This window comes from Meriones unguiculatus, chromosome 5 (assembly GCF_030254825.1).
Source record: "Meriones unguiculatus strain TT.TT164.6M chromosome 5, Bangor_MerUng_6.1, whole genome shotgun sequence".
Classification (NCBI taxonomy): domain Eukaryota; kingdom Metazoa; phylum Chordata; class Mammalia; order Rodentia; family Muridae; genus Meriones; species Meriones unguiculatus.
Genome location: NC_083353.1, coordinates 15,429,829 through 15,501,917, shown reverse-complemented (window position 1 = coordinate 15,501,917; position 72,089 = coordinate 15,429,829). Strand labels below are relative to the sequence as shown.

Here is a 72,089-nt window from a genome sequence, read left to right as displayed (position 1 = left end):
CTCAGCATTTAAAAACAAGGAAATCATAAAATTTGCACACAAATGGTGGGATCTAGAAAAGATCATCCTGAGTGAGGTATCCCAGAAGCAGAAAGACGCTATACTAGACCTATAAGATAGGAATAAACATACTAAAATCTGTACACCAAAGAAGATAAATAAGAAAGAGGACCATGCATAAAATGATCAATCCTCACTTAGGAAAATAAATGGGATGGGCATTGGAAGTAGGCAGAAAAAGTAACAGGACAGGAACCTACCACAGAGAGCCTCTGAAAGACTCTACCTAGAAGTGTATCAAAACAAATGCTGGGATTCATAACCAAACCTTGGGCAGAGTGCAGGGAATCATATGAAAGAAGGAAGAGTAAGTTGGATCTGGAGAGGACAGGAATTCTACAAGGATCAAATATACCTTGGCACAGGGGTCTTCTCTGAGACTATTTCTCCAAACAAGTACCATGCATGGATATAACCTAGAACCCCTGCTCAGTTGTAGCCCATGGCAGCTCAGCATGCAAGTGGGTACCCTAGTAAGGAGAACAGAGACTGTTTCTGACATGAACTCACTGGCTGTCTCTTTGACATCCCCTCCCATCCCCGAGAGAGGAGCAGTCTTGCTAAGCCACAAAGGAGGATATAGTAGCCAATCCTGAAGAGACCTGATAACCTAGGGTCAGATAGAAGAGTAGGAGGACCTCCCTATCAGTGGATGACCCTTACAGTGGGCAATAAGAGCAGGGTCTACCTGAAAGAGGTAGTGGGAATGATAGGGGTAGAGACATGAAGAATGGAGTCAAGACAGGTTTCTGATCAAGACTTGTTTATTAAGCACTCAAGCAACTCTTTTAAAGCCAAAAAAAGAAAAACAAACAAACAAACAAACAAAAAAAAAAAAAACAAAACACAGCAACTTTCTCATGGTAACAGCCCATTTTGCTTCACTTGACAAAACTTCGAAGGATTCACTCAAGGTTACACAAATTTTGTTACCTAGTTCTCAGGAACAGAGCACCCTGATTAAGAAACTATCAAGGTCAGTCTCTAAGAAACTGAACTTTAGATTAAACCCAATTTTGCCAAGGCCAAGAGGCAAAATTCCATTACCAGATACCTTCAATTGGACTTAGAGAGGGGCAGGGAGGAGGTGAGGAAGGGAGAATGGGGTTAGGAGGGAATGAGGGAGAGGGCAACACCTGGGATACAAAGTAAATAAACTATAACTAATATTAAAAAGTAAAAATTTAAAAAAGTATAAATAATAAATTAAAACTTTTCAAAGAGAAAAAAGAAAAATAAGATCATTACTTAAAATCATTATTTAAAGATTATCTATTTAAAGAATAAGGATCTGATCTCAAGTTGTACTACAGAGTAATAATAATAAAAACTGCTTGGTACTGGCATAGAAACAGAAAGGTGGATCAATAGAACCGAATAGAAGATCCAGAAATAAACCCACACACCTAAAAATACTTGATTTTTGACAAAGAAGCCAAAACCATTCAATGGAAAAAAGACAGCATCTTCAACAAATGGTGCTGGTCCAACTGGATGTCTACATGCAGAAAAATGAAAATAGATCCATATTTATCACCCTACACAAAACTAAAGTCCAAGTGGATCAAAGACCTCAATTTAAAACCAGATTCTCTAATTCGGTAAGAAGAAAAAGTGGGGAAGACCCTAGAACTCATTGGCACAGGAGACAACTTCCTGAACAGAACACAACCAGGATAGGCCCTAAGAGCAACAATCAATAAATGGGACCTTATGAAACTGAAAAGCTTCTGTAAAGCAAAAGACACTGTCCTTAGAACAAAATGACAGCCTACACATTGGGAAAGTATCTTCACCAACTCAACACCAGACGGAGGGCTGATATCTGGAATATATAAAGAACTAAACAAGTTAAAAGGCAATAATTCAAGTAATCCAATTAAAAAATGGGGTATGGAGCTAAACAGAGAATTCTCTGTAGATTATAGAAAGGCAGAGAAACACATAAGGAGTGTTCAACGTCCCTAGCCATCAGAGAGATGCAAATCAAAATGACCCTGAGATTTCATCTTACACCCATCAGAATGGATAAGATCAAAAACTCAAGAGAAATGCATGCTGGAGAGGCTGTGGAGAAAGGGGAACCCTCCTGCATTGCTGGTGGGAATGTCAAGTGGTACAACCACTACAGAAATCAATCTGGCACTTTCTCAGACAATTAGGAATAGTGCTACCTCAAGATCCAGCTATAGCACTGCTAGGCATATATCCAACAGATGTACAAGTACACAAGTCCATTTGCTCAACCATGTTTGTAGCAGCTTTATCCGTAATAGCCAGAACCTGGAAACAATGCAGGTGTCCATCAATGGGGGAATGGATACAGAAATTGTGGTACTTTTACACAATGGAATACTACTCAGCAATTAAAAACAAGGAAATCATGAACTTTGCAGGCAAATGGTGGGATCTAGAAAAAAATCATCCTGAGTGAGGTATCCCAAAAGCAGAAAGACAAACATAGTATATCCTCACTTATGTAGACCTATAAGATAGGATAAACACACTAAAATATGTATACCTAAAGAAGATAAACAAGAAAGAGGTCCAGGGGTAAGATGATCATTCCTCATCCAGAAAGACAGAAGTGATGGACATTGGAAATAGGAGAAAACAAGTAACAGGACAGTAGCCTACTACAGAAGTCACCTGAGAGACTCTACCTAGCAGTGTATCAAAGCAGATGCTGAGACCCATAACCAAACCTTCGGCAGAGTGTAGGGAATCATATAAAGGAAGGAGGAATTAGTATTATCTTAGAGGGAAAAGGGAGCCCCACAAGGTCCAAATGTATCTTAGCACAGGGGTCTTCTTTGAGACTGTTTATCCAACCAAGAACCATGCATGGATATAACCTACAACCCCTGCTCAGACATAGCCCATGGTAGCTCAGTATCCAAGTGGGTTCCCTAGTAAGGGGGACAGGAATTGTTTCTGACATGAACTCATGAGCTTCCCCTCCCCCTGATGGAGGAGCAGCCTTGCTAAGCCACAGATAAGGACATTGCAACCATCCTAAAGATACCTGATAAGATATGGCCAAAAGGAAGGAGAGGAGGACACCCTTTCTCAGTGGACTCAGAAGGGGGCAGGGAGGAGATGAGGGAGGGAGGGGAGAATTGGGAGGGAAAGAGGAAGAGGGCTACAGCTGGGATACAAGTGAATGTATAAAATTATTTAAAAATAAATATTAAAAAAAAGAAAAATAAGATCATTACTTAAAGATCATTATTTAAAGGTTACTTAAAAAATAAGGATGGTTAATATGAAAAGAAAAAATTTAATTGTTTACGAACTTATTCTACCAATGAACACAGCCATAAAAATGAGAATGTTTTGTGTCAAAACACCTTTAAAATCATGCTATCAAGATAGGTAAAAGAGGCAGAAAATATTTATTTAATCGTAACTCAAAGTAGGATTTCCCATAAAAGATTAAAGGACACATTGGCCCTTGAAGGCCCTCCTAGATTTTCAAGTCTAATTGAGTAAGGCAAGGCTCACTGACCCTTGGACACATAGGAGAATGTTTCTTTTCCAAATGGGATACCCTTCTATTTGGGGCATAGATGTTCAGGAATTTGAAGTCCTCCTGGGGATTTTTTCTTTGTTGCGGATGAACTGTCCTTCTCCATCTCTTTTGATTAATTTTAGTTGAAAGTCTATTTTATTAGATATTGGCATGGCAACTCCAACTTGCTTCTTGGTCCCCTTTGCTTGGAAAAGCTTTTTCCAGCTCTTTATTCTGGGATAGTATCGACCTTTTTTGCTGAGCTGTGTTTCTTCAACGCACCAGAATGTTGTAATCTGTTTCTGCAACCATTCTGTTAGCCTGTGTCTTTTTATTGAAGAGTTCAGTCTATTAATGTTGATAGATATTAGTGACCAATGAGTGTTACTTCCTTTTATTGTGGAGTTGGTGGTGATAGTATGGTTATGTGCTTGTTTCCTTTTAGTTTTACTGTTGTGAAGTTATATCCTGTGTATTCTTGGATGGAGTTGAACTCATTGGGTTGGAGTTTTCTTTATGCTATCTTCTGTAGACCTGGATTGAGTCATAGATAATGTTTAAATTTAGTTTGTGATGAATATCTTGTTTTTTCCTTCTATGGTGACTGAATGTTTTGCTGGGTACAGTCGTCTGGGTTGGCATCTGTGTTGTCTTAGAGTATGCATGATATCTGCCCAGGCCCTTATGGCTTTCACAGTCTCTGTTGAGAAGTCAGAGGTGATGCTGATGAGTCTGCCTTTACATGTTACTTGACCTTTTTACCTTGCGCAATTTTAATATTCTTTCTTTATTCTGTAGATTTAGGGTTTTGATTGTTATGTGGTAGGAGGAATTTCTTTTCTGGTCTGTTTGGTGTTCTGAAAGCCTCCTATATGTACGTTCTGTAACCTTTTTGTATGCATCTCTTTTTTTTTTTAGGTTAAGAAATTTTTCTTATATGATTTTCTTGAAAATATTTTCTGGAACTTGGAGTATGGAATCTTTTTTTTTTTTTTTTCATCTTGTTCTATTATCTTTGCACGGTGTCCTTGATTTTTTGGATGTTTTGTGTCAGGAATTTTTCTGACTTAATGATTTTTTAAGAGATGCAGTGATTTTTTTCAGTTGTATCTTCAACACCCGAGATTCTCTCATCCATCTCTTGTATTCTGTTTTTGATATTTTCTTCTGTAGTGTCTGATCTTTTCTCTAAGTTTTCCATGTCCAGGTTTTTCTAATTTGTTTTCTTTATTTATTCTAATTGTGTTTTCAGTTCTTAAACTGTTTTATTCATTCCCTTCACCTGTTTGATTGTGGTTTCCTGTATATTCTTGATGGCCTCTATTTGTTTGGGTGTATTTTCTTGTATCTCTTTGAGACATTTATTTGTTTCTTATTTATATGCCTCTAATAACTGCATAATCATAGATATAAGCTCATTTTCCTGTGTTTCAGCTGCATTAGAATATACATTGTATTTTAGGGTTCTGATAGAGCCACACTGTATTAATTTCTGTAGATTGTGTTCTTACACTGGCCTTTAATCATCTGGGTGTCCATAGCCTTAGTTGTTTGTTCCTTGAACCTGTTCCTATGACTGGATCTGTCTGTCTCATGATAGAGTAGTTTTCATGATGACAGAGAAGTCCAGAAAACACAAATGATTGCTGGTGTTTTGGAAGCAGCCATGCTGGGGTGGGTGTTTCAGAATGCAGGGTTCTCGTGGGTGGGTGCCTTTAAGGGCAGGGCTCAGGTGTCTCAGGTGGTAGCTAAGGGGGCACTGGTGCCTCAAATGGAAGATACAGAGGGAGGGAGCCGCAGGTTGCATATGCAGGGAATCTGGTGACTCAGAGGCAGCTGTGTTGCAGCTTACTGGACAATCAAACACTGTAAACCAGTTTTGAGGTTCCACCAGCTGCTTGCTGTGCAGGCACAGTCTGGGACAGTAATTGCTAGTGAGGTAACCCATTCTTGGCACTGAGATTCTTCTTTATTGTCAGATTTCTTCTGACAGTACTCTTACTCACTAAATTGGGCTACTTCTTGAAAACTCCAATTTTAAACATATTTTAATTAATGTGCAAACTATTAGGGTTAATGTTTTAACTCTACCATTCCCTTCCCTAATATTTCTTTTCTCATTTCCACTTAAACATTTATCTTCCAGTATTTCCACATCCTTGATTTTTTATATCACATGTGTTATATTATATCCTCATATTATTTTAACTGTAATTGCAAAACCACAAGTTTATAAGTTGTTTCTTCATCTATACTTTGCTTGGGGTAGACCTATGTCTGTCCCTTCATTTCCCCATTGCTTCCCTCTAATACTTACTAGAACTTTTCTGCCTCTACCATCGTATTTTAATACTTTCATTTAACCTGTATACTACTCTTTTTCTTCCCTAAATGCAAGTTCTACCAAAAGCCCAATTCTAGTTTTCTATAAGCTACATGTACTCCCCAATAACACAGAATATACAAGGTTTGAAGCTAGGACCCCCATATGAGAGAATTTTACATGTGGGGTTTTTCTTCTGGGAAATTGATGGACTCAGTATATTTTTTTTTCATTTCATCCATTCATTTTAAAATTTCATATCTCATTTTACTTTATAGTTGAGTAAAAAATGATGCTGCATTTTGAACATAATTTGGCCATTGCATTCACTAACTCATAGTAGCTGTTGTTACCTGCACATGATTAAGCCAGCCAAAATTCTTGTAAGATGATAACTTGGCAGTCAATGTCTACTGAGAGAGAATTACTCTCCTTTGGGGAAGGCTTCTCATGGCTTCTTGGGTGGTGACATGGCTAACCATGTCAGCACTAAGAGACTGGGAGAAATGTTAATAATAAACAAAAGGGACAAAACTGGAATGGAATTGGGGAAGTTGGAAGAAGATAGTGGTGTACAGATATGATCAAAACAATATATATAAATGTCTGAAACCTAAAAGACAAAAGCTTTATTTAAAAAAAAATAATGTTGAGTATGGAGGAGCGAAAAGAAACATAGTAAATGACTACAAATCAAAGTAAAACTTACCTTAATAACAATAGGAACAATGTGAAGCCACTTAACTTTGCATTTCTTGTTCCATAGCATCCAGGCTGAAATTCTGGGAGAAGCTAGCATGCTAGTACATGTTATAAATTTTATTTGGATATTCTACAGTATACTAGTGCACAAACACATCAACGACCATAAAAGTGTTTAAGCTACTATAGTCTTTGCAACACATGGAAACACAACAGAAAAGCACAACCAATCAAAATACAGAGTCAAGCCAAGTCCCAATAAAAATCTAAACAAAACAACTCCCTCACCTAAAGCTAACAATGATCAGAAATATTGTAAGATCAGAGGATCATGAGGTTGTTACGAGGCTAGTGTGCTCACAAGCTACACCTATAATGTCTCCTCAACATGACTGCATAAATACAAGCTGAGCAAGAATAGAAACAATGGACATGCTAACATTATTGGGAGAAATACCATAAGGCCTCAACCCTATACAATGTACTACAGACAACTAAGAATGCTTAATTGGGAGAGTATTCTCTAGGGAAGAGCACAGGAATTGATTGTCTAATACCAGATCGTCAGTGCTGAAAATATACACATAAGCAACATGAAGCAGACTGAGCTGGTTGGATAGATAGATAGATAGATAGATAGATAAAAAAAATAATGAAAAAGAGGCCTTTAATTTTAAAAAATAGGAAAGAGTGGTATATGGAATTGTTTATAGGGAGAAGAGGGAAGAAGGAAATGATGTTAAATATAATCTCAAAAAATAAGAAGTAATAAAAACTTGTATCTTACTACCCTAATAGGCATATTAGTTGCATGTGACTTTATGAGTTGTAATATAACTTGTATGTGTGTATACATATATATATATATACATAATTATATATAATTATATAACATACATAGAAGTTTCCCAGATGTCATATTTTTAAGTGAACAAAATTTGAGGTACATTCACTAAAGAAATAAAGTAAATGACAAAAGTTGATTTCAGCCAATTTGAACCACAAATAAACATCTAAATTTTGCCATCTATCTCCGTGTGTGTGTGTGTGTGTGTATGTGTGTGTGTGTCAGACTGAAATTAAACCAATATCTCTCGTCCTCCACAAAACTAACTTGACATGGATCAAAGACTTAAACTTCAAAACCTGAAACTACTAGAAAAAAAGCATGGATAATACCCTACATGATATAAGCATAGAAAAGAAGTTCTGAATAGGAGTGCAATTGACCAAAACTTAAAGTCAACAATTAACAACGCATAAAAATAAAAAGTTCATAGACTGCTAAAGAAAACATCCACTGAGTTAAGAAGCCCACAGAGAGAGAACCTTTGCCATCTAAACACCTAAGAGAGGATCAATATCCAAAACAAAGAGCTCAAAAAACAAAGAGTAAGAAAAGATAACAATTAAACCCAAATAGCCCACTCAAAAAATTTGCTTGTGATGGAAACAGAGACTTCTCAAAAGTAGAAATACCAAATGGCTATCTTTGAACTTTATCATACCTACCAATTAAAGAAATGCAAATCAAAACAGTTTTGAGATTTTATCTTACCCCAGACAGAGTGACAATGATCAATGAAACAATTGGCCTCAAATACTGGAGAGAATATGGGGAAAAGGAAACCCTTACCCACTGTCACCGGGATTATAAACTAGGCTACTCACTCTGGAAATCAGTGAGAAGAACCAAATAAAGCTACTGAATAAATCTACATATGACCCTGCTATTCTGTTCCTCCCATATGTCCAAAGAACTCTCTCAATACAAAGCTTCACAGATCCTTGCTCAGTCATGTTCATTGGAAATAACCTGAATGTCAGTTAACTGACAGAGGGATAAATACAATGTTGCACATACACAGTGTGTAAGGTTATTCAGCTATAAAGAAAAATAGCTTTAGAAGATAATACAAGGAACAAATAAAGATCATATTGCTGGAGGTAACCTACACCCAGAGAAACAAATGACATATGTTCCTTCTCATTGAAAACTCATAGCTCCAAATGTACATTCAAGTATATAACTCAGAGTAACTGCAGAAACTATGAAGGTAAAAGTAAAAGCTGGAGAGATGGCTCAGTGATTCAGAGCACTATCTGCTCTTCTAGAGGTTCTGAGTTCAATTTTATGGCAACTCACAACAATCTATAGGGGATCCTTGCCTTTTTCTGGCATGCATACATATAGACAGAGTACTCAAAAATGCAAATACATAAATCTTCTGAGGAAAAAGGCAACAGATAGGAGCACAGAATGGCATAAGTGACTGAAAGAAAATTAAGTGCTTTAGCTAAGTGGGAGTGAGAAAAATATAGAAAGAGATCAGAGAGTAACATAAGAGTAATGGGTGTCTGGAAAAGTCATAAGAAAAACAAATTATTAAATATCTATCTAAAAATAGCTGCAAAACTTATACATAGTTTAAGTGACATTTTCCTGTTTAGGTTGATAACCTACTCCCTAGAATCCATGATCCATCAGAAAAAAAAATATATCGGAATGAAATGTTCTTTTGTTTTGTTTTGTTTCTCCATTCATTTATTCACTTTGTATCTAGATCACAACACCCATCTTCTCCTCACAGCCCACCACACATTCACCCTTCTTTCACATCTTTCTTTCCTCTTTACCTCAGAAGAGGAGGAAGTCCTCCATAGTTACCAACCCACCCTGGCACATTAAGTTGATGCAGAACTAGACACATCCACTCCCAATGAGACCAGACATGGCATCCAAGTTACAGGAGTAAGATCCAAAGGCAGGTATCAGAAACAGAGACAGGCCTTGCTCCAGTTGTTGGGGGAACCACATGAAGACCAACCTGTGTATCTGTTACATATGCGCAGGGGCCTAGAACCAGTGCATGCATGTTCTTTGGTTGGTGGTTCAGTCTCTGTGAGCACCCATTGCCCATGTTAGTTGACTCTGTAGATCTTCCTCTGGAGTCTTGTACCACTTTGTCTCCCTTGGTCATTCTCTCAATTCTTCCAGAGGACTCACAGAGCAATGTCTAACTTTTGGTTGTTGGTCCCTGCATCTGTAAAGCCTCTCAGGGGAGTTATGCTAGGCTTCTGTCTAAAACCATAGCAGGGTAACACTAATAGTGTCATGGAGTGGTTCTCCCCCATGGTCTGGTACTCAAGTAGGGCCAGTCTTTAGTTGGCCATTTTCTCAGTTTTGCTCTGTCTTTGTCCCTGCACATCTTAAAGGAAGAAAATATTTTGAGTCAAAGATTTTGTGGGTAGGTTTGTGTTTGTATCCCTTCACTAGAAGTCTTGCCTGGTTACAAGGTAGCCCATTGAGGGTCCATGTTCTTGAAGCCTCAGCTAGGGTAACCCCATAAGCTTACTGGACCCTCCCCTATGCCAGGTCTCTGGCACATCCCAGAAATGCCACCCTCCTCATATTTCTTTTCTCTTACACGGGCCTCTCTGTCCTGATCTCCTACTCCTAATCCCCACCCCTGATCCCTACGCTTTCCCCTCTACTAGCCAGTTTGCTCACTTTTATTTCCCCTTGAAAATCAAGCATCCTCAATTGATGCTTCCTTTTTATATAACTTCTTTGGGTCTGGAGACTGTAGCATGATATCCTTTAATTCATTAATAATAAACAAAAAAATAAAAACAGAATAGCTAAAACTATCCTGTACAATTAATGAATTTCTGGAGGTATAAACATCCCTCATTTCAAGCAATAGTAATAATAATCGTAATAGTAATTACGGAGCAATAGTATTAAATCTGTGTGGTATTCAAATAGAAACAGACTAGTTGATCAAAGGAATCAAACTGAAGATCTAAAAAGAAACCCACACAGCTGTGAAAAATTGATTTTTACAAAGAACAAAACCATGAAATGGAAAGAAGAAAGCAGCTTCATGAAATGCTGCTGGACTAACTGGATATCTGCATGTAGAAGAGAGGAATTAGATGTCTATCACACTGCACAAAACTAAAGTTCAGGTGGATCAAAGACCTCAACATCAAACCAGACACACTAAATCTGTCAGAAGACAAATTGGGGAGGAGCCTTGATCTTATTGGCACATTCATAACCACAACACCAACAACTCAGGAAATAAGATCAACAATTAATAAATGGAACCTCAAGAAACTGTAATGTGGGGGAGAAGATGGTGGCACCAGGAGAACACTGCTTCTGAGGTGCAGGACAACATTTTCCATACAGCAACCAAGAACTGAACTCTGGGTCCTAAAACAACAGCAAAATGTTTCCCAGGTGAAAGGAAGCCCCCATGGTGTGGGAATCAGTCGGGTCCACTCTCAGGTCACTGAGCCAAAACCCAGAAGAGATCCCAGGTTGCACAGGCACTGGATCAACAGACCAGAGGTACACGCCTGCATGTCATGATCACCTTTCCAGGCTGAACAGTGGGAACAAAAACAACAGAGACGGGGAGTCCCAATCACGAGTAAAACCCAAAGGGAAGGAAGGAAATGTGACTGACCATGGGTCACCCAGTCTTCCCCTGGAAAAGGTCTCGCAGAAAGGTGGATGCAAGCCGCCATCACTGAACTGGGCTCAAGCTGCAAGCATGGAGATTTGCTCTGTGCCCATCTCTCTGGGACAGACAGAACTCTGTGCCCCAGGGCATCAGAGACTGGGTGTCTCTATTGGGAGATAACCCCACAGGGAAGGAAGGAAACAGGACTGACCTAGGGTCACTCAATCTTTCCCTGGAAATGATCTCGCCGAAAGGTGGGTGCGAGTCACCATCACTGAACTGGGTTCCAGCTGTGAGTACAGAGACTTGTTGCATGCCCAGCTATCTGGCACAGACAGAGCTGTGTACCCAGAGCAGGGCAACAGAGACTGGGAGACACTGTCAGAAGTAAACCCCACAGGGAAGGAAGGAAATGGGGATGGACTTAGGCTACTAAAAATATCCCTGGAAAAGGTGCCTCAGACTGGCCCTAACCAGGGACCTGCTGTGCATCAGCTAGTCCGCTGCTACCAGGAGAACAGTACTCACCTGCCACAGATTACCACTTGGGTACTGGGGCACAGAGCCCCAACCTCAGACCTACAGAAGCTTGGGATCTCCGAGATCAACCCCCAGATACGACTCCAAGGGGCAGCCAGTTATCCCTAACAAAACTGACCAAACCACAGGACACCCAGATTAGAGCAACAGCTCACTAAATTTACAGCAAGAAACCCAGAAGTAAGGCAGCTTTCTTGAGGAATTCTCCGGGTGAGAGCAGAGCCCTCTTGACTAACAAGGACAACAGATAGCACTCAGATCTCTAACCCTGAGGTAAACTGTGGCAACTCCTGAAAAACACCAGCCATACAGTGACCATACACAAAAAGAGGAGGCCTCCTTCAGAAAAATCATCTTCCTGCTAAGGCGATTCTCTCCACCGCAGGATTCCAGGAAACACCAGAAACTAACACCCAACACCTAAGATAGCCCAATGGGTAGAGGCCAGCATAAAAGCTCAACCAACAAAAGACAATGCAATCTGGCATCTCCAGAACCCACTTATCCAGGGGCAAGTAACCCTGGACACCCCAGCATAATTGAAATTTTGAAGATGACCTAACATCGATTCTCATGAAGAGGATAACAGAGGAAACAAATAAAATGCATAAAGACCTACAGGAAGATAAAAACAAACAGATTATAGCCATCTGTAAAGAAATAGAAGAAGATAAAGAAAAACAGATTATGGCCATCCATAAAGAAATACAAGAAATTGGAACCAAATAGTTTGTGGCCTTTGGAGAGGAAATACTTAAATCACTGAAAGAAATAAAAGAAACAGAGCAGTGTTCAAACAAACAACTGAAGGTATTGAAGGAAAAACGGGAAAATACAGTCAGACAAAGGAAGAAAATCAACAAAATGGCTCAAGATCTGAAGATAGAATTGGAAAACAAAAATGGAAACACAAATGGAGGAAATTGTGGAGAGAGAGAGAGCTTAGGGAAGAAAACAGGAACTACAGAGGTAAGCATAACCAATAGACTACAAGAGATGGAAGAAAGGATCTCAGTTGTGAAAATACAATGGAAGAAATCGATGTATCTGTCAAAGAAAATCTAAAAAATTCTTAACACAGAGAGTCCAAGAAATTCAAAACAACATAAAAAGACAAAACCTAAGAATATTAAGATAGAGGAAAAAGAAGATTCCCTCCAACAAGGCCCAGAAAATATTTTCAACAAAATCATTGACAAAAATTTTTCCAACATAAAGGAGAGGCCTAGAAGAATACAAGAGGCCTACAGAATACACAATAAGTTAGACCAGAAAAGAAAATCCTCCCACTTCATAATAATCAAAACAGTAAGTATGCAGAACAAAGAAAAAATACGAAAAGCTGCAAGGGAAAAAGGCCAAGTAACATGTAATGGCAAACCCATCAGAATCAAACCTGACTTCTCAACAGAGACTTTGAAAGCCAGAAGGGCCTGGATATCATACAGGTCCTAACAGAACACAGATGTCAGCCGAGGCTACTATACCCAGCAAAACTCTCAGTCCTCATATATGGAGAAAACAAGATATTCAACAACAAAAACAAATTTCAATGATACATAGACACACAAATACTATTACAGAAGACACTAGAAAGAAAAATATAGCCCAAGAAATCTAGCTAATTTCAAGAAAACACAGGAAATAATTAACATCGCTACAGTAAAACAAAAAAATGACCAAGCACACAAACTTATTACCATAGCCAACATCAAAATCAAAGGATCTAACAGCCACTGGTCATTAATCTCTCTCAACATCAATGGACTCAATTCTCCAATAAAAAGACACAGACTAACAGAATGGATGTGTAAAAAAGATCCAGCAATCTGTTGCATACAAGACACACACCGAAGTCACAAACATAGACATTACCAGAGGGAAAAGGGCTGGAAGACAGTTTTCCAAGTAAATGGAGCCAAGAAGCAAGTAGGAGTAGCCATTCTTATATCTAATAAAATAGACTTTCAACCAAAATTAATCAAAAGAGATAGGAAAGGATATTTCATACTCATCAAGGGAAAATTCCACCAGGAAGACATTACAATCCTGAACATCTATGCCACAAATACAAGGGCACCCACATTTGTAAAAGAAACATTGATAAAACTTAAACCACACATAGATCCCCACACATTAATAGTGGGAGACTTCAATACCCCACTCTCAACAAAGGACAGGTCAACAAGAGAGAAATTAAGCAAAGAAATATTATCTGTAACAAAAGTCATAAATCAAATGGACCTAACAGATATCTACAAACCTTTCCCCAAACACAAAAGAATTTACCTTCTTCTCAGCACCTCATGGAACCTTCTCCAAAATAGACCATATGATTGGTCACAAAGCAAGCCTCAACAGATACAAGAAGATTGAAATAATCCCTTATATCCTATCTGATCACCATGGAATAAAGCTGGACCCAACAACAACAGAAATAGCAAAAAGCATACACACACATGGAAAATGAACAACTTGAACTCAGTGACAGCTAGGTCAGGGAAGAAATAAAGAAAGAAATTAAAGCCTTCATACAATTCATTGAAAATGAAGGTACAACATACCCAAACTTGTGGGACACAATGAAAGCAGTGCTAAGAGGAAAGTGCATAGCACTAAGTGCCTTCAAGAAGAAAATCGAGACAGCTCATTCAAGCATCTTAATGGCTCACCTAAAAACCCTAGAAAAACAAGAAGCAGAGAAACCAAAATGGAGTAGACAGCTGGAAATAATTAAACTCAGGGCTGAAATCAATCAATTAGAAACAAATAAAACAATGCAAAGAATCAATAAAACTAAGAGCTAGTTCTTTGAGAAAATCAACAAGATAGACAAACCCTTAGCCAAGCTAACTAAAAGGCAGAGATATACCATCCAAATTAAAAAAAAAAAATCAGAAAAGAAAATGGGGACATAACTACAGACACTGAGGAAATCCAAATAATCATTAGGACTTACTTCAAAAGTCTATATGCCACAAAATTTGATAATCTAAATCAAATGGACAATTTTTTTTTATCAACTCCAATTACCAAAGGTGAACAAAGACCAGGTAAATCAAGTAAATACTCCTATATACCCTAAGGAAAGAGAAGCAGTCATCAAAAGTTTCCCATGCAAACAAAGCCCAAGACCAGATGGTTTCACCAAAGAATTCTACCAGACCTTCAATGAAGAGCGAACTCCAGTTCTCTTCAAACTATTCCACAAAATGGAAACAGAAGGAACACTACCAAAATCATTCTATGAAGCCACAGGCACCTTGCTACCTAAACCTCACAAAGACCCAACAAAGAAAGAGAATTTCAGGCCAATCTCCCTTATGAACATTTATGCAAAAATACTCAGCAAAATACTTGCAAACTGAATAAAAGAACACATCAAAGATGTCATCTACTATGACCAAGTAAGCTTCATCCCAGGTATGCAGGGGTGGTTCAATATATGGAAATAAAATCCATCAATGTGATCCACCATATTAACAAACTGAAAGAAAAAAAAAAACAAAACAAAACCACATGATAATCTCCTTAGATGCGGAAAAAGCATTTGACAAAATCCAACATCCATTCATGTTTAAAGTATTGGAGAGATCAGGGATACAAGGCACATATCTAAACATAGTAAAGGCAATATACAGCAAGCTTGTAGCCAACGTCAAACTAAAAGGAGAGAAACATAAAGCAATCCCACTGAAATCAGGGAAAAAGCAAGGCTGCCCACTCTCTATATCTCTTCAACATAGTTCTGGAAGTCCTTGCTAGAGCAATTAGACAGTTGAAGGAGATCAAGGTGATACAAATTGGAAAGGAAGAAGTCAAATTATCACTATTTGCAGATAACATGATCGTATACCTGAGTGACCCCAAATATTCTACCAAGTAACGCCTAAAACTAATAAACACTTTCAGCAAAGTGGTCAGAACCAAAATTAATTTAAAAAAAATCAGTAGCCCTCCGGTATATGAAAGACAAAAGGGCTGAGAAAGAAATTAGGGAAACAACACCATTCACAATAGCCACAAATGACATAAATTCTTTCTTCAAGTCTCTGGAGAAAGAATTAGAAGAAGATATCAGTAGATGGAAAGATCTCCCATGTTCATGACTTGGCAGGATTAACATAGAAAAAATGGCCATCTTACCTACAGCAATCTACAGATTCAATACAATTCCCATCAAATTACCAACACAATTCTTTACAGACCTGGAAAGAAAAATTCTCAAATTCATATGGAATAACAAGAAACCCAGAATTGCTAAAACAATCCTCTACAATAAAAGATCTTCCGGAGATATCTCCATCCCTGATCTTAAGTTGTACTATAGAGCAACAGTTATAAAAACTGCGTAGTACAGGCATAGAAACAGAATGGTGGATCAATACAACTGAACAGAAGACCCAGAAATAAACCCACACATTGACAGACAACTGATCTTTGACAAAGATACAAAAAGAATACAATGGAAAAAAGATAGCATCTTCAACAAATGGTGCTGGTCTAACTGGATATCTACATTTAGAAAAAATGCAAATAGATCCATACTTATCACCCTGTAAAAAATTAAAGTCCAAGTGGATCAAAGACCTCAACAGAAAACCTGCTACACTAAATCGGCTGGAAGAAAAAGTGGTGAGTACCCTAGAACTCATTGGTACAGGAGACAACTTCCTGAACAGAATACCAAAAGCACAGGCTCTAAGAGGTCAATAAATGGGACCTCATGAAACTGAAAAGCTTTTGTAAAGCAAAGGACACTGTCATCAAAACAAAACAACTGCCTACAGATTGGGAAAGAATCTTCACCAACCCTTTATCTGACAGAAGGCTAATATCCATTATGTATGAAGAACTAAAGAAGCTGAAAAGCAGCAAACCAAGTAATCCACTTAAAAAATGGGGAACAGAGCTAAACAGAGAATTCTAGATAGAGGAATATCGAATGGCAGAGAAACACTTAAAGAAGTGCTCAATGTCTTTAGTCATCAGGGAAATGCAAATCAAAACCTGATATTTCACCTTACACCCATCAGAATGGCTAAGATAAAAAACTCAGGTTACAACACATGCTGGAGAGGTTTGTTGAGAAAGCTGAACCATCCTCCACTGCTGGTGGGAATGAAAACTTATACAACCACTCTGGAAATCAATCTGGCACTTCCTTAGGCAACAAGGAATAATGCCTCCTCAAGATTCAGTCATACCGCTCCTAGGCATATTTTCAAAAGAGGCTCAATTACACAATAAGTACATTTGCTCAAACATTTGTAATAACCAGACGCTAGAAACAACCCCTCAACTGAAGAATAGATACAGAAATTGTGGTACACCTACACAATAGAATATTACTCAGCAATGAAAAACAAGGTAATCATGAAATTTGCAGGTAAATGGTGGGAAGTGGAAAGGATCATCTTGAGTGAGCTGTCCCAGAAGTAGAAAGACACACATGGTATATACTCACTCATATAGACATATAAGATAAACGTAATGAAATCTGTACACCTAAAGAAACTAATCAAGAGGGAGAACCATGACTAAAATGCTCAATTCCCATCCGAAAGGCAAAGAGGATGGACATCAGAAGAAGAAGAAAACAAGAAACAAGTTAGGAGCCTACCACAGAGGGCCTCTGAAAGGCTCTGCCTTGCAGACTATCAAAGCAGATGCTGAGACTTATGGCCAATTGTTGGGCAGAGTGCATGGATTGCTTGAAAGAAGTGGGAAATAGTTAATATCCGGAGAGGACAGGAACTCCACACGGAGAGCAATAGAACCAGAATATTTGAACATAAGCGTCTTTCCAGAGATTCATACTCCAACCAAGTACCATGCATGGAGATAACCTAGAACCCCTGTAGAGATGTAGCCCATGGCAGTTCAGTGTCCAAGTGGGTTCCATAGTAGTGGGAATTGGGACTGCCTCTGACATGAACTGATTGGTCTGCTCTTTGATCACCTCCCCCTGAGAGGGGAGCAGCCTTACCAGGCTACAGAGGATGACAATGCAGTCACTTCTGATGAAATCTGATATACTAAGATCAGAAGGAAGGAAAGGGGAACCTCCCCTATCAGTGGACTTGTGGAAGGGTAGGTGTGAAGAAGGTGGAGAGAGGGTGGAATTGGGAGGGGAAGAGGGAGGGGCTTATGGGGGGATACAAAGTGAATAAAGTGTAATTAATAAAAAAAGAAAAAGATGAAACTGAAAAGCTTCTGCAAGGCAAAGGACACTGTCAGTAGGACTAAACTGTAGTTAACGGAATGGGAAAATATTTTCACCAACCCTACATACAAAAGAATGCTAATATATAAAATGTATAATGAAATAAAAAATTAAAAACCAACAAACTTAATATCCAATTAAAAATCGGGTAAAAAAACTAAACAGAGAATTCTCAACAGAGGAATCCCTAATAGCTATGAAACACTTAAAGACATGTTCAATATCCTTAATCATCAGGTGAATACAAATCAAAATAACTCAGATTCCATCTTATACCCATCAGAATGGCTCAGATCAAAAACCCAAGTGACAGCACATGTTATCAAGATTGTGAAGAAAGAATACTTCTCCCTTGCTGGTAGGGAGTGCAAACTTGTAAAATGACAATGAAACTTTCACAGTGAAATCAATCTGGTGATTTCTTAGAAAACTGAGAATAGTTCTACCTCAGGACCCAGCTATACCACTGCTGGGCATATACCCAAAAGAAGCTCCACCATACCACCACAAGGACACTTGCTCAACTGTGTTTATAGCAGCTTTAATCATAACAACCAAAGACAGAAAACAACCTAAATGTCCCTTGCCGGAGCCCGCCAGCAGAGTCGAATGGTCCTTGAGTCAGGAGTGAGGATTAAAATTAATAAAAATCACACAGCACACAGGGGACTTTTTTAAGAGGCTCCCAACTTGGTAGCCATTGCAGCAGCTGTAGCAGCAGCCTTATCAGCAGCGCTTTTTTGTTGCAGAGAGCTTTTAAGCCAGAGTAAAAACATCTCAGAAAAATAGGTTAAATTTCTACAAGGAGCTGAAGCAAGAGGTGTAATCTTCACAATCTATCCCACCTGCTGTCACAAACAAAAGGAGATGGACTTGCAAATTCTTCCCTGTCTTCAGTGAAAGCCTGGTAAAAGCAGTCTTTCAGCTGATATTTAAATATCAAAGCAGCTGCCAGAGCCAAGGCTCCCAATAGGTCTCCCTTTTTTATATTTTTAAAATTGGCCATAACTTAAGAGTTGGAGCAGAAGATTGTGCCTGTCTTAGGTCATTTCTCTCGTAAGATATACTGTTACCTGTCATCAGTACATGAATTCTGTCATTCATGCCTGTCTTGGGTTGAACATATCCCAGAGAAACTTTACCCTTCTCTGACTACCAACCTCTGCTAGGGTAGACACTGTGGTATGATCTTATACAGATCAGATGAGCTTTGACATACTAAAAGGCCTTCAGGCAGGTTTCAGTTGCCACAGATAGGAGCGCATCTCCTATCACAAGCCAAGTCCAAAATAACACTCCATAAAAGTGACTTAGCAGATAACTCCTTGTGTAAATTACCAAGTCTGAGAAACATTTACAGGAACCATAGTAAAAGGCTGTTGAACAAACAGAACCGTTTGAAAGCTTAATATCTCCAAACAACAAAACAAAAGGAGAATTTACATAGGCAGTTAAAGGGCCTCCCAACAGTTTTTGAAGCAAGCTTGTTTTGGTCTGCTGAAAACCAGAGTCAGACCAAAGTTTTACAGTTATTCCTCTTTTTCATTTTTTCTAATTTTGTTGAGAATTGTCCTTATTAACAGAACAATCAAGTCCAGTCTATTGTATAAGAGGTTTCTCTTAATGATGTCTTCTCCCAGGAGCAGAATGAAACAAAGGTGAGTCAGGAGCTTGAGTCTAATGCAGCTTTTCGGTCTCGGTCAGAATTTATGATTGCGGGAACATCTTCCTTCTGGGAAACAGCTCCTGCAAAACGTACCAGACTTTCTGGGATCTACCTGGCTCCTTTTGTGTCCTGTGTAAAAAGCACAAATATGCCCTCTTCCCCATATTGATATGGGGTCTGGGCCCTGCCATATTCCAGTAATCAGATCTGTCCATTTTTCTTGGGTATTAGGATGTCATAATTGATCAGCTGCAGAACGACCTTGTATATCCACATTCAAAAAATTTAAAATAAAGAGAGCTTGATTAATATTTGGGGATATGACTACCCCCTTTTTTATTTTTTGCAATTGGTTATTAAGACATCCATGGGCAGGCTCTATATTTATTTTAGCCTTAAGGATTACATGGCATATCTGTTTTATGATTTTTTAAATGTTGAAAAGCTTGACTAATATATGTAGTACCATAATTAGTCTTTCTATGGAAGAAATACTAATTGTAGCAAAACATTTTAGTTTTTTAACTTTGGATATAAGTAATGTCTATTTGTTGTTTAGAATGGTTTTATCACTAGGTTTTAAGTAAGTTAACTTTATGTTATAAATTTTAAACATAGCCAATGACCAATAATCTATATCCAAGACCTACTGAATATGGTAAACTTATACCTTCAAGACAGACAGACAAAACATCGTGTTATTTATTGAATTTAATTTTTTTATGACCATTGAAGCTTTATAGCAGAATTAATCATTAGCTTTCTTACTGGAAAAACTGAGAAGCTGCCTCTTTAATAGTTTTTCATTGTAGGATTGTAGCCATAGCACCCCTTGAGTATAAGACGGCCCAATGTCTGAACATAATCTAATATATTCAGAAATATCTCCTTTCTTTCTAAAGGGTCTCAAAGCTGCTTGGCAAGCACTGTTAGCATTCTCATAAACCAATTGTTTTACTAATAATAATCCAGACTTTTCATCGCTTATAAGTCTGTTTGCTGCTTGCATTAATCTTGCCACAAAATCTTGAAATAACTCATCAGGTCCCTGACAGATTTTAGACAAATTCTCCACCTGTCTACCTACTTGTGGAAGTTTATTCCAGGCTCTCTTGGCAGCAGTATTTACCTGAGCATAAACAGCCACATCAAAATCCAATTGCTGTCCTATTTCCCTGTAGATTCTTTCTCCAGCAAGCATGTCATAAGTTATAGGAATTCCCTGAGCTCGATTAAGTTCGGCTATACCTTGACAATGCTCTGCAAATTCTGACTTCCATAATAAATTATCTTCTTGACAACCACTGCAGCAGCCTTAGCAGCAGCCTGACTTTTTCATTGCAGAGAGATTTTAAGCCAGAGTAAAAACAGCTCAGAACAATGGGTTAAATTTCCACAAGGAGCTGAAGCAAGTGGTGTGATCTTCACAAGCTATCCCTGTGACCTGCTGTCACAAACAAAAGTAGATGGACTTGCAAATTCTTCCCTGATTTCAGTGAAGGCCTGGTAAAAGCAGTCTGTCCACTGAGATTTAAATATCAAAGCAGCTGCCAGAGTGAGGCTCCCAACAGTCCCTACACCAAAAAAGTAGATAAGGAAAATGTGGTACATTTACACTATGGAATACTACTCAGCTGTTAAAAACAAAGATACCATAAATTTGCAGATGAATGGATAGAACAATAGAAAATATCCTGATTGATGAACCCAAACCCCAAAAGACATGAATGGTATATACTCACTCATAAGTGGTTAGAAATTTTCCCTTTATACTATAAGCTACTGTTGTTTCCCTTGTGTGTCACCCAGAGGTATAAGAAGGTAAGTCCCTACTGCACTTTGGAAAAAGGACCTGGAAGACTCAAGTGACCTTAATATGCACTCTCTGAGAACTATCTTTCAAAGTACCTGAAGGCACCATATACGCTTCTAAATGAGGAGTGGAAAAAATAATCATTTCCAGGGACCTGGAGAGATGGCTCAATGGTTAAGAGCACTGGCTGCTCTTCCAAAGGACCTGGGTTCAATTCCCAGCACCTACATGGTAGCTCACAACTCTTTGTGACTCCAGTTCCAGGAGATCTAACACCCTCACACACACATACAAGCAGGCAGAACACCAATGTAAATAAAATAAAAGTAAATAAATAATTAAAAACAATCATTTCCAGTTATAATTCCTATGAACCAAAACAATGACCAGCATACATGAAAACTCTCAGGGTGGAATAATGACATGCATACTCTGATTGAATTTAAAATCCATTCAACAAGAGGTAAATCATGCCTAGTACTAAAAATCTATGCAACTACCTGGGACTAATTCATTCATGGATATTGGAGGAAAATCTACCGCCACCACTTTACTAAACCATATAATTTCTGACTATTTAATTATTGGTGTTTATACCCACAGATAACTGCAATTATCACCTCTCATTAAGGAAATTTTTCTTTGAAGAATATGAGAGGTCTTACAAAAAGCCCACAATTTATCAAAAGGCAAATTTCAGGAGCCTAATCACAACTGACACACCTAAAATGCAAAACTCCTGCACCTAAAGCTAAGAGATCATTTTGAAAGGGAGGATAGAAATATTGGATGAATCAGAGAAATAGGAAGTTTACTGTGAGATTGTGTCTGCTGTGAATGTCAGAAGAAACACCCATAAACTTATCTAATGTTATCTAAGCTGTGTATGTTTGTGTGTGTGTGTGTGTGTGTGTGTGAGTGTTAGTTAAAAATAAAAGAGACACAAGAGCAAGAATATATAACAGCAGAATAGGAAGGGAACATGGGGAAGGTTAATGGATATTCTCATAGCATATGATACGTAAAAACAGTGTTTTGCTGACACTTGAGTACAGTGAGTAAACATCAACAAAGAATTTTAAGGAGTAGCAAGATTGCTCAGAAGGTAACTCACATGCCATTAAGTCAGAGGTCAGACCAAGTTTGATTCCCAGAATTCCCATGGCAGAAAGTGAAGACCAATTCTATGCTGTCCTATGACTTCCACAAACATGTGCAGCTACACACACACAACAACACACACAGACACACACAAATAATTAACTAAAATGTGATAAAATTTACAAGAATTTATGAAAAAATTAAAAAAAATGGGAAAAAGAACCTGGTAAGAAAGTTTGAAAGCCAAGAATCCTGAGGAGCCACACCTGCCAGAAGACCAGGCAAGCTGACCACGGACCTTCTTCACTCTCTGTTCACTCAGACCCAATTCTCAGGGTCACCCTTAGCTGTGCAACAGCACACCAGATACAGCCTCCCTCCCCCCATGTCCATGCATCATTTGGATCCCACAGGCCATCACCTCCTGCTTCCTTTCCTATCCTTGAGACACTGTACAAATCTCTAACTTGGGCAGAAACCCTTTAGTAACCACAGGCATGCTGGCCAGATGAGCAGGTAGGCATTCTGGGAACACACTCCACTCTCTCTGTTTCACTCCAATTTTCAGGGTTGCCCCTAGCACTGCAACAGACCCCTCTCCCCCAAATGCCTCTTCACCTATCCTCCAACACCAGCATTCCTGTGAACACACCAGGCAGAGCAGCTCCATAAAACAGGCAACACAATCTCTCTGAAAAATCCAGACAGAAAGCAGAAATCAAAGAGCATAAAAACCACCCAACAAAGACAAAGCCCAGAAGATATTTTCAACAAAATGATAGAAGAAAATTTTCTTAGCTTAAAGAAAGAGGTGGATATAAAGGTACAAGAAACAGGTAGAACACCAAAGAGATTGGACTAGAAGAGAAATTCTCCCTTTCACATACTAAGCATAACACTAAACGTGTAGAAAAAAAGAAAGAATATTAAAATGCAAAGGAAAAGTCCAACTAATAGAGAAAAGCAGACCCGAATGAGGATTAAGCATCTTCCCTAAGGATCTCCTAATTGTTTAGCTTCTTTTTTTGTTTGTTTGTTTTCTGGGTTTTGGGTTTTTTTTGTTTTGTTTTGTTTTGTTTTATTGTTGTTGTTGTTGTTGTTAGTTTTCTTTGGACATTAAATAACTTACTATCAGAACTTGTAAAAGCCTTTTAGATTTTATTCTGTAAACATATAGTCATCTCAGTATTTATATTTACATATTTATTAAAATAGTTTTATCATTTATGTTTTTATTTAAATAATTTATCTCTTATTGTTATACCATTTTATTATTTTTATACCATGAAACGTCATAATAAATAATTATTTTTTATTCTTAGAACATTTATTATCGTTGGACTAGGGGAAGGGTATAGGGGGAGAAGGAGGGTGGGTGGGATTAGGAGGAGAGTAGGGAGGGGCACACAGCCAGGATGCAAATTGAATACATTCTAATAAATGATAATAGTAAAAAATAATTAAAGAACATTTTTTAAATTTAATAGCATGAAATAGTATAGCCCGTCAAAGGGGAAAGCCCAATCCACAAGAACTGAAACCTTAACTCTTTAGAGGCCCAAAGCCTAGAACCAGACTGGACCTTGCCCAAAATTAACTTTATCATTGTCCTTTCTTTTTTTAGTTTTTATTTTTATTATTCGTTACATTTTATTAACTCTGTATCCTGCTCTCTCATTCCCTCTCAACCCCACCCTCCCTTCATCCCTCATCTCCTCCCTGCCCCTTTCCAAGTCCACCAATTGGGGAGGATCTCCTCCCCTTTCATCTGACCCTGTTTTATCAGGTATTTTCAGGACTGGCTGCAAAGTCCTCTGTGGTGGCCTAGCAGGACTGCTCCTCCCTTGGGGATTGTGGAAGTCAAAAAGGCTGCCATTGAGTTCATGTCAGAAATAGTCCCTGTTCCCCTTACTATGGAAAACCAATTGGTTACTGAGCTACCACTAGCTACATCTGAGCAGAGATTCTAGGTTATATCCATACATGGTCCTCGGTGGAGCATCAGTCTCAGAAAAGACCCCTGTGCCCAGACATTTTTGGTCCTTAGGGAGCTCCTATTCTCTCCACGTCATACTAACTCCCCTTCTTTCATATGATTCCCTGCACTCTACTAAAGGTTTTGTTATGAGTCTTAGTATCTGCTTTGATACACTGCTAGGTAGAGTCTTTCAGAGGCCCACTGCAGTAGGTTCCTGTCCTGTTACTTGTTTTCTCCTACATCTAATGCACATCCCATTTGTCTTTCTAAGTGAGGATTGAACATCTTACCCTGGGGCTTCTTTCTTGTTTATCTTCTTTAGGTGGATAGATTTCATTATGTTTATCATATCTTATAGGTCTGTATATGTGAGTATATACCACGTGTGTCTTTCTCCTTCTGGGATACCTCACTCAGAATGATCTTTTCTAGATCCCATCATTTGCCTATAATTTTCATGATTTCCTCGTTTTTGATTGCTGAGTAGTATTCCATTCTATAAAAATACCACAATTTTCTGTATCCATTCCTCCGTTGATGGACATCTGGGTTGTTTCCAGGTTCTGGTTATTACAAATATAGCTGCTACAAACACTGTTTAGCAAATGTCCTTGTTGTGTACTTGAGCCTCTTTTGGGTATATGCCTAGGAGTGGTATAGCTGGGTCTTGAGAAAGCACTATTCCTAATTGTCTGAGAAAGCGCCAGATTGATTTCCAAAGTGGTTGTAGCAGTTTACATTCCCACTACCTTTCTCCACATCCTTTCCAGCAGGTGTTGTCACTTGCATTTTTGATCTTAACCATTCTGATGGGCTTAAGGTGAAATCTCAGTGTCATTTTGATTTGCATCTCTCTGATGGCTAAGGATGTTGAGAATCTCTTTAGTGTTTCTCTGTCATTCTATATTCCTCTACAGAGAATTCTCTGTTTAGCTCCGTACTCCATTTTTTTAATTGGATTTGTTGCTGTTTAACTTCTTGAGTTCTTTATATATACTGGATATTAGACCTCTGTCAGATATAGGATTGGTGAAGACCCTTTCCCAGTCTGTAGGCTGTCGTTGCCAAACCTGTCCTGGACAAGGACACAAAGCTAACTTTCTCTCTTTGTCCTTTCATCAGGGCCTCTGAAAAAGACTTTAATTGGTGTGCCTCTCAACACCATGATTAAACCAAATTCAAGTGATACCAATCTACCATTGACATGCCAGGCAATATGTACCCACTGGTGCAGTAGAGAAATGGCTGTATTGGAAAAGTCAACAACATCATATTGGAGTTTAAACATGTTCCACAGGAGAGATTTAATTCTTGGTCCTTGCAACCTATGGAAAGCAAGACAGTAAACAACATTCCCCATGCTCTTCTTCAGCTCCTGGACTCCATGTTAGTACCATGAGTCCAGGCCTTGACTTTTCCTCATGCTAGACTAATCAAGACATATATTCCAAATAAGCCCCTTTCTTCCCACATTGATTTTGGTCATGACCATTATCATAATGATACAAAAGCTAATACAGTATATAATTATTTCATATGTAAAAATTCAATTTTGCTGAAATATATATCATATACATATATACCCATCCACATGCACACACATAAACTTTACATACATACATAGTGCATATATGTACAAATAAAAGTCAGAAGTCAATGTAAGAGTCTTTTCAATCTCTCTACCTTTTTTCACTCACTGAAAATAGAGATGAATGTCCTTTACTAATCTTACTGGGCAACAAGATTCTGGAATCCTCAGGTCTCTCTGCCTTCCCAGCTGTGGGATTACAAGCTTGTACCACCATAATTGACATCTGATGTGACTGATGGAGATCTGGACTCAGTTCTTCAGCCTAGCACAGCAACGATTTCACCAGTGATCTATTTCCACAGGCCTGGCTGGTTTTTTTGTTTGTTTGCTTGTTTTTGTTTTCTAGAATGTCTGTTCTATGCTTCTCTGTGGATAATAAGGATATAACCAGTGATCTATTTCCACAGTAGTGACTTAAAAGATTTTTTATATTTTATAATGCCTGTTGTATGCTTATCTGTGGATATATACATGATAAAATGCTTCCTGTGTTAGCTATTTTCTGATGCTCAGATAAATCACCATGGTCAAAAGCAACTTAAAGAAGAGTTTATTTTGTCTTAAAGTTCCAAAGGACTAGATATTCATATTGCAAGGAAGGCACAGTGGTATGGGACATGAACAAGAAGCTGAGAGGGCACATCTCAACCTTGAAGAGCACACAGGAAGGAAATCATGAACTGGAGGTAAGGTGAGCCCAGGCCATAAATACTCAAAACCCAACAACAAATTGTCATACTATCTCCATCAAAGTTCTACATATTCAAAGTTCCATACTGCCCTCCCATCAACACCACTAACTTGAGGACCAGGTGCTCAAATACATGAATCTATTAGGGAAATTTCTCATCCATTCGTGCCACTATATCTCTGTAACATTTTTCAAGATATTCTTAAACTCCAAGAAATGTTTATGTTAAAAATTTTGTGTCTTAAAAATCAAACTAATTGCATAAATCTTCCAAGTACTGTGACTTAGGAGACAACTTGAGTGCCTCAGTTCTAGGTTCAGGAGACAAGATGATGTAGAAGACTAGATACTCCTGACTCTGAATCGAGCCCAATGGAATGATTTTTTAATCTATCATGTTGCCATATTAACCCCATATTAGCTTTGGGACTAGATGATAGAAAGATCCTGCTTTACTCTCAGTAAAGTAAGTTCATTCATGGGTGTGAATTCCCAGCATTCATCTGCAGTTCATGCTCTTCCCTATTAGCCTTTGGAGTGTCTGATGACATTTATAGATTTGGATTAAAGGCCACCTACTGGGTGTAAATTCCCCCTACATTCTGTGCAAGGTCATCTCCTTTTACTTTTTTATAAATGACTTATTTTATTAACCAGAATCAAAATGAGAAATATATTGTGGTTTGATTAGTTTTGAGTGGTCAAAGTGTTCCTGAAGCAATGTCACATAGGGCACTCACAGAGCTCTCCCCCATAAGCCTCTTCAGAAAGCCTAGGAGGTGCAAAGTCAACACAGTGGTACACAAAAAGCCTTTTAGTTGTGCTTGAATTACTCTAGGAACTTTCTACTGACCTCAACTCCCAGAGACTCCCCTGCTTTTCAGGATGTTTTTACCAATTTGTTTGAAAAGTGTGCTGTTTGTGACTTTTGTTGTTCACTTACAATAAAACTGCTGTCACGTTGGTCCATGGTATTAGAGGAAACTGGATTCTCTTTCACAGGAATCAGTGGCTCAATATTCAGTTCCAGAACAAACTATCTCTTATATGCCCTTTGAGGTGAGAATTGTGTTTTTGTGTCAATAAGGAGTATATTCCACATTCTGATTTGTGAAACTAAAGCCAATACTTGACTGGAAGGTGAGTACCAGAGCTGGTAACCAGGGAAGAGACAGCAACTCTCAGTAAGGGCAGGGAAGGACATCTTCTCACACTGGGAGAAGCCTCAGGAAGTTGAATCCAGAAAAGAGAGAGGCCCACCTAATCACCATCTTCCCCAGACAACCTATCACATCCAAGGATGCAGAGAGACAGAGTGAAGAGTAAGTGCTTTTCAGCAAGCCATCGTTACCAGAGGAGACTAGGAGACATGTAAATAACATTATTCAAGGGTTTCTCACAAAATTGCATAATTTGCTAATTTCACCTAATAATAAGAGGAAATAATTGGTCAGGTGGAAATGCATGCTATAGAAAAACATGATGACTATTTTGTCTGGTTCCAATTTATTATTTATTATTTTTATATTAATTACAATTTATTCATTTTGTATCCCACCTGTAGCCCCTTCCCTCATTCCTTCCCAATTCCACCCTCCCTCATTTCCTCCCATTCTCCTCTCTAAATCCACTGATAGGGGTGGACCTCCTCTCATTCCATCTAACCCTAACTTATCAGGTCTCATCAGGACTGGTTGCATTGTCCTTCTTTGTGGGCTGCCCAGGCTGTTCCCTACTCAAGGGTAGGTACTCAAAGTGCCAGCAACTGAGTTCATGACAGAGACTGTCCCTCTGCCCCTTACTACTGCACTTGGATACTAAGCTGCCATGGGCTACATCTGAGGAGGGGTTCCAGATTACCTGCTTTTTATCCATGAATGGTCCTTGTTGGAATATCAGCCTCAGAAAAGACATCTGTGCCCAGATTCTTTGGTTCTGTTGCTCCCCTTGTAGAGCTCCTGTCCTTTCCACCTATTAGTATCTCTCCCTTCTTGGACAAAATTCCCTGTACTTTGCCCAAAGCTTGGTTATAAGTCTGAGCATCTGCTTTGATACACTGCTAGGTGGAGTCTTTCAGAGGCCCTGTATGGTAGGCTACCTTACTGTTTCCTATTTTCCCCTTTTTCCAGTGGCCATCTCCTATGTCTTTCTCAGAGAGGATTAATCGTCTTGCACAAGGTCCCTCCGTCTTGCTTAGCTTCTTGAGGTGTACAGATTTTTTAATTAATTTCTTAATTTTTTATATTAATTACAGTTTATTTAATTTGTATCCTAGCTGTATCCCCCCTCTATCATTCCTTCCCAATCCCACCCTCCTTCCTCCATGCTCCTCTCAAAGTCCACTGATAGGGGAGGTCCTCCTCCACTTCCATCTGACCTTAGCTTATTAGGTCTCTTCAGGACTGGCTGCAATGTCCTCATCTGTGGACTAGCAAGGCTGCTCTCCCTCAGGGGGTGGAGCGATCAAACATTCAGCCACTGAGTTCATGTCACAGACAATCCCTGTTCCCTTTACTAGGACACCCACTTAGATACTGAGCTGCGATGGGTTCCATCAGATAAGGGGTTCCAGATTATAGCCATATATGGTCCTTTGTTGGATAATCAGTCTCAGAAAAGACCCCTGTGCCCAGATATATTTGGTTCTTGTCGAGCTCCTGTCCTCTCCAGGTCTCACTAACTCCCTCTTCTTTCATATGATTCCATGCAATCTGTCCAAAATTTGGTCATGAGTCTCAGCATCTGCTTTGATACACTGCTAGGTAGAGTCTTTCAGAGGTCCTCTATAGTAGGCTCCTGTCTTGTTTCTTGTTTCTCCTACTTCCAATGTCTATCCCATTTGTCTATCTAAGTAAGAATTGATCAAATTACCCTGTGTCCTTCTTCTTGATTAGCTTCTTTATGTGTACAGATTTTAGTATGTTTATTCTATTTTATAAGTCGAGTATCCACTTATATGAGTATACGCCATTTGTGTCTTTCTGCTTCTGGGATACCTCACTCAGGATGCTCTTTTCTCAGTCCCACCATTTGCCTGCAAATTTCATGATTTCCTTATTTTTAATGGCTGAGCAGCATTCCATTGTGTAAATGTACCACAATTTCTGTATCCATTCCTCCATTAAGGCCATCTAGGTAGTCCCTACATGGTTCTGGCTATTAAGAATAAAGCTGCTATGAACACTGTTGAGGAAATGTCATTGTTGTGTACTTGATCATCTTTTGGATATATGCCTAGCAGTGGTATAGCTGGATCTTGAGGAAGCACTATTCCTAATTGTCTGAGATAGTGCCAGATTGATTTCCAAAGTGGTTGTGCAAGTTTACATCCCCACCAAAAATGGAAGAGGGTTCCCCTTTCTCCACATTCTCTAACATGTGTTGTCACATCAGTTTTTGATCTTAGCCATTCTGATGGGTGTAAGGTGAAATCTCAAGGCTATTTTGATTTGCATTCCCCTGATGACTAAGGATGTTGAGCATTTCTTTAAGTGTTTCTCTGCCATTCTATATTCCTCTACAGAGAATTCTCTATGTAGCTCTGTACTCCATTTTTTATTTTGGTTACTTAATTTGATGTTTTTTAAAATTCTTTAGTTCATTGTATATTCTCGATATTAGCCCTCTGTTAGTTGTAGGGAATGTGAAGATCCTTTCCCAGTCTGCAGACTGTTGTTTTGTTCTGATGACAGTGTCCTTTGCTTTACAGAATGTTTTCAGTTTCATAAGGTCCCATCTATGGATTTTCAGTCATAGAAAATTGGTGTTGGTGTTGTGTTTAAGAAGATATTTCCTGTGCCAATGAATTCTAGGCTCTTCCCACTTTTTCTTCTAACCAATTTAATGTGTCTACAATTATGTTGAGGTCTTTGATCCACTTGGCAAACACAAATCTTAACAGATCTTGAAAGAAAAAATTTTCCATGTCATGTGTCATAACCAGAAACCCAGCAAAGCTAAAACAAATCTGTAGTATAAAAGACCTTTTGGAGGTGTCACTATTTCTGATCTCAAGCAATAATATAGACCAACGAAATAAAAACTGCAAGATATAGGTAGAGAAAAAGAATAGTGTACCAATGGAATCAAATAGAAGACCCAGAAATAAATCTACACACTTATGGGCACCTGATTTTGGACAAAGATGCCAAAACCATACAATGGGAACAGATAGCACCTTCAACAGATGGTGATGGACTAACAGGATATCTACATAAAAAAATGAAAACAAATCCATACTTAACATCCTACACAAATCAAAGTCCAAGGGGATAGAAGACCTCAACATAAAACCAGACACACTAAACCTGTTAGAAGAAATAGTGTGGAAAAACAGAACCAAAAACTCTGGGCCCAGGGGTCTTTTCTGAAAATAGCATTCCAATCAAGGACCATGCATTTAGATAACCTAAAACCCCAGCACAGAAGTAGCCCATGGGAGTTCAGTCTCCAAGTGGGTCCCCTGTTCCTAGGGGAACAGGAGCTGACTCCAACATGAACTCAGTGGCTGACTTTTTGATCACCTACCACTGGGGTGAGAGTAGCCTTACCAGGCCTCAGAGTAAGACAATGCAGCCAGTCTTGATGATATCTGATAGGCTAGGATCAGACAGAAGGCAAGGAGATCCAACCCTATCAGTGGACTGAGGCAGGGGCATGGGAGGAGAAGAGGAAGGGAGAATGAGATTTGGAGATGAGGGAGGGGGACATAGTGAAATACAAAGTGAAAAAAAATTGTAATAAATAAATAAAAATCAGATGCAGATATGCTGATAATGCAATCCAGGTCTTTCATATTTATATAGCCTTCTATTCTTGCAGCAATAAACTGTTTATTATATGTAAAAAAACAATTCAGAGAATCAATGAAACCAAAAGCTGGTTCTTTGAGAAAATCAACAAGATAGGCAAACCCTTAACGAAACTATCGAAAACGCAGAGAGAAACTATACAAATCAGCAAAATCAAAAACTAAATGGGAAACATAACTACAGACACTGAAGAAATTCAAAGAATAATTAGGTCTTACTTCAAAAGCCTATACACCACAAAATTCAAAAATCTAAATGAAATGGACAATTTTCTTGATAGATTTCCTTTACAAAAGCTTGAGGATTCTTAATCTAAAGTAATAAACTCATGATGATATTCTTTGTAAATGATTTGAAATTCTATCCTATTTTTATACAGATTTATCATAGGCTGAAAGCATAACAAAGAGATATTGAAAGCCACCATGACACTGTAAACTTCTCTGATGCTTCTAGCATTTACTATATCCTCTCAGAGCAACACCACAACTTCTAAATCTCTTAACTTAGCTTCTCTTTTTAATCTATACACACCACTGTTGATAATCTGTGGAAGAATGGAGGCTATCTCTTAGTTATTCATCAGTCATGCATAGCAGATCTCAGACAGAAAGGGGAACTATGCGGGCCCAGGGCTGTGTGTGGTACAGACAGCTGGTGAGATTCTCAAGGAGGTTTGTGTTGGAGGCTGAAGCACTGTGTGAGGAGTACTATAACCATTTTGACAGTAATAAACTGCCAGGTCTTCTGCCTGAACACTGCTGATGGAGAGAGTGAAATCTGTCCCAGATCCACTGCCTGTGAAGCGATCAGGGACCCCAGAGGGGCGATTGGATGCACCATAGATTAGCAGTTTAGGAGGCTGCCCTGATTTCTGTTGGTACCAATTTACATAGTTATCCACACCCTGACTGGACTTGCAGCTTAGGGTGATCCTGTCTCCTACAGATGTGGACATGAATTCGGGAGACTGAGTCATCACAATGTTCCCCTCAGCACCTGCAATCAGAAATAGACAATTAGTATACACATATACACACAAAGACTTTCTGATACAAATATTGGGATAAAAAATTCTTTTCCTAATGGTGTTGCCTGAATACAATGTGATTCCTATAGTAAATAGCTGTTTCTCTACAAATAAATTATTTTCATGATATTCTAATACTCTTTAATTTCTCACCAGACATCCAAAGGAGCAGGAATATGAAGACCTGGGTCTCTGACTCCATCTTGGTGGTCCAGCCTGTCTGATGCTTTTCAGTTCTCACTGCAATAGCCTGGTTTATAAAATATGAGCAGATGGGCTGGCTTGTAGGGACTTATGCAAAGTAGTCATCAAATGAGAAAGTAAATAGCCAGGGTTGTGAGAGAATCCAGGTTAAATTTTCAGCCAAAAATATTATCAAAGAGATTAACCAATCATTAGGACAAAAGTAAACATAGAAGTTCAAGGACCAACTTAGAACTCTCAATCTGCAAATATCAAGATGCACTTATGACAGGCCTCTATTAAAAATCAAAATCATTGAAAGCAAGTAAGTTTAATAGAAATAATACTTGAAAAACCTTTTATGACAATTCTGAGTAAACAATATCATGATCAACAACAGCAGAAAGAAACAGGAGAAGCTGAAAGGAGAAAGGAAAGGGGAAAGTATAAGTATAGGTGAGAGAAAGGAGAGAAAAGAGAGGATGTAAAAAAGGAGAGGGAAATCTAGATTTTATATATAAGTAAAATTTATTCATATGTAAAATCAGAAGTTCAATAAAGAAAAATAAGGTCATTACTGGAATTTAAAATTACCTATTTAAAGAACATGGATTGTTAATATGAAAAGAAAAATATTATTTCTAAACTACTGATTCCACTAATGAACACAGCCATAAAAATGAGACCATTTAGTGTGAAATCATCTTTAAAATCATACTATCAAAATAGACAAAAGAAATGGAAAGTAATTATATAATCTTGACTCAAAGTAGTACCTCCCATAAAAGATTAAAGAACACATTGGCCCTTGAATGCTCTCTTAGACTTTCAAGTCTACTTGAGTAAGAAAAGGCTCACGGATCCTTGGACAGAGAGGAGAGTGCATACCAGGCTGTGTAGAGATAAAAAGTTTTCTGGTTCAGACACTGGCTGTCAGGCTCAGCTTTAAAGGTGTCTATATTGCAGGCTAATGCACTGAAGAGGAGACTGCAACCGCCTTCACAGTAATAACCTGTTACCTCTTCAGTATGAACACTGATGGTGCTGAAACTGAACTCTGTCCTAGACCCAGGAGCAGTCAAGATGCCTGGGAGTTACCCATGTGAACAAATGGGTAGCCTTTTTCTGCTTTTGGTGAAATCAGGCTAAATAGCTGGTTGTGAGAGCTGTATAGGTACCACTGATCTTGCAGCTGATGCTGACCCTCTATGCTGCAGACATAGCCAGGGAGGATCTCTACTTCCACCAGTTTCCTCCACACACCACTCCTCTCTAGTCTCCCCAGAAGAAGCCTACAGTTCATAGCTCCTCCTGAGGTAATCAGTGGAAATTATGTTAGCTCCAAGTTCTGTTACAGTGTTTTAATTTATGCACAAAATCAATAGTGTATCTAGAATCCCACAACTTGTAGTATATAGATGTGACCTTAAGTTATAATCACTTCCAATCTCATTAGATTTTATAGCAGGACGGCTGGTCAGGGTGAGGCAAGTGGTAAAAAATGTTTTGTCTGGCATTCCTATCCATCTTCCTAAGATACATTCTGTATATCATATGGACTTCACTTGCCACATACTGCGGTTTTAAGAATCACACCTCCGCTGTCATTTAGTACCAACTTGTTCATTTTCCATGTATGTGGTGGGAATGTAAAATTGTACAACCATTCTGGCACTTTCTCAGACAATGAGGAATAGTGCTTCCTCATGATCCAGTTATACTACTCCTAAGCATATATCCAAAAGATTCTCAAGTATAAAACAAGAACATTTGTTCAACCATGTTTCTAGAAGCTTTATTCTTTTTTTTTTTTTCTTCAATGCAGTTTATTCAGGAACCTTGAACAATCATCTGACCCTGGGGAAAGCCAGCCCACAGCTTAAATAGCCTCTGGGTAGCCAACCCAGGCGTGCCACGTGGGCAATGCAGATAGGTCCACATACATGGAAGCAAGCCAGATCCTCAGCCTTAGCCAAATGTGGTATTGTTCGTGACAGAGAGCACTCACCATCGGGAAGGTGGAAGGCGGAAACCAGCTCCATCTTTAAGGCACAGCATTCCGCAGCTCTCTACAGTCCCCCCTTTTTGTTTTAGACGCATCAGGCAAGAGTAGAGGTCTGATCTCTGATATTAGAAATAAATTGGGACTTTGTACCGATGTTCATTTAGGTGTCATCGACCCAAAGAGGATCAGACCCGTCCAATACCTTTTTCTCAGAGGCGGGACCTGGGGTATCAACCCGCATGCAATCAGACATGCGCTTCTCTGGGTCCAAAGCGGCTGACCCTGAGTGCAGTGCTTAGCCTCGCATCCTGAGCTTAACATTTTAGCTTTTTATGGTATCCAACCATACTTGGGGCGAATGTCCTGCTTCAATGGCTGTAAAGGCCTGAATGATCATGGCTGCATTACACTGTTGTGAGACTCTAATCTTGCATATATACCACAGGCAAACCAAGGAGACCAACACCAGAAAGCCTGCTAACGCTCCCATGCCCGCCCATTCCTTCAGATGATTCATGGCTGCAGCAATCCATGATGATAATCCTGGGGCTAGTCCTGCGTCCACTCTGGTAGAATTTACCATGACAATGGCCACTCTCAGCTGCTCCATCGTAGTATCGAATTCTCCAGTCCAATTACCTAAAATACAGCTCGATAATTGTTTAGACAGATTTGCAGCACAGGAAAAATTCTCATGTTATATGCTAGTGACTCAAAGTCCAGCATATTTTCATTGACAGCCAAGTTGAGCGATTTGCCATAGGGTATCAATTTGCTCCTGCACGAGGTCAATCCTCTGATTGAACACCATCAAGATTCCTTAGTTGAGCATTAATTCCTTTATGTACAACTAAGGCATGAGGTACATTGGCTAAATGATTATTCAGGGTCTGAGCAGTCTGCCCAGTATGACTCATGGCTAATGCCCCGGTGGTAGCTCCAACAGCCGCCAATGAGATGGTAGTAACAATGGTGGCTGTAGTTCCAAGAGCCCTTTTCTGTCTGAAGAGAGTCATAGGGTGAGGGGCATCAACGGGCACAGGCACCCAGTGAGGCATGCGAGTAACCAAGGCATACCTAAATTTACTAGCATTCCAGCATTGGGCAAAAAAGCAAGTATCATTACCACAATTACTTGGCTCTATCTGGCTAATAATGAATAAAAATGGGGGATATAGACAAATAGGTGTGGGCTTATAGGAAATATTATGAGAAGCCTTAACCCCGTCATTGAAACATCCTGCGTCAGTTCTAGAACTAGCAGTGGTGGTGTCCGAGGTCTGAGTAGGTTCAGGAGACCATTGCCCCCAGGGGCGAGACGTGCTCCATGCCAATTGACTAACTCCATGTTTTCCTCCACTTTTGAAAGTCATTTAAGGTTCTTAAATTATTTTTCCCTTTTTTTAAAGATTTTTCATCAATTACACTTTATTCATTCTGCATCCCTTCATAAGCCCCTCCCTCCTCCCCTCCCAATCTCACCTCCCTCCTCCCTCTGCTTGCATGCCACTCCCCAAGTCCACTAATAGGGGAGGTTCTCCTCTCCTTTCTGATCTTAGTCTGTCAGTTCACATCAAAAGTGGCTGCATTGTCCTCTACTATGGCCTGGTAAGGCTGCTCCCCCCCAGAGGGAGGTGATCAAAGAGCAGGCCAATCAGATTATGTCAGAGGCAGTCCCTCTTCACATTACTATGTAACCCAATTGGACTCTGAACTGCCCTGGGCTACATCTGTGCAGGGGTTCTGGATTATTGATAATAGTTTTGGCTGTAGCTTTAACCTGTATTCTCTTGCAACCCAGTACCCTGGCTACTTATGTTCTCATTTGATTGACTACTTTGCATAACTTCCTAAAAGCCATCCCAGCTGGCCATAATTTATAAACAAGGCCCTTGCAGTGAGAACTGAAAAGCATCAGAGAGCCTGGGCACCAAGATGGAGTCACACCAGGTCTTCGTCTTCCTGCTCCTCTGGATGTCTGGTGAGGCATTAAAGAGTATTAGAATATCATCAAATTAATTCATTTGTAGAGAAACTGCTATTTTCTATAGGAAATCAATGGGATTCAGGCAATGCCATTAGGAAAGGCATTTTAGATCCCAACATTTGTATCAGGAACTCTTTGTGTGTATATGTGAATACTCATTGTCTATTTCTGATTGCAGGTGCTGAGGGGAACATTGTGATAACCCAGTCTCCCGAATTCATGTCCACATTTGTAGGAGACAGGATCACTCTAGGCTGCAAGGCCAGTCAGAGTGTGAGTAATGAAGTACATTGGTACCAACAGAAATCAGGGCAGCCTCCTAAACTGCTAATCTACTATGCATCCAATCGCCCCTCTGGGGTCCCTGAATGCTTCACAGGCAGTCGATCTGGGACAGATTTCACTCTCACAATCAACAGCGTGCAGGCAGAAGACCTGGCAGTTTATTACTGTCAGCAGGTTTACAGCTGTCCTCCCACAGTGCTTCATCTTCCAACACAAATCTCCTTGAGAGTCTCACTGGCAGCCTGCACCACACACAGCCCTGGGCCTGCACACTTCCTCTTTCTGCCTGGGATTTGTTATGCATGACTGATTAATAATTGAGAGATAGCCTCCATTCTTCCACAGATTTGTCAACACTGGTGTGTATAGATTAAAAGGAGAAGCTAAGTTAAGAATTTACAAGTTTGGGTGTTGTACTAAGAGCATATAGTACATGCTAGAAGTGTCAGAGAAGTGTATGGGGTCATGGTGGCTTTCAATATCTTTTTGTTATGCTTTGAGGCCATGATAAATTTATAAATATTTTTATTACTTTGTGTAAAATTTATTGTTAAATGAAAAGTTTGCTTGGTAGATGCATTCATATTATCGTAACTTTTTAAAAATTCTTTATTAATTACACTTTGTTCACTTTGTATCCTCCCTGGGGTACCTTCCCTCCTCCTTTGCCTATCCCTCCCTTCCTCCCCCCCTCGGCACGAATGACCCTCCCCAAGTCCACTGATAGGGGAGTCCTTCATCTCTTTCCTTCTGATCCTAGTCAATTAGGTCTCATCAGCACTAGCTGCATTGTCTTCTTCTGTGGCTGAGTAATGCTACTCCCCCCCCTCAGGGGGAGGTACTTAAAGAGCAGACCAATCAGTTCATGTCAGAGACAGTTCCTGTTCCTATTACTATGGAACCCACGTGGATCCTGAACTGCCATGGGCTCCATCTATGCAGGAGTCTTAGGTTATCTCCATGCATGGTCCTTGGTTGAAGTATCAGTCTCAGGAAAGACCCCTGTGCTCAGATTGTTTTGGTTCTGTTGCTCTCCTTGTGGAGTTCCTGTCTTCTCCAGATCTTACTGTTTCCCACTTCTTTCATAAGATTCCCTCCACTCTGCCCAAAGGTTGGCCATAAGTCTCAGTATCTGCATTGATATTCTGCAGGGCAGAACCTTTCAGAGGTCCTGTGTCAGGCTCCTGACTTGTTCCCACTTTTCTGATGTCCATCCTCTTTGCCTTTCTGGATAGGGATTGAGCATTTTAGCAAGAGTCCTCCCTCTTGATTAGTTTCTTTAGGTGTACAGATTTTAGTATGTTTATCCTATATTATATGTCTATATGAGTGAGTATATAGCATGTTTGTCTTTCTGCTTCTGGGATAGCTCACTAAGGATGATCTTCTCCAAATCCCACTATTTACCTGCAAATTTCGTGATTTCCTTGTTTGTTTGTTTTTTTATTGCTGAGTAATATTCCATTGTGTAGATGTACCACAATTTCTGTATGCATTTTTCAACTGAGGGGCATCTGGGCTGTTTCCAGGTTCTTGGGTGTTACAAATAAAGCTGCTACAAACATGGTTGAGCTAATGTCCTTATTGTGTACTTGAGCCTCTTTTGCTTATATGCCTAGAATTGGTATAGCCACATCCTGAGGAAGCGCTGTTCCTAATTGTCTGAGGAAGTGCTAGATTGATTTCCGGGATGGTTGTACAAGTTTACATTCCCACAAGCAGTGGAGGAGGGTAATCCTTTCTCCATAACCTCTCCAGCATGTGTTGTCACTTGAGTTTTTGATCTTAGCCATTCTGATGGGTGTAAGGTGAAATCTTAGGGTCGTTTTGATTTGCATTTCCCTCATAACTAAGGATGTCAAACATTTCTTTAAGTGTTTCTCTGTCATTCAATATTCCTCTGTTTAGAATTCTCTGTTTAGCTCTGTAATCCATTTTTTAATTGGATGACTTGATTTGTTGCTGTTTAACTTCTTGAGTTCTTTATATATACTGGAAATTAGTCCTCTGTCATATATAGGGTTGGTGAAGATCCTTTCCCAATCTCTAGGCAGTTGTTTTGTTCTGATGACAGTGTCCTTTTCTTTGCAGAAGCTTTTCAGTTTCATGAGGTCCCACTTATTGATTTTTGCTCTTAGAGCCTGAGTTGTTGGTATTCTGTTCAGGAAGTTTCTCCTGTACCAATGAGTTCTAGGCTCTTGCTCACTTTTTCTTCTAAGTGATTTAGTGTGTCTGGTTTTAGGTTGAGGTCTTTGATCCACTTGGACTTTAGTTTTGTGCAGGGTGGTAAGTATGGATCTATTTGCATTTTTCTACATGTAGACATCCTGTTAGACTGAAAGGGTTAGACTAACTTTGTAACCTGTATGTCTTCTAAAGCCTATAGTTTTGAGTTTTAGGTCCAGGTTAAGCTAAAGCCTCTTAGTACCTTTCCAGAGAGTGAAGGAATGTGACCCTATCTGTGAGGACAGATATAAAAAAAAGGCAAGCAAGCAATGACCTTCACTCAGCAAAAGAAGGACCAGACCCTTGTCCTTGAGATAGCATTTCTTAGCAGTGAACCTAGACTTCTTCTGAGTAGCTTTTGACCTCCAGCCAAAAGTCTGTAGCCCCTAATCTTCAAGGATGAGCTAACCACCCCCACCTTAATTTGCAGCTGCATTGACACTTGGCAGGACTGGCCAAGCTTGAACACCTAAGATTAACCAATTATCTTACTTTATAACTTCCTCATCCAATCCTAAATTGCCAAAACTGCAACTTCAAATTTCCTGCAATTTTTCTTTTAAAAACCTAAAGGCCTTTGTCTCCTGGTGCCACTCTTTGCTGACCGGCAGGGGTGACCCCCTTGTACAATGGTTAATAAACCTCTTGCTTTTGCAATGAGTCTTGGTCTGGGGGAGTTTCTGGGAAGGGCACGATTGAACTCCTGAGCTGTGAGACCCCAGGTCTTACAAGACTAGCACCATTAGTTGAAGGAGCTGTCTTTTTTCCATTGAATGGTTTTGGCATCTTTGTCAAAAATCACGTGTCCATAAGACTATGGATTTATTTCAGGGTTTTCTATTCGATTCCATTGATCCACCACTCTGTTTCTATGCCAGTACCACACATTTTTTTATATTGTTGCTCTGTAGTACAGCTTGAGATCAGGGACGGAGATACCTGCTGAAAATCTTTTACTATAGAGAATAATTTTAGCAATTCTTGGTTTCTTGTTGTTCCATAGGAAGGTGAAAATTTTTCGTTCAAGGTCTGTAAAGAATTGTGTCAGTAATTTGATGGGAATTGCATTGTATCTGTAGATTGCTTTTGGTAAGATGGCCAGTTTTACTATATTAATCTTGCCAAATCATGAGCATGGGAGAACTTTCCATGTTCTGATATCTTCTTCTAATTCTTTCTTCAGAGACTTGAAATTTTTCTCATACAAGTGCTTGATTTGCTTGGTTAAGTTCACACCAAGGTACTTTTTTTTTTAAATTATACTTTATTTACTTTGCATCCCCCCTCTAGTTCCCTCCCTCCTCTCCTCCCAATCCCTCCCTTCCTGCCTTTTCTCCACACACTCCCCTCCCCAAGTCCACTGGTAGGGGAGGGTTTCTTCTTCTTCCTTCTGGTCCTAGTCTGTTAGTTCACATCAGGAGTGGCTGTATTTTCTTCCTCTGTGGTCTAGTAAGGCTGCTGCCCCCTCAGGGGATTTTGATCAAAGAGAAGCCAATTAGTTCATGTCAGAAGCAGTCCCTCTTCCCATTACTATGGAACCCACTTGGACACTGAACTGCCATGGGCTACAGTCTGTGTATGGGTTCTAAGTTATCTCCATGCATGGTACTTGGTTGGAGTATGAGTCTCAGGAAAGACGACTGTGCTCAAATTTTTTGGTTCTGTTGCTCTCCTTGTGGACCTCCTGTCCTCTCCAGACCTACCTATTATTTCCCACTGCTTTCATAAGATTCCTTTCATTCTATCCAAAGTTTGGCCATAAGTCTCAACATTTGCTTTTATAGTCTGCAGGGCAGAGCCTTTCAGAAGCCCTCTGTGGGAGGTTCCTAACTTGTTTCCTGTTTTCTTCTTCTTCTGCACACCAAGGTACTTTATGTTCTTTGTGGCTATTGTGAAAGGTGTCTTTTTACTAATTTCTTTCTCAGTCCTTTTGTCTTTTGTATACAGGAGGGCTACCAACTTTTTTGGTTTAATCTTATATCCAGCTACTTTGCTGAAGGTGTTTTTCAGCTGTAGGAGTTGTGTAGTAGAATTTTTGGAGTCACTTAGGTATACTATCATATCATCTGCAAATAGTGATAATTTGACTTCTTCCTTTCCAATTTGTATCCCCTTGATCTCCTTTAACTGTCTTATTGCACTAGCAAGGACTTCAGGAACAATGTTGAAGAGACATGAAGGAGTGGGCAGCCTTGCCTTGTCCCTGATTTCAGTGGGAAAATTTTAAATTGCATTCCATTGAGTTTGATATTGGCTATAAGCTTGCTGTATATTGCCTGTACTATGTTCAGGTATGTGACTTGTATCCCTGATCTCTCCAAAATGTTAAACATGAATGGATGTTGGATTTTCTCAAAGTTTTTTCAGCATCTAAGGAGATGATCATGTGGTTTTTCTCTTTCAGTTTTTTATGTGGTGGATCACATTGATGGATTTTCATATATTGAACCACACCTGCCTGCCTAGGATGAAGCCTACTTGGTCATAGTGGATGATATCTTTGATGTGTTCTTGTATTTGGTTTGCAAGTATTTTGTTGAGTATTTTGGCATCGATGTTCATGAGGGAGATTGGCCTGAAATTCTCTTTCTTTTTTGAGTCTTTGTGAGGTTTTGGTACCAAGGTGCCTGTGGCTTCATAGAATGAGTTTGGTAATGTTCCTTCTGTTTCTATTTTGTGGAAGAGTTTGAAGAGTATTGGTGTTAGCTCTTCTTTGAAGGTCTGTTAGAATTCTGCAATGAAACCATCTGGCCCTCGGCTTTGTTTGCATGGGAGACTTTCAATGATGGCTTCTATTTCCTCAGGGGATATAGGACTATTTAATTAATTTACCTGGTCTTGATTCAGCTTTGGTAAGTCAAAACAATCAAGAAAATTGTCCATTTCATTTAGATTTTCAAATTTTGTGGCATGTAGGCTTTTGAAGTTAGTTCTAACGATTGTTTGGATTTCCTTTGTGTCTGTTTTTATGTCCCCTTTTCATTTCTGATTGTATTAATTTGGATAGTGTCTCTCTGTCTTTTAGTTGTTTGGCTAAGAGTTTGTCTATCTTGTTGATTTTTTCAAAGAACAAGCTTTTGGTTTCATTGATTCTTTGAATTGTTTTTGTTTTATTTGTTTCTAATTGATTGATTTTAGCCCTGAGTTTGATTATTTCCAGCTGTTTACTCCTTTTTGGTGTGTCTGCTTCTTCTTTTTCTAAGGTTTTTAAGTGAGCTGTTAAGTTGCTTGAATGAGCAGTCTCGAATTTCTTCTGGAAGGCACTTAGTGCTGTAAACTTTCCTCTTAGCACTGCTTCATCTTATCCCATAAGTTTGGGTATGTTGTGCCTTCATTTTCATTGAATTCTAGGAAGTCTTTAATTTCTTTCTTTATTTCTTCTCTGACTCAGCTATCATTTAGTAGCAAGTTGTTCAGTTTCCATATGTGTGTAGGTCTTTTGCTATTTTTGTCCAGCTTTATTCAATGGTGATCAGATAGGATACAAGGGATTATTTCAATCTTCCTGTAGCTGTGGAGGCTTGCTTTGTGACCAACCATATGGTCTATTTTGGAGAATGTTCCATGAGGTGCTGAGAAGAAGATAAACTATTTTGTGCTTGGGTGAAAGGTTCTATAGATGTCCATTTGATTCATGACTTCTGTCACAGTTATTGTTTCTTTGTTTAATTTCTGTTTTGTTGACGGGTCTTTTATTAAGAATGGGTTGTTGAAGTCTCCCACTATTAGTGTGTGGGGTCTATGTGTGACTTAAGTTTCATTAATGTTTCTTTTAAAAATGTGGGTGCCCTTGCATTTGGAGCTTAAATGTTCAGGATTGTGATATGTTCCTGGTGGATTTTTCCCTTGATGAGTATGAAATGTCCTTCCCCATCTCTTTTGATTAATTTTGGTTGAAAGTCTATTTTATCAGATATTAGAATGGCTACTCCTGCTTGCTTCTTGGGTCCATTTGCTTGGAAAACTGTCTTCCACTTTACTCTCAAGTAATGTCTATCTTTGTGACTTGGGTGTGTCTTGTATGCAACAGATTGCTGGGTCTTGTTTATGCATTCATTCTGTGAGTCTTTGTCTTTTTATTGGAGATTTGAATCCATTGATGTTGAGGGAGATTAATGACCAGTGGCTGTTAGATCCTTTAATATTGATGTTCGCTATGGTAGTGTGTTTGTGTGTTTGGCTACTTTTTGTTTTGCTGTAGTAAGTTTACTTATTTCCTGTGTTTTCTTGAAAGTAGTTAGATTTCTTGAGTTGTATTTTTCCTTCTAGTATCTTCTGTAACACTGGATTTGTGTGTAGGTATTGTTGAAGTTTGTTTATGTCATTGAATATCTTGTTTTCTCCGTCTATGAAGACTGAGAATTTTGCTGGTACAGTAGCCTAGGCTGACATCTGTATTCTATTAGGGTCTGCAGGATATCTGTCCAGGCCCTTCTGACTTTCATAGTTTCTGTTGAGAAGTCAGGTGTGATTCTGATTGGGTTGCCATTATATGTTACTTGGCCTTTTTCCCTGTCAGCTTTATTTTTTCTTTGTTCTGTATACTTATTGTTTTGATTATTATGTGATGGGGGGATTTTTTTCTGGTCTAATTTATTAGGTGTTCTGTAGGCCTCTTGTATTCTTATACTCCTCTCCATTAAGGGAGGGGGGAATTTTCTTCAATGATTTTGTTGAAAATATTTTCTGGGCCTTGGAGGAAGGAATCTTCTTTTCCTCTATTCTTATTATTCTTAGGTTTTGTCTTTTTATGTTGTCTTAAATTTCTTAGACAGCTTTTGCCAGGAATTTTTTAGATTTATTATTTTCTTTGATGGACACATCAATTTCTTCAACTGTATCTTCCACACCTGAGATTCTTTCTTCCATCTCTTGTAGTCTGTTGATTATGCTTACCTCTGTAGTTCCTGTTTTCTTTCCTAGGTTGTCCCTCTCCATGATTTCCTCCATTTGTGTTTTCTTTAATTTTTTCCAATTCTATTTTCAGATCTTGAACCATTTTGTTGATTACCTTCACCTGTCTGACTGTATTTTCCTGTTTTTTTCTTCAACTCCTTTTCGTGTTTCTTTGAACATTCCTTTGTTTCTTTTATTTCTTCCAGTGATTTAATCATTTGCTCTCTGAAAGCCACAAACTGTTTGACTGCATCTTCCTGTATTTCTTTATGGATGGCCATAATCTCTTTTATTATATCATCCCCTAATTCTTTACACATTTTATTTACTTCCTCCATTAACCTTTTCATAAGCATAGATTAAGGTCATCTTCTTGAATTTCACTTATGTTAGGGTGTCCAGGGCTACTTGCCCCTGGATAACTGGATTCTGGGGATGCTATATTGCTTTTCCTTTTGTTAGTTGTGCTTTTTCGCTGGCCTCTACCCATCTCTCTGTCTCAGATGTTGTCTGTTAGTTTCTGGTGCCTGCTGGGTCCTGGGGTGGGGAGAATCCACTTAGCCGGGTTCTGAAGGAGTTCTCCTCAGCTTTTTGGGTATGGTCAACTAAATGGTGTTGCTTTTCAGGAATTATCACAGTTCACTTCAGGTGTTTGGACCCGTGTGGTAACTGTCATGTTCAGGAAGGCTCTTTTCTCATCAGGAGAGGTCCTGGTGATAGCTGCCCTGCTGCTGGGTTTCTTGCTCTGAATTTAGTGAGCTGCAGCTGTTGCTCTTAAGGTGTAATTTTTGGGTGTAGCCCTCTTGAAGAACCAGGGATTCCCACAGTTTTGTCAGTTTAGCTAGGGATAACTGGTTGAACCTTGGAACAATATCTGAGGGTTGCTGTAATGGCGCTCTGGCTTTTGTAGGTCTGAGGATGCAGCTGTGTGCCCCAGTGCCCTAGTGGTACTCAACAATGGTAGCTGAGTACAGTGCTCATGCCTGTAGTAGAAGGCTAGAGCCTACAGTCTGTGTGAATTCAGAAAGTCTTCTGGAGCTGGGTGTCCTGAGCATTGGACCTGGTGATCACCCCCGCTGTGGTGTTTCCTCCTGACTTGGACACCCAGACTTTGCTTTGGGGACCTCCTTTCTGTCTGGGATAGCGAGTAGAACCCACAGGCACAGAGGAGCATGGCTCTGCCTTTCTGGTGATTGTGTGCCTGGACTTCTGCTGAAACTGGGTCATTTTTCTCGAGACCTTTTTGGGGTGGTGGTATCAGGTTAGTGCTCTGAGATCAGACCTGCTGTTCCCCTCCCTGTGGGTTTGCACCTGACAGAGGAACTCAGTCTCTGATGTCCTGGGGCCCACAGTTCTATCCAGGATAGCAAGTCAGGCGTGCAGGCAGGATACTGGGCCAGTGCCTGGGTCCACAGCTCTGGTTCTGGGTTGGCTCCTGGGCACCTGTGGAACCCCAGGTCTTTTTCAGGAAATATCTGGGTGACCTAAGGTCAGTCCCAATCGTTTCCTGCACTGTGGGGTTATCTCTCCACTGGAAATCCCAGTCTCTGGTGTTGTGGGGCCCACAGTTCAGTCTGGGACAGTGATCAGAGCACATTGGCATATGGCTCTGGGCTGGCGACCAAGAACCTGTTGGAACCGGAAACTCTTCCGAGGTTTAGCTGGGTCAGTTGAAGTTTATTGAATCCTCCACAGTGGGTATCCGTGGGTATCCTCTCACCTGGGAAACACAATAACTTGTGTTTTAGGGCCGCAAGTTCTAACTGCTGGTCATTGGGCCGATCTTGCCGTGCTTCTGGTCAGAACGAGAGTCGTCCCAGCACTGCCATCTTGCCCCCGAATAAATATTTTTATTTTAATTTTTATTAATTACAATTTATTAACTTTGTATCACCCCATAAACAACTCCCTCCTCCCTTCCCATTCCACCCCTCTTCCCCCTTCTCCACACATGCCCCTTCCCAAGTCTACTGATAGGGGAGGTCTTCCTCTCCTTCCTTCTGATCCTAGTCTCTTAGGTCTCATCAAGAATGGCTGCATTGTCTTCTTCTGTAGACTGCAGTTTATACCAGTGCCTCACCTAGTAGGCTGCCCTCTCTCCCCTTGGTTCTCTCTATATCACTTTGCCCACTGGACAATTTGCACATGTTTCCCAGGGAGGCCCTTCTCTTCATGGACTGGAAGAAAGCTCAGTTCTGCTCTGCCTTCACTCTCATTTCTGTTCATTCTCAAAATGAGGTTCCTGCTTCCTAGACTGAGGTGATAATGCTCCTGATACCAGGAGAGATCAAGGAGGAAGGAAAGCAGGCACTGTATAAGCTCTAGAGTTGGGCTGTTTTCCATGCTTCTTCTATTCCACTATGAGATGAGCAGGAATTGTGCTGAAACTCTTAAGGTGAAATCCACCAGGAGAGACCAAAGACTGTTTAAATTACAATTAACCAACTTTTGGGCAGGTTGTGCAAAACCTGCACTCCCAGTGTAGGGTCCATACCGCTCCCTCCCCCAAAGTGACTCACAGACCACGGTTCGATGCAAAAGCAAGAGGCAGTTTATTCCGATTGCGATGGGGGTCGTCCCTTCAAAGCAGGAGACGACCCCGAGCATACAAAGCACAGAGTTTTTATTCCTAAAAGAATCAGGCCTTTACGTTGATTAGTCAGTAGAAAAGATAACAGTAATGCAGCTGGCAGCTGTAGTGGGGAGCTCACAGCTCCAAAAACAGTCCTCCCTTCTTCCCATTTTTCGATTCTGTAGCGGGCCGCTTACAGCTTCAAGGACAGTCCTCCCCTAAATTGCCTGACTTGTTCTTTCTTCTTAGCTGGCCCTTATTCAAGGTCCAGTTGTTTTTCTTTCTAATTTGAGATGGTCCCATTTATCAGTTGTTTATGTATTTATTTTTGTTTTTTTTATTGAAAATAGGTTTTCCAGATATGAGAAGATGGAAAGATCTCCCATGCTCATGGCTTGGCAGGATTAACATAGTAAAAATGGCCATCTTACCAAAAGCAATCTACAGATTTAACGCAATTCCCATCAAATTGCCAACACAATTCTTTACAGACATGGAAAGAAAAATTATAAACTTTGTATGGAATAACAAGAAACCCAGAATTGCTAAAACAATCCTCTACAATAAAAGATCTCTGGCAGTATCTCCATCCCTGATCTCAAGCTGTACTATAGAGCAACAGTTATAAAAACTGTATGGTACTGGCATAGAAACAGAATGGTGGATCAATGGAACTGAACAGAAGAACCAGAAATAAACCCACACACTTATGAAGACCTGATTTCTGACAAAGATGCCAAAACCATAAAATGGAAAAAAGATAGCACCTTCAACAAATGGTGCTGGTCCAACTGGATGTCTACATGTAGAAAAATGCAAATAGATCCATACTTATCACCCTGAACAAAACTGAAGTCCAAGTGGATCAAAGACCTCAACATAAAACCAGAAACATTAAATCGGCTAGAAAAAAAAGTGGGGAATACCCTAGAACTCATTGGTACAGGAGAAACTTCCTAAACAGAACACCAACAGCACAGGCTCTAAGAGCAACAATCAATAAATGGGACCTCATGAAACTGAAAAGCTTCTGTAAAGCAAATGACACCATCATCAAAACAAAGCAACTGCCTACAGATTGGGAAAAAATCATCACCAACCCTATATCTGACAGAGGACTCATATCCAGTATATATAAATAACTAAAGAAGCTGAAAAGCAGCAAACCAAGTAATCCACTTAAAAAATGGGAAAAAGAGCTAAACAGAGAACTCTCTGTAGAGGAATATTGAATGGCAGAGAAGCACTTAAAGAAATGCTCAACCTCATTAGCCATTAGGATAATGCAAATCAAAACAACCCTGAGATTTCACCTTACACCCATCAGAATGGCCAAAATCAAAAACTCAAGTGACAACACATGCTGGAGAGGTTGTGGAGAAAGGGGAACCCTTCTCCACTGCTGGTGGGAATGTAAACTGTTACAACTACTCTGGAAAGCAATCTGGCGCTTTCTCAGACAACTAGGAATAGTGCTTCCTCAAGATCCTGCTATACTACTTCTAGGCATATATCCAAAAGATGCTCAAGTACACAAAGAGAACATTTGTTCAACCATGTTTGTAGCAGCCTTATTTGTAATAGCCAGAAGCTGGAAACAGCCCAGATGCCCCTCAACTGAAGAATGGATGCAGAAACTGTGGTACATCTGTACAATGGAGTATTACTCAGCAATGAAAAATAAAGAAATCATGAAACTTGCAGGTAAATGGTGGGAATTGGAAAGGATCTTCCTGAGTGAATTGTCCCAGAAGAAAAAAGGCACACATGGTATATATTCACTCATATAGACATACAATAAACACACTAAAATCTGCCCATCTAAACAAACTAAGCAAAAGAGAGGACCCTAGCTAAAATGTTCAATCCCCATCCTGAAAGGCAAAGAAGATGGACATCAGAAGAGAAAGAAAACAGGAAACAACCTAGGAACCTGCTACAGAGGGCCTCTGAAAACCAGAAGAAGAAAACAGGAAACAACCTAGGAACCTGCCACAGAGGGCCTCTGAAAGCCTCTGCCATGCAGACTGTCAAAGCAGATGCTGAGCCTGATGGCCAACTGTTGGGCAGAGTGAATGGAATTTTATGTAAGAATTGGGAAATAGTAAGAGCTGGAGAGGACAGGAACTCCACAAGGAGAGCAACAGAACAAGAAAATTTAAACACAGGGAACTTCCCCAGAGACTCATACTCCAACCAAGGACTATTCAGGGAGATAACCTAGAACCCTGACAATGCAGCCACTTCTGATGAGAACTGATAGTCTAAGATCAGAAAGAAGGGGAGGAGGACCTCCCCTATCAGTGGACTTGGGGAAGGGCATGCATGCAGAATGGGATGGAGGTGGGACCGGGAGGGGAGGAGGGAGGGGCTTATGGTGGGATACAAAATGAATAAACTGTAATTAATAAAAGTTAAATAAAAAATTAAAAAAAAGAAAATAGGTTTTCCTTCTAATAATATTTTCTGCTCCCTCTACTCCTCCCCTCAGGATCCACTCTCTTTCGGTCTCTTACTAGATAAAGAAAAGCAGGTTTCTCTTAGATAACAACCAGACATCACAAAATAATATATAATAAGAAGCAAAAACTATCGTATCAAAGTTGAATATCAGAATGTAACAGGAGGAAAAGAGTCCCTAGCACAGACACAACAGTTTGACTCACTCATTCTCACAACAGGATTAACATAAATGTTCTAAGATAAAAGCTGTATACATGAAGGTGCCTGGCGCTCCTGCCCCATGGAGCGGCCCCCGGGGCTGCGGCTTGGTCATGGGAGATGCGGGAGCGGCTCTGCCTTGGGCAGCTTCGGGAACATCTGCCTGTACCAGCACCGGGAACTTGATCTCAAAATAGCAATTAAGTCTTGTCGCCTAGAGCTAAGTACCAAAAACAGAGAACGATGGTGCCATGAAATTCAGATCATGAAAAAGTTGAACCATGCAAATGTTGTAAAGGCCTGTGATGTCCCTGAGGAATTGAATTTTCTAATTAACTATGTGCCACTTCTAGCAATGGAATCCTGCTCTGGAGGAGACCTTCGGAAGTTACTCAACAAACCAGAAAATTGTTGTGAAGTTAAAGAAAGCCAGATACTTTCTTTACTGAGTAACTTAGGATCTGGGATTTGATATTTGCATGAAAACAAAATTATACAGCGAGATCTAAATCCTGAAAATATAGTTCTTCAAGATGTTGATGGGAAGATAATACATAAAATCATTGGTTTGGGTTATGCCCAAGGATGTTGATCAAGGAAGTCTGTGTACGTCTTTTGTGGGAACATTGCCATTGCAGTATTTGGCCCCAGGGCTCCTTGAAAATAAGCTGTACACAGCCACTGTGAATTATTGGAGCTTTGGGACCATACTGTTCGAATGTATTGCCGGATATAGGACGTTTTTTGCATCATCTGCACCATTTACCTGGCATGAGAAGATGAAGAAGAAAGATCCAAGGTGTATATTTGCATGTGAAGAGATGACTGGAGTTCAGTTTGGTAGCCATTTACCTCAGCCAAACAGCCTTTGTAGTTTAATTGTAGGGTCCATGGAAAGCTGGCTACAGTTGATGCTGAATTGGGACCCACAGCAGAGAGGGGGACCCATTGATCTTACTTTGAAGCAGCCACGATGTTTTGTGTTAATGGATCACATTCTCAATTTAAAGATAGTGCACATCCTAAATGTGACTTCTGCAAAAATCAACTCTTTTCTGTTACTGTGTGATGAAAGTATTCATTCACTACAGTCTCGAATTGAGCATGAAACAGGAATAAATACTGGTTCTCAAGAACTTCTGTCAGAGACAGGAATTTCTCTGGATCCTCGGAAACCAGCCTCTCAATGTGTTCTAGATGGAGTTAGAGGCTGTGATAGCTACATGGTTTATTTATTGATAAAAGTAAAAATGTATATGAAGGGCCATTTGCATCCAGGAGTTTATCTGATTGTGTAAATTATATTGTACAAGACAGCAAGATACAGCTTTCAATTATACAGCTGCATAAAGTATGGGCTGAGGCAGTGCACTATGTATCTGGGCTAAAAGAAGACTACAACAGGCTCTTTCAGGGACAGAGAACAGCATGTTAAGTCTTCTTAGATATAATGCTAACTTGACAAAAATGAAGAATACTTTGATCTCAGCATCACAGCAACTCAAAGCTAAATTGGAGTTTTTTCACAAAAGCATCCAGCTTGACTTGGAGAGATACAGTGAGCAGATGGCCTATGGATTCTCTTCAGAAAAAAATAATGCTGAAAGCATGGAAAGAAATGGAAGAAAAGGCTATTCACTAGGCTGAGGTTGGTGTCATTGGATACCTTGAGGATCAAATTATGCCTTTGCATACTGAAATCATGGAGCAGCAGAAGAGCCCCTATGGGAGACACCAGAGAGACTTGATGGAATCTCTGGAACAGCATGCCATTGATCTTTATAAGCAGTTAAATCGCAGACCTACAGACCACTCCTACAGTGACAGCACAGAGATGGTGAAGATCATTGTGCACACTGTGCAGAGTCAGGACTGTATTCTCAAGGAGCTGTTTGGTCACCTGAGCAAGTTGTTGGGTTGTAAGCAGAAGATTATTGATCTACTCCCCAAGGTGGAAGTGGCCCTCAGTAACATCAAAGAAGCTGACAATACTGTCATGTTTATGCAGGGAAAGAGGCAGAAAGAAATTTGGCACCTCCTTAAAATTTCCTGTACACAGAGTTCTGTCCGCTCTCTTGTAGGATCCAGTCTAGAATGGACAGTAACCCCTCCAGCATCAGCATGGCTGCCCCCCACATTAACAGACTATGAACTTCCTTTGACATGTGTGGTAACTCCACAAAATGGAGAGACATTATCACAAATGATAGAAGAAAATCTGAACTGTCTTAGCCATTTAAGTACTATTATCCATGAAGCAAATGAGGAACAGAGCAATGGTATGATGAGTCTTGATTGGAGTTGGTTAACAAAATGACTCGCCACTTGTTCACTGTCCTCAAGCCAATGGAAGGCTTATCATTAAAATTGGCAAAGTACTGCTTGTTTAGCTGATGGAAAAGTTATCTTCTAAAGTTGTAAATTTTAGGCATAGGGCCCATGTGGTATTAGAATACAGAGACAAAAAATTCATCCAGTGTTCATTTTAAGTAAAAGTTGTCTACTGAGTTTCTGTGGAAGAGACAGCTCACAAGTAAAATGGAGCTTCCTGAAGACTGACACCTGCCTCCTTGGGTTTGACTCAGCATGTGCTCTTCTTGGCCTCATAAGGAGTTAGAGGAATCTCATCTTTATAACTGCACATTTAGAAGTGTCCTTAGGGGATTGTGCATACATGCCTTCAATATCAGCTGACTATAATGAACTGTGTTGTGTGCTATATGTACGTGTATTTAAGGTGTACATTTAATAATAATATCAAAGATTTCTGTTAATTTATAATGTATTTGAAGGTGGTATGTTTTTGCATTTGTAAAAATGGATCGCTTGTTTAAACAATCTTTTGTGTCTTGTCATACAAGTTTCAAAAGTTCTGCATCCCTTTATAATTATAGTTTCAAAATCCAAGAAGTTCTGAAAACAAGGTTTTCAAGGTTTTTGGTAACAAGATTTACTTGCCTCTGGATGTATTCTGACCTGACACTGACTCTGTTTATCCCATTTAGTGTGAATATTCATTTATTTTGCTGCATAAATATTAATGTGTTTTATTAATGGGGCATATTGCCACAAACTCTTTTGAGGGTTAATGTAGCATGGTGTATGCACTGAATTACCTTTCTAAAATCAGAATTTTTTTTTTAATTCTGAAACAATCTGGACTTGGGGGTTTCAGATAAAAGATTGTGGATCTCTGCCTTCTGTTAAATAATTTGGAAGGTGTTATTTTGTTTTAAAAAATGTGAAATGCTTTTATATTATAGTTTTTCACTTTGTATATTAAATGATTTTAAAATTGAAAAAAAAAGATGTATACATACACAGAGGACATAACTCAGGCCCTTGTAGGTCCCATGCTTTCCCTTTTGGTCTTTGTGAGCTCATATGGTCATTGCTTAGTTGATTCACAAGGCCTTCTTTTCCTAGTGTCCTCCACCAACACTGGCTCTTACAAGTTCTTTGGATGCCATGATATTTGAGTAAATGGGTTTGACGGAGACCTCCCATTAATACTCTCTTTGAATAATGTCTGACTGTGGTTCTCTGCATCTCTTCACATCTATTGCTGGAGAAACCCTCTGTGATGATCAGTGGATAAAGGACAGATTGATGAGTATAGCAGAATATCATTAGAAGCCATTTTATTGATACTTTTTATGACTAATAAAAAGTTTTGTTTTACCCTCATTATGTGAGCTGTATAGTCCAGTTCCTGGTTACTCTAGCAGTGTTGGATATGGGTTCTATCTTGGGAAGTGGGCCTTAAATCAAATGAAACACTGGTTGGCTGCTTCCACAGGTTCTGTGCCATCATTATGTAAATAACTGAATCATAATCGATTGTGTAAATGTACCACAATTCCTGTGTCTATTCATCAGTTTAGGGACATCTGTGGTTTTTTCCAGATATTGGCTATTATGAAGAAAGCCACAGAGAACATGGTTCTGCTAATGTCCTTTTGATAAGTTGGAGGGTCCTTTGGGTGTACACCCAAAAGTGGTATAGCTGGCTCTTGAGGTAGATAGATTCCAGTTTTTCTGAAGAACCACCATAATGATTTCCACAGTGGCTATACAAGTTTTCACTCCCACCAGCAATAGAGGATTATTCCCTGTGACCTACATTCTTCAAAAGTATGACTGTCACTTGTGTTATTGATCTAAGCCATTCTGACATGTACAATATGGGATCTCACAGTACTATTGATTTGCGTTTTCCCAATGACTACAGATGTTGAAGATTTCTTTTACTGTTTCTCAACCACTTAAGGTTCCTCTTTTGAGTATTCCTTGTTTGGGTCTGTACCCCATTTTTAACTAGACTGCTTGATTTGTTGGGATACAAAGTGAATTGTAATAATCAATTGTTTTTTTAAAAAAAATTTAAAAAAAGAAAGCATTCCTCTCTCATATGATAAAACTCAACTACAGTTTCCTATCACTTCAATCCTCACAGCATCCCCCCACTTCTTCTCTCCCTGAAATACACTCCAGTTTTCCTCATAAAAGAGCATTCTTCCATGCAACAACAATCAAACACAACAAATGGCACCCAACTAATCTAAGAATCCACACCTTTTAAATCTTACTTTATCATAATTTGGTGAGGGGAATAAGCTTCCAATGATGCAAACTGAACTTAAAATCTAAAAACTCCCAGGTCAGTTACTGTCTCTTTAAGAGAGACTCTTAAACCTGCCCAGGAGCAAAAGACAACCTCCATGGGCAGACCAGAGACTTCCGTAACAAAACCGGCTGCTGCTGCAGTTTAACTAAGGGGTAAACAAGCATGGCTCTTTTATACTGTGCCTGGCTCAACTGGTTCAGCTCCATAGCCATGGCAGGAAAGAAAGGAACTAGAGGCATTCAAACCTCTAGACAGAGTTTGACCTAAACTGCATGTAAAATAAAGAATTGCCGTGGCAGAGGGTGTTTTAATCCCCTTTGACTTCATTTTGGCTGTCATATTCATGGATCTGGTTGCAATATGTTTAATGCTGTTGGTTCTTCTCCATGCCTTCTCCAAGAAAGTTCAAGGAGAAAATGGGGAAAAAGCCAAGGATTGGGGTACTAAGTTACAGACAATAGTACTCATCCAAATAATTAGGTTAATAACGGCTAAAATTCAAAGCTCTCTGGCTGCAAGGTATTTGTCAGCTCTTTCTGGTAAGGGTCCGCCAATTTATTGAAACATCAACTAAAATAACCAACTGGGCTTTGTTTGTTACACTGTAAATTGGCACAACTGACCCCAAACTTAAATTTTTCTTTTCTCTTTGCTGGATTTTCATATAAAGGCTTTGAGTTACAAATATACTGATTTGAAACTATATATATCTGAACAAGTTGGTGAAGGCACATGCCTTTCTTCCCAACACAAAGTAAAAAGAAACAGGCAGATATCTGAGTTCTGGATCAAGCTTATTTACATAATAAAAGCTAGGATGTTAATTCCTGCTGTTTAGCCATTTGCAGAGATACTCTTAAGATTCAAAATGACAAAATTTTCCTTAAGGTTACCATGTAAATTTTTTTCTCTTAATAATGTTGTATCCTTATTGGTCTAAAGGTTGGATTCACATAATTTTTACGTTTATATAAAGAGAGATAATGTCACACTGCTCTGGAAACTACCTTATCCTTTTAAACATGAAACATTTTCACAAATGTTGGTCATGCTTAATGTAAAAAAGACACAATAGGCTTAAAGATGGCAAAGTACATGCCAACCTAGTTTAGTCCTAAAACTCAAAAATTATATTCATATGTTTAAAAAACAAAACTGTCCATCCCATGTTAAAAAGAGGGCAAGCCAAAGAATAGCCACTATCATTGTAAAGTCCAGGTAAAAGATGTCTAGGATATACTTAACGCTAAGGGTAAGAGAGTTTATATGCTAATACTAAGAGAGTTTATATATAAAGTTAGGCTATAAAGTCATAACTGTCCAGTCTGCATAAAAAAGGGGCAAGACAAAAAATAGTCACTTTCAATGTAAAGTCCAGGTACAAGATGCCTAGGGTATGCTTAAATGCTAGAGGTAAGAGGGAGTTTAAATAAAGTTTGGCTATAAAGGCTATATAAACAAGGGAATAGGACAAATAGCTACAACATATATAAAAATCTAGGGCTAAACCTCAAAACAGGTACAAGATACCTAGAGTGTGCTTATATTTCTAAATTAAAAAGGAATTTATATAAAGTTTACTTAAAACATGTGTTTTCTATTGCTCTAGGCAACCAGCTTGTCTCTCTAATGGGAGGCTTCTCTAGGGAAATAGGTAGCAACTTGGCCTAATGAAACAGGCACGCAAGAGCCCGAAAAGATATTTTAATCTACCTAACCTTGTTTTGATGATAATGATTGTATGTTCAATAAAAGTGGTAACTTATATTGCTAATCCCTTTACATGGGAACAACTCTAAAACTGACTGAGACATAAAAATGTGTCTCTAGCCAGAACTTCAACAATACTTGGCCAACAAATCCTTGGCTATAATATCCTCAAAATGCATTATGCTAACCTTTTAATTGATATAGATTAAAAATGGCTTACAGTTTAGTTTCATCCTGCACATCTCATATATTTATAATTTTAGAACACTATATAAATGCTTGTGAGAAATTATATGTTTGCAGAACAAAAGAACTGGACACCAGAGATGCTGGATCAAACCTAACAGAATCATTCTTCATCATGCTGAGACATTGACACATCTGTTCCAGCATCTTGCATATCCCAGCATTCTGCTTGTTCCTGCCTCAACTGCTTCAATTGCTATTTTCTCATTAAAGCCTGCTCCCAAAAGAACTTTGAAGAAAGCTACTAATTTTAACTGGTCCAGCATTTTAGACTGTTCCAAAAAGGACTTTTATTAAGCCTAAAATTTCTCAACATTCAAATGTATTGGACCACAAATGTTATTGCTTGCTTAATTAACAATTTTTATTTGGGTCCCCTACAAGATTTCTACATGTCCACAATGTCAGCTAGAAGAAACTCATGAGAACAGTGTCCAATTTCCTTTAAAGGGGGTTGGGTATGTTTTTGGTTGTTTGCTATGGCTACAAAATTTTATTGTCATTGGGAGATGTTTATTATAAATGGTCTTATTCAAAGTGAAACAAGGGATATACAGGGATATTTTATAGAAATAGAAAAAAGGTAGATTATTGAATCTACTCAACTTAAGGTTTTATTTGTTATTCCCAAATAAGGTTAATTTTAACTCTGGTATAGGATTTTGCATATTGATGCAAAAATAAGTATTTTTAATAACATTGGTATAAGCTTTACTATATTGATAGAAAGTCAAGGTTACTTCCAATACTTTTAAACTACTATTAAAAGGTGGTTAGGATATTAGGTATGCAAGTTAATTGTTAGTTATTGAACTCATAGTCATGTCAGACACTAGTCTAATTTATCACAGGAGTATATCTCGTAGGTTTGACAGATAGATATGATTTTGTATACAAAGCGATTTCATAAAGATAGGTAGTCTTCAAAAACTTCAGCGACCTACAGAATATGGCATTTAAAATGTTCTTATTATTTTAAAGATTCTTTGACAATGAGACAAGTCATTTCCTGGCAGCACCCTGCCTACCTGAAAGAAGATAATGAGCATTGAAGAACCTCCATATGGAGATGGCTTCAAATGTTGCAAACAAGCCACTCGGGTAAAGAAAACACCCTCGCTTCTCAACAGACAAATTCTGCCTAAAATGGGCAAGCTTAAATGCAGGACAAGTCTACTGCAGAACTCTGCCAAGACAGGGTAAGCAAGTCCTAAAAAGTTCCTTCTTCACGTATATATCTGTCAAAATATTCTGAGCCAGAAGGCTGAAGATGATGTTCCAACATTATAGAGAGTTATGGGTGACTAACTGTTCAGCAGCAAACTGTCTCTGTCAATTTTTTTATTTTTTGGAAGCTGCTAACATGCACTTCCTATTTACTCTCATAACTAATTTTATTACTTCTCAAGTCTCTGATGGGGTTGAAGACCAAATAGTTACAGTACCACGTTTAAGCTTAAGTTGTTTAGAAATTAAGAAATCTTTTTATATAGGTAATACCAATAAGGATAAAAGTTAATTTAGGTATAGAATTTTAAACTTATCAAGATAGATAGGATAATCAGACACTTTCTCCTAAGATACCCTTTCCATGTGCTAAATACACATGGACTAGACATTGCATGTGTAGATTTTACCTAACAGTTTTCATAATTTCATAATTAGTGGATTGAAAGAAAAGGAGCCTTTTATTGGACTTAAAGGGTGAAATGTTGGTATAATGTTCTTTTAAAATGTATATGCCTTACCCTTGTTAATTCAAATGCTGATTTCCTCACCCCCAACTCTCTGGTTTCAATCTGGATATTGCATTGTGATACTCACTATAAGCATCCTGTCTCAACTTATGTAAACAGGACACAAATAAAGCAACTAGATACAATGTTGTGCAATGGGAGGAGCCAGAGGACAGGAAAGAGGGGAGGAACCAGAGAACAGGAAGGGGCGAGAAGGAGGAGGAGAGCATGAGGAGAGCAGAGCGGGAGGAGAGAGCTTGGAGGACTTGGAGCATGAACCAGACCTAAGATTTCACAAAAAACAAGTATTATGTGGGAAATCTAAATGTTAGGAAACTGAGGGCTTGGAGGTTTAGGAGGGAGTAAATATTGCCCAGCATTGTGTTCTAGGTTAACTAAAAACCCAGTCTCTGTGTGGTGATTTGGTTTTACAGCTGCTGAGGATTAACAGCAGCGTTACAAGAAGATAAACCAGTAGTAAATATTAATAACCACCTACAACACTTAATTTTTCACATATATTGGATGTCATTTAGTTTTTTATTGAATATGGATCTTTTCCTATTCCAAAGGCTACTGCTTTACTAATTGGTGGAGTTTTTATGCCCTACAAAAATATTTATGTTTCTTTAGATCCCATTTATTTGTTGTTGATCTTATAGTCACTGGTATAGCCTTTCTGTTCAGACAATCAACCCCTATGAAATTATGTTGAAGGCTTTTTCCCAGTTTATCTTCTGTCGGGCGAAATATATCTGATTTATTTTGAAATCTTTTTAATTATTATCATTTATTACAATTTATTCAAGTTGTATCCCAACTATAGATCCCTCCCTCATCTCCTCCCAACCCTACCCTCCCTTTATCTTCTCTCCATATGACCTTCCTCTAGTCCATTCATAAGGGAGGTCTTCCTCCCCTTCTATTTGACCCTAGCCTATCAGGTCTCATAAGGACTGGTTAGCATTGTCTTCCTCTGTGGACTGCCAAGGCTGCATTCCCTAGAGGGAGGTTATCAGAGAGCCTATCACTGAGGTCATGCCAAAGAAAACCCTATTCCCCTTATTAGGGAACCCACTTGGAGACTGAGTCTACATCTGAGTCAGGGTTTTAGGTCCTCTCCATGCATTTTTCTTGGTTAGGGTATCAGTCTCCACAGAACTCCCAGGACTCAAACATATTGGCCCTTTTGGTCTCCTTTTAGAACTCCTTCCCGCTCCAGGTTTTCCTATCTCCCCCTTCTTTCATAAGATTACTAACAACCACTTTGGAAATCAATCTGGTGCTTTTTCAGGAAATTTAGAAGAGTCCTACCTCAAGATCCAGCTATACCACTCCTAGGCATATATCCAAAAGATTCTCAACCATACAACAAGGACATTTGCTCAACTATGTTCATAGCAGCTTTGCTCATAATAGCCAGAATCTGGAAACACCCTATATGTACCTCAACTGAGGAATGGTATAGAAATTGTGGAACATTTATACATTTACATACTACTAAGCAATTAAGAACAAGGAAAACATGAAATGTATAGCAAATGGTGGAAACTACAAAAGATCATCCTGAGTGAGGTATCCCAGAACCAGAAAGACACACATAGTATATACTCACTTATAAGTGGATATTAGATATATAATATAGGATAAACATCCTAAAACCCACAGTACTAAAGAAGCTAAACAGCAAGGAGGATCTTAGGGAAGAGGCTGAAACTTCATTCATCAGGGTAAACAAGATAGACATAGGAAGTAGGAGAAGATAGGAAACAGGACAGAAGCCTTCCACAGGGGCCTTGGAAGACTCTACCCATCATGGTATCGAAGGTCTTGGAATCTTTATTATGAGTTTCTGAAGCTTCTACCAGCCTATGCACTGACTACATCTGGTGGTGGAAACACGATACGAACTTATACAGAATCAACTTATTTGCCACACCATAAAAGTCCTTAACAACCTGAGCATTTGGTTACCTAGGAGAGCTGTGTGGGGTGCTGCTGTGTGAATGCCCTAGGCTCCTTTTGTATATCCCATGAAAGGATCTTAAAAATTGTACAGAATTTCAACATGAGTGAACTTCTGAAGTGATTCTAAATTTTGAAGAGATGTTTGCAAGGAGATTCACACAAAATGACAAGGAGTACTAGGAATACTTGAAACATCCTCCTGATTCCTCTCCACTTGGTGAGGAATGGAATAGCAGAGCTGGTGGTCAACAAAGAAATAGAGGCAACTGGCTGCAAGACAACAGACAGTTTAGACATAGGGATAACAGACGAGGATGGCCAAGTGACAGTCGATAGAATCAGAGGCATGGATGATCATGGGGTAACAACTACCCATAGCAGAGACCAGAGCTATACTATTGACAACAGTGAAGACAGTATGGTCACACGAGCAGCCTCCATATGGTTACTACTGACAGATGACAGCAGTTTTTTAAAAGAGACCATTGATATTGACAACATGCAAAACTTTGGTCTTCTTCTGGTCATATTTTTCATTCTATTTTGAAGAATGAGTTGTTAATTGTTTAGAACTTGAGACTTGATTTTTTTTACTCAAGCAATGCTTGATTATATTTCTTTTTTTAATTATTTTTATTAATTAGTTTATTCACTTTGTATCCCCCCAGTAGCTCTCTCCCTTTTCCCCCTCCCAATCCTACCTGTACTCTCTCTTTCCCACCCATGTCTCTCTCCTAGTCCACTGATAAGGGAGGTCCTCCTTCCCTCTGATTTTAGTCTATCAGGTCTTATCAAGAGTGGCTGCATTGATTTCCTCTGTGGCCTAGTAAGGTTGCTCCCCCCTCAGAGGGAGGTGATCAAAGAGCAGGCCAATCAGTTCTTGTCAGAGACAGTCCCTGTTTCCATTACTATGAACCCACTTGGACACTGAACTGCCATGGGCTAACTCTGAGCAGGGGTTCCAAAAATTTTTTGTTTTACTAGGGGTATAATGCTTGATGGGAATAAATCTACCAAGTATGAATTATACTGCTTGACATTATATTAAATGCAGTTTTGTTTTATGATTTAATAGTGTTTGAGTTTGGTCTATTTTCCTTATGTGGCATTTAGGGGTTCTGTTTATGTCACAGAAATAAAAGTTTTTACCTGAAAACAAACAAACAATCAAAAAAAAGTCCTTAACCAACATTTCCTTATTCACAATGTAAAACACTGAATTATCTTTTGATATTATATTAAATAACATTCATCTGAATTATGAATTTGGGGATACCTCTTGAAGCTTTACAACCAGAGCAATTTCCTTGGCAGGAAATTGACAGTTGGGGAAGTTAAGGCATTTGTCTAATGTCACACAAAATTCAGAAGATGCACAATCAAGATTCTAATCCAGTGCCTGAATTGTGGTTTTGTTCATCATCCTCAGCCTCCTACATCTAGAAAAACACGCTAGCCAGAAAATGCTACTGAAAACATATTCCTGATTAGGTTTGTGGGTGTCAATAAGGACACTTAGCAGGTAGGTGGCATGCACAGGACTGAATTCCACTCTAAAAACATTAACAAGTTGTTTAAGAACACACAAGCCTACAATATGACCTTGACTGTTTGAATTTGCCAAGACTGGCTCCTGAGAGGTCATTGTTTGGTAATGTAAAGCCTGGCCTGTATGCTCCCCAGACCACACACCAGCCTGGCTAGCTGGCTGACTCTGCTCACAATCACTGGGTCTATAACAAAGAGGTGTGTTGATAAAGCTGACTTACTTAGGGTTAACATTGCTATGATGAAACATCATGGCCAAGGCAGCATACAGAAGAAAGCATTTAACTGAGGGCTTGCTCACAGTTGCAGAAGGTTATTCCATAGCCATCATGGCCAGAGTGTGGTGGCAGGCAGGCAGGAATGGTTGCTAAGGACTTCTATCCTGATCTACAGGCAGCAGCCAAGTGAGACACTCTTTATGGGTTGTTGAAACATCAAAGCCCACTCCAAATGACACATCTCTTCCAGCAAGGCCACACCTCACCACAAAGCCTTAACAGCCTCAACTCTCCAATAAAAAGACACAGACTAACAGAATGGTTGCAGAAACAGGAACCAACATTCTGCTACATTCAGAAAACATACTTTTGCAACAAAAATAAATATCTTAAAGGGCTGGTAAAATGTTTTTTCAACCAAACAGACCCAGAAAAAAAGCTGGGGTAGCTATCCTAATATTTAATAAAATAGAATTTTAAGGGGCACTTCATATTCATCAAAGGAAAAATCCACCAGGAGGACATCACAATCCTGAATATCTATGCCCCAAATACAAGAGCACTTGCATTTATAAATGAAACATTATTAAAGCTTAAATCACACATAGATCCCAACACCTTAGTAGAACACTCCACTCACCAGGGACAGATCATCTAAACAGAAGTTAAATAGGGAAATAATGACACTTATATAAGTCCTAAATCAAATGGACCTAATATATGCCTACAGAACTTTGTACCCAAACTCAAAAGACTATGGCTTCTTTTCATTACTTCATGGAACCCTCATAAAAATTGAACATATAATCAGTCACAAAACAAGACTCAACAGATACAAGAAGATCAAAATAATTCCTTGTATTGTATCTGACCACCATGGCCTAAAACTAGACCTCAATACAACAGAAATAACAAAAAGCCTACATACACATGGAAACTGAACCACTCTCTACACAAGGAGAGCTTGGTCAGAAAAGAAATGAAAAAAGAAATTAGAGACTTCCAAAAATTCAATGAAAATGAAGGCACAAATCCCCAAACTTATGGGACACAATGAAAGCAGAACAAGGAAAGTTCATAGCAATAAATGCCTCCAGAAAAAAGTTTGAGTCATCTCATACAAATAAAGTAACCACACATCTAAAATCCCGGAAAAAAGAAGAAGAAGAAGAAGAAGAAGAAGAAGAAGAAGAAGAAGAAGAAGAAGAAGAAGAAGAAGAAGACAAACACAAGAGGAGTAGATGTTTGGAAATTATCAAACCCACAGCTGAAATCAAAGAGTTAGAAACAAAGAAAACAATTCAAAGAATCAATAAAACCCAGAGCTAGTTCTTTGAGAAAACCAGCAATATAGACAAAAACTTAGGCAAACTAATTAAAAAGCAGAGAGAAACTACACAACTCAGCAAAATCAGAAATAAAAGTGAAGCATAATGACAGACACTGAGGAAATCCAAACAATCATTAGATCATACGACAAAAGCCTATATACTACAAAATTTGAAAAGCTAAAATAAATGGACAATTTTCTTGACAGATTCCATTTACCAGAATTAAATCAAGATCAGGTAAATAGATGAAATAGTCCTATATCCCCCAAGGAAATAGAAGCACTCATTAAATTCTCCAATCCAAACAAAAAACCCCAGGAGAGACAGTTTCAGCAGAGAATTCTACCAGACCTTCAAAGAAGAGCTAAATCCAATATTCTTCAAACCATTCCACAAAATATAAACAGAACGAACATTACCAAACTCATTCTATGAAGCCAAAGTCACTTGGTACCTAAACCACAGCAAGACCCAACAAAAAAAAGAGAAATTCAGAACTATCTCTCTTATGACCTTTCATGGAAAAATATTCAATAAAATACTTACAAACTGAATCCAAGAACACATCAAAGATATCATCCACTATCACCACATAGGCTTCATCCCAGGCATGCATGGGTGGTTCAATATATGGAAATCCATCACTATATTCCACCATATAAACAAACTGAAGGAGAAAAACCACATGATCATCTCCTTAGATGCAGAAAAGTATTTGAAAAACTCCAACACCCATTCATATTTAAAGTCTTGGAGAGATCAGGGATACAAGGCACATACGTAAACACAGTAAAGGCAAAATACAGCAAGCTTATAGCCAACAATAAACTCAATAGAGAAAAAACTTAAGTCAATTCCACTGAAATCAGGGACAAGGCAAGGCTGCCCACTCTCTACATATCGCATCAACATAGTACTTGAAGTCCTATCCTGAGCAATAAGACAACTAAAGGAAATCAAGAGGATACATATTAGAAAAGAAGTCAAAGTATCACTATTCAAAGATGATATGATAGTATACATGAGTGACCCAAAAAATTCAACCAGAGAATTCCTTCAGCTGATAAATGCCTTCAGCAAAGGGGCTATATACAACATCAACTCAAAAAATCGGAAGTCTTCCTGTATACTAAAGACAAAAGGGCAATAAAAGAAATTAGAGAAAAAACACCCTTCACAATAGCCACTAATACCATAAAGTACCTTGGGGTGACTCTAACCAAGCAAGTGAAAGACCTGTTCGAAAAAACTTCAAGGGGGAATCCAAGATGGCGGCACCAGGAGGACACTGTGTCTGAGGAGCAGGACAGCAATGTCGGTACAGCTACCAAGAGACTGAACTATGGGCCCTAAAACAACAGTGGTTATGTTTCCCAGTGAGAGGAAACTCCACAGTGTGGGAATCAGCCAGGTCCATTCTCCGATCACCCAGCCAGAACCAGGAGTAGATCCTGGGTCTCTAAGGCACTTTGTTGTCAGACCAGAGCCGCATGCCTTCATGTCCTGATCACCTACCCAGGCTGAACTGTTGGCACCAAAACACTAGAGACTGGGAGTCCCAGTTGTGAGAAAATCTCACAGGGAAGGAAGCAAGTGGGACTAACCTCAGATCACTCAGTCTATCCCTGGAAAAGGTACAGCAGACCCATAGGTACACTGCCATCAGCCCTGAGCGGGGTTCTAGCCACCAACGCAGAGACCTGCTGCACACCTGACTCTTTGTCAAAGACAGAACTGTGTGCCCCAGGGCACCAGAGACTGGGTTTCCCTGTCAGGAGAACACCCCACAGGGAGGAAAAGAGCAGGCCCCAACTTAGAGCACTCAGCCAATCCCACCACCACCACCACAAAGAAAGTTCTTGGGAAAAGTTCTAAGGTTCCTGCCCAGTCACCAGCTTCGAGCCACCACCTGCCTGTGCCTGTGAGCTTGATGTACCACCCCAAACACCAGAGACTGTTGTTGGGGTGAAAACACCACAGGGGGAAAACATCTGACCTTACCTCAGGACACCTAGCTCTGGACAATTTTCTGGTTATTCACAGGCTCCAGACTCTAGCCTTCTGCTGCATGCATGAGAGCGGTACTTGCCTGCCACTGATTACTGCTTGGGTACTGGGGCACAGAGCTTCAAACTCAGACCTACAGAAGCCTGGGATCCCTGAATCAACTTCCAGATACTACTCCAAGGGGCAACCAGTTATCCCTAACTAAACTGACCAAACCGCGGGGAACCCAGGTTACAGCAGCAGCTCACTAAATTTACAGCAAGACACCTAGAAGCAGCGCAGCTGTCTCCAGGACTTCTGCAGGTAAGACAGAAAGCCCCCTGACTAACAAAGAACAATTACCACTCAGGTCTGTAGGCCTGAGGGGAGCTGTGGCAATTCCTGAAAAACACCAGACATTCAGTGACCACACCCAAAAAGTTGAGGAGGTCTCCTTCAGGAAAAACCATCTTCCTGACAAGGGGATTCTCCCCACCCCAGGATTCTATGAAGCACCAGAAACTAAACCCAACACCTAAGATAGCCCAATGGGTAGAGGCCAGAGTAAAAACTAAACCAACAAAAGGTAGAACAATACAGCATCTCCAGAATCCAGTTGTCCAGGGGCAAGCAGCCCTGGACATCCCAGCATAATTGAAATTCAAGAAGATGACCATATATCGATGCTTCTGAAGAAGATAGTAGAGGAAACAAATAAAATACATAAAAACTAGAGGAAGATAAAGTAAAAAAGATTATGGCCATCCGTAACGAAATACAGGAGGTTGCAGCCAAACAATTTGTGGCCTTCAAAGAGGAAGTATTTAAATCACTGAAAGAAATAGAAGAAACAGGATTGTTCAAACAAACAGCTGAAGAAATTGAAGGAAAAACAGGAAAATACAGTCAGACAGAGGAAGAAAATCATCAAAAAAGCTGAAGATCTGAAGATAGAATTGGAAAACACAAGTGGAAACACAAATGGAGGAAATTGTGGAGAGAAAGAACTTAGGGAAGAAAACAGGAACTACAGAGGTAAGCATAACCAATAGACTACAAGAGATGGAAGAAAGAATCTCGAGTATGAAAGATACAATGGAAGAAATCAATATATCCATCAAAGAAAATGTAAAATCTAAAAAATTCTTGACACAGACTGTCCAAGAAATCCAACACAACATGAAAACACAAAACCTAAGAATAATAAGAAGAGAGAAAAAAGAAGATTCCCTCCTCCAAGGCCTAGAAAATATTTTCAACAATATCACAGAAGAAAATTTCCCCAACTTAAAGGAGAGGCCTAGAAGAATGGAAGAGGCCTACAGAACTCCCAGTAAACTAGACCAGAAAAGAAAATCCTCCCGTCACATACTAATCAATACAATAAGTATACAGAATAAAGAAAAAAATTCTAAAAGCTGCAAGGGAAAAAGGCCAAGTAACATATAATGGCAAACACTTCAGAATAACACCTGACTTCTCAACAGAAACTATGAAAGCCAGAAGGGCCTGGACTAATATCATGCAGACCCTAGGAGAACACAGATATCAGCTCAGGCTACTATACCCAGCAAAACTCTCTGTTATCATAGATGGAGAAAACAAGATATTCGAGGACAAAAACAAATTTCAACCATACCTACACACAAATCCAGTGTTAAAAAAGATACTAGAAGGAAAAATACATTCCAAGAAAACTAAGTACATTCAGGAAAACACAAGCAATAAATAACCTTACTACAGCAAAAATAAAAGTAGCCAAGCATACAAACACATGACCACATACAACATTAATATCAAAGGATCTAATAGCCGCTGGTCATTAATCTCTCTCAACATCAATGGAATCAATTCTCCAATAAAAAGAAACAGACTCACAGAATGAATGCATAAACAAGACCCAGCAATCTGTGGCATAGAAGAAATACACCTAAGTCACCAAGATAAACATTACCTGAGAGTAAATGGCAGAAAGACAGTTTTCCAAGCAAATGGACCCAAGAAGCAAGCAGGAATAGCCATTCTAATGACTAATAAAATAGACTTTCAACCAAAAATAATCAAAAGAGTTCGGGAAAGACACTTGATACTCTTCAAGGGAAAATTCCACCAGGAAGACATCACAATCCTGAACATCTATGCCCCAAATACAAAGACACCTACATTTGTAAAAGAAACATTAATAATACTGAAACCAAACATAGGTTACCACACATTAGTAGTGGGAAACTTCAACATCCCACTCTCAACAAAGGAAAGGTAAACAAAACAGTAATTAAACAAAGAAACAATGACTCTAACAGAGGTCATGAATCAAATGGAACTAACAGACAACTACAGAACCTTTCACCTAAACACAAAAGAATTTACCTTCTTCTCAGCACTTCATGGAACCTTCTCCAAAATAGACCATATGGTTGGTCACAAAGCAAGCCCCCACAGATACAAGAAAATTAAAATAATACATTGTGTCCTATCAGACCACCATGGCATAAAAGTGGACCTCAACAACAACAGAAATAGCAAAAAGCCTACACAAATGGAAACTGAACAACTCACTACTCTGTAACAGCTGGATCAGGAAAGAAATAAAGAAAGAAGTTAAAGTCTTCCTAGAATTCAATGAAAATGAAGACACAACATACCCAAACTTATGGGACAAGATGAAGTAGTGCTAAGAGGAAAGTTCATAGCACTAAGTGCCTTCCAGAAGAAATTCGAGACAGCTCATTCAAGCAACTTAACAGCTCACTTAAAAACCTTAGAAAAAGAAGAAGCAGACACACCAAAAAGGAGTAAACAGCTGGAAATAATCAAACTCAGGGCTGAAATCAATCAATTAGAAACAAAGAAAACAATTCAAAGAATCAATGAAACCAAGAGCTGGTTCTTTGAAAAAATCAACAAGATAGACAAACTCTTAGCCAAACTAACTAAAAGGAAGAGAGACACTATCCAAATTAACACAATCAGAAATGAAAAGAGGGACATAACAACAGACACAAAGGAAATCCAAACAATCGTTAGAACTAACTTCAAAAGCCTACGTGCCACGAAATTTGAAAATCTAAATGAAATGGAAATTTTCTTGATCAGTTCCACTTGCCAAAGCTGAATCAAAAACAGGTAAATCAAGTAAATATTCCTATATCCCCTAAGGAAATAGAAGCCATCATTGAAAGTCTCCCATGCAAAAAAAGCCCAGGGCCAGAAGGTTTAACCACAGAATTCTACCAGACCTTCAAAGAAGAGCTAAGACCAATACTCTTTAAACTATTCCACAAAACAGAAACACAGAAGCAGAAGGAACTTTACCAAACTCATTCTATGAAACCACAGTTGCCTTGGTACCTAAACCTCACAAAGATCCAACAAAAAAAATAGACCTATCTCTCTTATGAATATTAATGCAAAAATACTCAACAAAATACTTGCAAACGCAATACAAGAACACATCAAAGATATCATCTATTATAACCAAGTAGGCTTCATCCCAGGTATGCTCAGGTGGTTCAACATATGGAAGTCTATTAATGTGATTCACCATATCCATAAAAAACTGAAAGAAAAAAAACACATTATAATCTCCTTAAAAATTTAAAAAGCATTGGACAAAATCGAATTTCCATTCATGTTTAAAGTATTGGAGAGATCAGGGATACAAGGTATATACCTAAACAGAGTGAAGGCACTATACAACAAGACTATAGCCAACATCAAAGTAAAAGGAGAGAAACTTAAATCAATCCCACTGCAATCAGGGACAAGGCAAGGCTGTCCACTCTCTCCATATCTCTTCAACATAGTTCTTGAAATCCTTGCTAGAGCAATAACAAAATTAAAGGCAATCAAGGGGATACATATTGGAAAGGAAGAAGTCAAAGTATCACTACTTGGAGACGATACAATAGTATAACTGAGTGACCTCAAAAATTCTACCAGGGAACTCCTACAAGTGATAAACATATTTAGCAAAGTGGATGGATACAAAATTAACTAAAAAAATCAGTACCCTCTTGTACACAAAAGACAAAAGGGCCGAGAAACAAATTAGGGAAACAACACCCTTCACAATAGCCACAAAGGACATAAAGTATCTTGGTGTGACCTTAACCAACCAAGGCAAAACCTTGTATGAAAAAAGTTTCAAGACTCTGAAGAAAAAAAATTAGAAGAAGATATCAGAAGATGGAAAGATCTCCCATGCTCATGGCTTGGCAGGATTAACAGTAAAATTGGCCATCTTACCAAAAGCAATCTAGAGATTCAATGTAATTCCCATCAAATTACCAACACAATTCTTTACAGAACTTGAAAGAAAAAAATCTCAACTTCATATGGAATAACAAGAAACACAGAATTGCTTAATCAATCCTCTTCAATAAAAGATCTTCTGGAGGTATCTATATCCCTGATCTCAAACTGTACTAGAGAGCAACAGTAGTAAAAGCTTCATGGTACTGGCATAGAAACAGACTGGTGGATCAATGGAAACAAATAGAAGAACCAACAATAAAACCACACACTTATGGACCCCTGATTTTTGACAAAGAAGCCAAAACCATACAATGGAAAAAAGATAGCATCTTCAAGAAATGGTGCTTGTCTAACTGGATGTCTACATGTAGAAATATGCAAATATTATCACCGTGCAAAAAACAAAAGTCCAATTGGATCAAAGACCTCAACATAAAACCAGACACCCTAAATCGCTCAAAGGAAAAGGTGGGCAAGAGCCTAGAACTCATTGGCACAGGAGACAACATCCTGAATAGAACACAGACAGCACAGGCTCTAAGAGCAACAATCAATGAATGGGACCTCATGACACAGAAAAGCTTCTATAAAGCAAAAACACTGTCGACAAAACAAAACAACTGCCTACAGATTAAGAAAGGATCTTCAATAACCTTATATCTGACATAGAGTTAATATCCTGTATGTATATAAAGAACTCAAGAAATTAAACAGCAACAAATCAAGTAATCCAATTTAAAAAATGTAGTACAAAGCTAAAAAGAGAATTCTCATTAGAGGAATATAGAATGGCAGAGAAACACTTTAAAAAATATTCAACGTCCTTAGTCGTCAGGAAAATGCAAATCAAAATGAGATTTCACCTTTCACCCATCAGAATGGCTAAGATGAATAACTCAAGTGACAACACATGCTGGAAAGGAAGTGGAGAAAGGGGAACTCTCTTCCACTGCTGGTGGGAATGTAAACTTATACAACCACTTTGGAAATGAATCTGGCACTTTTTCAGAAAATTAGGAATAGTACTTCCTCAAGATCCAGCCATACCACTCCTAGGCATATATCCAAAACACACTCAAGTATACAATAAGAATATCTGCTCAAGCATGTTTGTAGCAGCTTTATTTGTAATAGCCAGAAACTGGAAACAGCCCAGAGGCCCCTCAGTTGAGGAATGGATACAGAAAATGTGGTACATCTAAACACTGGAATTTTACTCAGTGATAAAACCAAAGAAATCATGAAATTTGTAGGTAAATGATGGGAACTGGAAAAGGTCATCCTGAGTGAGGTATCCCAGAAGCAGAAAGACACACATGGTATATACTCATTCATAAGTGGATATTAGACATATAATATAGGATAAACATACTAAAATCTGTACACCTAAGGAAGCTAATCAAGGAGGACACTGGCTAAAATTCTCAAGCCTCATTCAGAAAGGCAAAGAGGATGAACATCGGAGGAGGGAGAAAACATTGAACAGAACAGGAGCCTTCTACAGAGGGTCTCCAAAAGGCTCTACCTTGCAGGGTATCAAGGCTGATGCTGAAACCCGTAGCCAAACTTTGGACAGGGTACAAGGAATCTTATGAAAGAAATGGGAGATAGTAAGACAGGAACTCCACAAGGACAGCAACAGATCCAAAAAGTCTGTGCACAGGAATCTTTTCCAAAATGATACCTTAGCTGAGGACCACTCATGGAGATAGCCTGGAACCTCTGCACAGAGATAGCATATGGTAGTATAGTATCTAAGTGGGCTTCATACTAATGGGGACAGGGACTCTCTCTGAGGAGAACTGATTGGCCTGCTCTTTGATCACCTCCCCCTGGGGGGGGAGCAGACTTGCCAGGCCACAGAAGAAGACAATGCAGCCATTCCTGATGAGACCTTGTAGATTAGGATCAGAGGGAAGGGGAGGAGGACTTCCCTTATAAGTAGAATGGGAGAGGGACATGGGTGGGGATGAGGGAAGGTGGGACTGAGAGGGGGGGTGGGATAGAGCTACATGGGGGATACAAAGTGAATAAACTGTAATTAATAAAAGAAAAAAAAATTAAAAATGGTAACTTCAAAAAAAAGAAAAAGAAAAATACTTCAAGTCTCTGAAGAAAGAAATTGAAGAAGATATCAGAAGATGGAATGCTCTCCGGTGCTCATGATTCAGCAGGATTAGCATAGTGAAAATGGCCATTCTGCCAAAAGAAATTTACAGATTCAATGCAATTCCCATCAAATTACCAACACAATTCTTTCCAGACCTTGAAAGAAAAATTCTCAACTTCATAGGGAAATATGAAACAAAAAAACCAACCAAACAAAAAACAGACTTTCCAAAACGATCCTGTACAACAACATATCATCTAGAGGTATCACCATCACTGATCTCAAGCTGTACTAGTAATAAAAACTGCATGGTATTGGCATAGAAACAAAATGGTGGATCAATGGGAAAAAAACAGAAGACCCAGAAAGAAACCGACACACATATGGATACTTGACTTTTTGACAAAGAAGCCAAAACAATTCAATGGGTAAAAAGACAGCATCTTCAACAAATGGTGCAGGTCCAACTGAATACATGCAGAAAAATGAAAATAGATCCATATTTAACAACCTGCACAAAACTAAAGTTCAAGTGGATTAAAGACCTCAACATAAAATCAGACACACTAATTAGGTTAAAAGAAAAGTGGGGAAGAGCCTAGAACTCATTGGCACAGGAGACAACTTCATGAACAGAACACCAACAGCACAGGCCCTAAGAGCAACAATCAATAAATGGGACCTCATTAAACTGAAAAGCTTCTGTAAAGCAAAAGACACTGTTGTTAGAATAAAAGGACAGGCTACATACTAAATCTGTACACCTAAGGAAGCTAATTAAGAAGGAGGACTCTGGCGAAGATGCTCAAGCCTCACTCGGAAAGACAAAGAGGATGAACATTGGAGGAGAGAGAAAACAGGGAACAGGACAGAAAACAGGGAGAAAATTCAGAAAAGATCTTCACCAACCAAACATCTGACAGAGGGCTGATATCCAGCATATATCAACTGAAGAAGTTAAAAGGCAATAATTCAAGCAACCCAATTAAAAAAACGGGGTATGGAGGTAAACAGAGGAT

General features: G+C 39.2%; 2 pseudogenes and 1 gene segment (V, D, J or C); 2 read left to right on the top strand and 1 right to left on the bottom strand.

The window, feature by feature from the left end:
- Nucleotides 1-32,107: 32,107 nt before the first annotated feature.
- Nucleotides 32,108-32,739, bottom strand: LOC110541882 (immunoglobulin kappa variable 4-1-like). The segment is given in 2 exon segments: nucleotides 32,108-32,487; nucleotides 32,672-32,739. Coding segments are annotated over 2 exon segments (429 nt in total).
- A 3,902-nt stretch (nucleotides 32,740-36,641) lies between these two features.
- LOC110541880 (inhibitor of nuclear factor kappa-B kinase subunit alpha-like) lies at nucleotides 36,642-51,650 on the top strand (annotated as a pseudogene).
- An 8,081-nt stretch (nucleotides 51,651-59,731) lies between these two features.
- On the top strand, nucleotides 59,732-60,022 carry LOC110542176 (RNA guanine-N7 methyltransferase activating subunit-like; annotated as a pseudogene).
- The last annotated feature ends 12,067 nt before the right edge of the window (nucleotides 60,023-72,089 follow it).